This window comes from Acinonyx jubatus, chromosome A2 (assembly GCF_027475565.1).
Source record: "Acinonyx jubatus isolate Ajub_Pintada_27869175 chromosome A2, VMU_Ajub_asm_v1.0, whole genome shotgun sequence".
Taxonomy (NCBI): Eukaryota; Metazoa; Chordata; class Mammalia; order Carnivora; family Felidae; genus Acinonyx; species Acinonyx jubatus.
In genome coordinates this window covers 63829431-63901519 of record NC_069383.1, presented here as the reverse complement: position 1 = coordinate 63901519, position 72089 = coordinate 63829431, and the positions used below count along the sequence as shown (strand labels likewise).

At 38.7% G+C, this 72089-nt stretch overlaps 1 long non-coding RNA gene across 1 annotated transcript; it reads left to right on the top strand.

Moving 5' to 3' along the window:
- Positions 1-40091: 40091 nt before the first annotated feature.
- Positions 40092-70728, top strand: LOC128314632 (uncharacterized). Its single transcript, XR_008296493.1, has 3 exons — positions 40092-40330; positions 67549-67626; positions 69447-70728. It is a non-coding gene; the product is annotated as an uncharacterized LOC128314632 (long non-coding RNA).
- Positions 70729-72089: the final 1361 nt, after the last annotated feature.

Below are 72089 nucleotides of genomic sequence, written 5' to 3'. Positions count from 1 at the left end.
AAGGACACGTATTTTGAAAGAAGTGTAGACCCTGAATGGCAGGACACTTCTGGACTTGGGGTGAGTGAGAAGTAAACATGCACGGTATTAAGCTTTTGACTTTTGTGATTTATTTTCGGTTGAAACTAGTATTACCTTAACTAACAAATCCACATTCCACATTTTGTTTGAATTTAAATGTTTAAAAATAGGCCTTACCTTCCTATCGTTTAACAATGAAAAGGTGCGCATTAACCGTCTCCCTCCCATGTCATTTCTGTACACGACGCTCCGCACTCCCTCCCCTCTGCCTTGCAGTGAACTACTTTAATACAAAAAGTACATACAAATGACATATGTAAATATATTCTTTTCTTTCCTTCCTAGCCCAGAGATAGCATACTATTTACACTGTTTTAGAGGCGCCTGGGTGGCTCACTCTGTCAAGCATCCGACTTTGGCTCAGGTCATGATCTCATAGTTTGTGAGTTTGAGCCCTTTGTCAGGCTCTGTGATGTCAGTGTGGAGCCTGCTTTGGAACCTCTGTCCCTGTCTCTCTCTACCCCTCCCTTCTTGCACTCTCTCAAAAATAAACAAACATTAAGAGATATATATATATATATATATATGGTATACACTGTTTTAAATCTTGCTTCTTTTACATAACAAAATATCCTAATGGCTTTTTTTTTTTAAGTTTATTTATTTTTGACAGAGAGAGAGAGACAGAGCATGAGCAGGGGAGGGGCAGAGAGAGAGGGAGACACAGAATCCAAAGCAGGCTCTGGGCTCTGAGCTATCAGCACAGAGCCCGACGTGGGGCTTGAACTCACAGAACAGACTGCAAGATCATGACCTGAGCTGAAGTCGGACGTTTAACTGACTGAGCCACCCAGGTGCCCCTCCTAATGGCTTTTCTATTATACTGCACAAGAACCTATTCTTTTTTTATAGTTGCATAGTATTTCATTAGGTTGGCTACTATAATGATGGGGATCTATTAATGGGCACTTGTCAACCCATCTTCTTGAAGGTAGATAATATAGTTGGAGTAAATCAGTGTCTGTTTAGGATTTAAGCCATGTCCTAGTTGACTGCAGAACACAAGCCCTGCTCCACCCTCTTTAAGAAGACAGGTACCTGAAAGAAGTTTTTCTTTTATTCACCAAAACAACAATATAACCCACACACGGAGTGTGAGATAATGAGAATAAAATGAGGGTGAAGTTAAATGGAATTACTATCATAACACCAGGTGAAAGGAGAAAGGCACGGCAGCCTCATTCAACTGTCTGCTGTGTATAATCTGTGTCGATGGAGCATTACAGCTGTATTTGTCCCTCAAGGGACAACTTACTCCTTACTCCTAACTTACTCCTTATAAAACACCATTTTTAAGGACACCTGGGTGGCTCAGTTAGTTAAGTGTCCAACTTCAGCTCAGGTCATGATCCCATAGTTCATGAGTTCGAGCCCCATGTTGGGCTCTGTGTTGACAGCTCAGAGCCTGGGAGCCTGCTTCAGATTGTCTCCTCCTCTCTCTGCTCCTCCCCTAATCATGCTCGCTCTCTCACTTGCTCTCTCTCTCAAAAATAAATAAACATTAAAAATAAATAAATAAAAATAAAACACCATTTTTGAGGACACAGTTAATCTACATGTCAGAACCACTTTTTTTTTTTTAAGTTTGTCGCCCTCATTGTTGAAAGAACAAAAAGATACCAATCATTTTCCCAATTTGAAAATCTGTAGCTCTTGGCCTCCATCCTCACTTCTGTCTCTGCCTCCTGTCCATTTTCCCTTGAATATCTAAAACCACACTCTATGCCCACCTTTCTGCTGCTCCCAGACTCAAAATCAAGGAGCCACTCTTGAGTGTCCCATACCAGATATGCAAGAGCCAAGCTTTAGCGATTCTTTGTTCACAATGTCCATTACACGAAGCCATGTGGAAGAGACATGATTTGAACACAGATCTGTGTGATTCCAAATGCTGAGCTCTGAATGGTCTTCTATTCTGTGTAAATTAATTATTGAGGATGGTTTAGTATATAGACACTGTTGCCACACCAATGTTCCCATCATCCTCACTAATAACAAAGCACACTGAAAACACATCAATCTCAGAAAAGGTTAAGAATTGGGTATGTTAGTGAAATTTTACATCTTCTGATGTGGAAAATTCTTAGACATTAATTTGTCCAACTGTTGCCTTTCACAGATGAAGAAACAGCATCAAAGGGGATGTCTTGCTCAAGAGCACACACAGAATGAGCATCAGAGGTTTGGTCTCCTGATGTCCATTGCTTTTCTTTGTATTTCATGACCCCCTTTCAAAACTTTGTATTATTTGCCATGCTTTTAACTATTCTCAATTTAGCTAGTGTAATTAATGGGTTCTTTTTGACCTTCCAGAGCAGTCCTTGGTTTAAATAAGGCTGAAGAAAATCTCAAAAAAGTGTTGACCCTTTGATTCTTTAAGTACCGAAGTTTTTTCTATGCTATTTTGAAAGCAATGCTGAGTTTCTCCGGAAGGGGTGGGAGTAAGTGAAAAGCAGCTGCCTGGGCTGGGATCTGGGCATGCTGTTCCTCTTTCCACCTTTCCCTGAGTATCTGGAATGCTACTGATTCCAAACCTTCTGTGTCATATTCCAGGGTACTACAGGAGTGCCTCCCCAAGGGAGCAAAGAAGATAAAAACTCACCCATTCTCTTTTATTATTTGATGCTCAGCCAGATTTTTCCACTTCAGCATATTTTAATATCCTACCCACAGGGTTGACCTTTGCAGACTTAATTTATGACCTGTCTGAGAGCTTATTCAGTCGGCATTATTTCAAATCATAACTTAAGAAAAGCAGTGCCAGACTAAAAGTCGTTTATTTGGCCTCTCCATTCTTGGGAAAGGGAAACAGTCCATGTCTAGTCTTCTGCTTTCTAGGTTCGGACTCAGTTTCATCTATTAGCTTGGGGACTGTTGGACAGAGGAGCTAACTGGTTCATGATAAACAGAGATGGGGACAGCAATTTTCTGTCCAAGGAAATACCCTCCATCCACTCTGCAAACTTTGGAACAATATTCTCACCCATCTCTGACCACATGATCTAGACTGGACCAATCATTGTATCTCATTCCTTTCGCATCCCTCACAAATGAACATGTAATCCAAATGTGAACTGTAAGAGGCATCTTTTATGATTTTCTCTGCTAGAATGAGCAAAATAGTTTCTTTCTTCCTTCTTGCTTGTGACTTATAAAAATAAGCTCTCAGGGCTGCCAGTGTCTTTCCAGGTATAGTAAACCTCCAAACAATGATGAGAGAAGAACATGGACTTCTGGGTTCCATGTCCTGAAGGCCCTGAAGTAACCCGGGTACCTGAACCTCCTCCTTTGGGAGCCAAACTGATAATTTTCTAGGAAACTCTTTTTGTTTAGCTTATGTTGGGTTTCTGTAAAATAGGGTCCTGACTACACACTAAACTCCCAAGAGTTTGTTTTATAAACTAGGTTGTCAATTCAAAAATTTATACTAAGAAATATAACTGTCAGGTGGATGGGAATATTACTGTAGGCTGGTTAGCTCATGCTCCTCCCTAGAGGACAGCTTATGTGGGAAACCAAATTATGATGAAAAGGTTGCTTTGTAAGTACAATATCAGGATAAAAGCAGTAGGGCAATCTCAAGGGGCTCTTTCTACATTCCATAGCACTTTGGGGACATAATGCCTGGTAAGTAGGGCAGAACAATTTAGCCAGCTAAACAGGCCCCAATCCTTGCATAATTCTTAGGGGCACACTGAAAAACTCTTTTCTCCAACTTTACACTTTAATATTTCTTATCAATCAGCAAGCGATTCTGATCCCTTCATCAGATACGTAGTTTTATGCCTCCATGACTTTGCTCATTGCCCTTGCTTCCTTTCCCCCTCCCCCAAGCAAACCCCTCACTGCCACCTACCTCTTTTCTCTTTTCTGATTGTAGAAATCCTCCTAATCTCCCAGGACTTAACAGAAAACATCAGTTCCTCTGAGGCAGTCCCATTTTTGTCTAAATCAAAGTTTAATCCCACCTTCTTTGTTTTCCTTAAAGGAGCAAATTGCACTCATTTTGCAGTATCACAAGCTGTGTGTGTGCTGTGTCTTCTTCCAGATTATGAGTTCTTCTGAGAACAGGGATTCAACCTTTTTGATACTGAGTTTTAATCCATTGCAAATAGTAGAGGCAAAAAATATGTTGAATGTTAGATATCTTAGCATGAATTACTGCAGATTGATTCATTCACTTTTACTTATAGGGTGTTGTATTGCTCAAGACATTTTGAGTAACCTTTGGCAGAAAATGAACCTACATGAAAAGACTTTGGGGTGAGGACCTCAGAAACAGGCTTGAACAACCAAATGACAAGAAAGGCAAGAACACAGCTGAGGCTTGAAGACAACTGATCCCAGGATCATGAGCCTCCCTGAGACTTTCTGTCTTGTGTCTCTGAATCTCTCCCCACATACTGTTGCAGACCAGGTTCACCCTCACTCTGGGGAATGCAGGGGCTCATAATCTTAGAGCTTCGTTTCTTATCATGTCAGCTACCAACAAGGACCTGAAATTCCCCAGCTTGAGATGGAACATCCTAAAGAAGTATATTGGATTATTGGTACATTGTGGCATTGGCCCCTATTCTTCACTTCTTCCTCCATCTTTATTTTTTGTCTTTGACTGTGACGTTCTGCTCACAAAAGACAGACTACATTTCTCACTTCGTGACCATGTGTGGATGAGGGGAAGACAGTAGTATGCTGATTCTGAGCCCAGGCCTTTGGAGGCCTCTTTAATTTCCATCTGTGCTATTGCTCTTTAGCTGTTCCATAAGGACATGCTCAGGCCAGACCCTCAGGTCCCCAGAGACACATGGAACACAGCCATCTAGCCATTCCAGCTAGATTCCAGCTCAATGGCATGGGTGATCTCAGTCAAGATCAGAGCCACCCAGCTGACCCCAGGCTCAGCCAGCCAATAGTCACGTGACCCCCAGATCCAGGAGAATACATGATTGTTGTTTTAAGCCAATGAGTTGTCAACCTAGCATTTTTTGTGGCACAAGCTAATTGATACAAATTAAATCTCAATGTTGCTACTTTCTAGAAATATGACCCTTGGCAGGATATCTAACCACATGGATTTCACTCTCTACCTCTGCCAAATGGAGACAGTAACAATACCTGTATCACAGAATTGTTGTGAGAATAAGAGAAGTAAAAATGTCAATTGTCTGGCAAATTTAAAAACACTAATTATTATTATTACTGTTTCACGTGCCCACCCACCAACAATTATAGTCAGGAATGTGGGAGGGGTCTTAGGGATTGGCCTGTGGACAAAGGGGCTGAGGGTCTCTAAGAAGAAAGCAGTTCCTATTTAATGAGATGGTTAGATATGGTGGAAGAAGCATTCCCAAGTGGACGTGGCTGCTGACTCCACTTTACGATGGGAGGCAAGCTGGGCAGACAAAAAGAATGTGCCCAGTACCTTGGAGCTCTTTCCTGAGTTAGTGTTAATGCTAAACTCTGTATCACAAGAGATGATTTCAGCTGGCACAGAGCAAGAAGCCTGAGTGCATGCAGTCTCTTCTATTCACTGGGAATACAATCTTAGAGATTATTAAATTAGTTTTACTATAATTCTTTGCATATTGGAGAATGAAAACACCAATTCCCATCTCCCAGCATGGTTTCAGGAATTAGATGATTCTAATGTACCATAATAAGTGGTATGGTACATGACATATAGTAGGTACTCCGTAAGTAGTAAGTCTTGCTGTCGCTATTATTGCTGGCTCATTCTGTGATGTGCTGTTTCTCATTGGCTTCCAATACAGGAGGAGAGCCTTCCTGACTCGGCCTCCTCCATTTCTAGAGTTCACTGATTACAACCTAAAGCACATCCTATTAAGATCATGTGTATGAAGTCTGAACACGAGCAAGGTGCATCCATTCTAGGGCAGTTAATATTGAACACGTACATGTCTCTAGTCTTTCAAAGGCGACAGGCTTAGAAAAACACTTGCATTATCTGATCTGGAAACCCTTTTTAGTGCAGAATCTGAATTGCAAAGTTGTTATTAAAAACTGCAAATGATCAGCAGCCGTAATTGTGCGGTATTAACTGCCTCTAACCCTGCTCATCTCTCTTTGGCTGACACTCATGACTGACACTGTGAACTGGTGAGCAGCTTGCTGAGCTGGGCTGTCATTAGTGTGCCTGGAAATGCACGTTGTTTGCAAATGGACCTTTGTGGTGGAATTGCTCATTATCCCCATAATTTCAGGAAGTAAAGGAAGACCCGAATTAATTTCCAAGCCCAAGAAAGATAGAAGAGAAACAAGCAGCTTTCCTCTGGCAACAAGAAGAAGGGGACAAACTGACCCGACCTGCCTGTCTACACATGATCACATCTGACGGAGTCTATTTGTTCCTTCTTGTCCCCATGCGCAGCAACAGGAAGACACAACTTCCACCTTGCCCAGAGGAAGACGCAGGTGTGATTCAGCAAGCCGGCCTTTCCACACGAAAAACATCTGCCCTTCGTCACACCACAGGCTGGTGTCAGGAGATGTGCTGGGGAGGAGAAAGGGAGTATGGCACCCGAACGAAAGGACTCACCCTGAGGAGGACACGAACAAAGAAAACCTATCGGGTCTCTACGTGGAGTTAAATAAAATGGGAGTCATGATTATAGATAACAGTCTCTGGATAAATTAACAATTTTCACCCTGGCATGTGTTTGTACGTGTGGTATGCTGGAGTGAGAAAAGGGAGGAGGAGAGGTTGTAAGTGGAGTGCAGTGAGCTAGAATGTTCTAACATGTTGCTAAATGACAGGAGAGTGGGGTGGTGTGCCTGATGGGCTGTCCTGATGCTTGGCTATTTCATCAGAGGAGATGGAAGATGTCAGCAGGCTCAACGTCTCAGTGCGCCCATAGAAATGCCACTGTACTTTCCTAAAGGGAAATGGTGACTTCTCAGACGGGGAAGGGGCTGCAGTGAATGCAGGAGATGCTGTCATCAGGCAGGACCAGTGGGCCTGGCATCCGGCGTGTATTCCAGTGGCTTTGCATGGGAGACATGATCAATGGCTGTTTTCGAAAGATCTTGGCTTTAGGTAAATTTACTTCCCCATCATGAGTGCCATGCTATCAGAAAGACAAATTAATTTAACATGAGTGACTTACTGCTCCCTTATGAATTACTTTCCCATTGTTTTCAATAGCATCTCTTTATCTCTAGCACAAGGAAACACAGTTGACCTTTACCAGCCTCTTTTATAAATGAACCCAACTGCAGTTCAGCTTTTCCACTTTCAGATCTTTATCTCCTGGCACCTTGAATCCAAGCTCATCTGAATGCAGGTCCAGCTGCCTCTCTAATGGTATCTATCCATTAATTAAACACTCGGTGCTTAACAGCTTGCACACCAGCCGCTGTAAAGGATGAGAAGGCAGTTCTCCTTTAATCTACAAATATTTATTTTCTTTTAGGGGGATTGGTTAGGAAAAGATTAAGTGTATACGAGGATAACCAGCTTATGGAGAATGTGCGTGTTGTGCTGGAAGTTTCCTGCCGAGTCACATCAGGTGCAGTTAGTAAGCAGGAAGGCAGGCTCCTAAGCCCTGCAATCAAAAATTATAAAGTACTGTTTAAAACAAGCATCTTCCTCCATCTGGGCTGAGGAATGTGTCTGTGTTTTCTGAGTATTTTAATGAGTGCATGCGAATGAGTTTACGGAGAGGAGTGAATATAACTCACATAGAACCGGACTCTGATATTTATGGGATCCTGTCTGCACAGGAGCCGGGTCGTGGCTTATATATTCTTATCCGGCCACAGTGCATTATGGGACCCTCCTTTTACATTTACATTTGCTCCATTTACATTTTTCCTTGTTTCTCAGACTCATTCATCACTGAACTGTATAGAAACTGTCCTAGAATAACAAAATAATAGGTTGAAAGTCAGACATAGCATTAGCTTTTTAAAAATGTTCTTTTAACTAGAGAAGCAGTATATGTGTGTGGTGGAATATTAAAAAATACTTACAAGCAAAACTGAAGAAAGAAAGGGATTATATTGTAAATACCTACAGACTGTACAGTCAATTCCTTAGTATATATCCTTCTGGATCATTTTTTAATTTTCGTATGTCTTTGGGGATAAAGTTTTGTAATCTGCTTCTGTAGTTAACAATGTCTATTTTTCCACTTTAGTATATTTTTATCTTCTCAAGTACCGAACCATATTCACATTTTTATAATTAATTCAAAAATGTCCTTTATATTTAGCTTGTCCAAACTAGCATCTCATCCCGAACCACACATTCCCTTTAACTGTTATATGCCTTAGGTCTCTTTTAATCTAGGCTGATATATAGCCTCATGCATTAATGTTTTAGAGGGAGTGGATTGTCCAGGACAAGTTTCCATGGCTTAGTTTAGGTTCTTTGAAAGCAGAGCCTGAAATAAAGACTTTTGTTCAAGTGGTTTCTGGAATGTGATTTCATGAAGAAGAAGTGAGGGAGCAGTAAAACAAAAAGGGAGAAGTAAATGCTAACAGGAACATGTACTATTGACACAGCGATTGTAAGAAATGGGGTTCGATTCTGCCAGGACTGATGACAAGCACCCGAGATATCTCTGGGATTGCCCACCTGACAGACAGTAGTCTGAGGTATTAACCACTGACTCATCTTGGGAAGGAGAAGCTTTGCTTCCAGCTGTGCTTGTGCATGTAGAATATCATGTTGTCTCCAAGAAGTGAAAGTTTGACTTTGTCTTTGCCAATTTTGATGCCTTTGATTTCATTTCGTTGTCTGATTGCTGAAGCTAGGACTTGCAACACAATGCTAAGCAACAGCAGTGAGAATGGACATCCCTATCGTGTTCCTGATCTCAGGGGGGCAGACTCCACCAAAAGTCTGCTAGAACTGATACATGAATTCAGCAAAGTCTCAGGGTACAAAATTAATCTACAGACATAGGTTGCATTTTTATACACCAATTACGAAGCAACAAAGAGAAATAAAGAAACTGATTTCATTCACAACTGCACCAAGAAACATAAAATACCTAAGAATAAACCTAACCAAGATGTAAAAGTATGTGAAAACTATAGAAATCTTATGAAGGAAATTGAAGAAGATACAAAGAAAGAGAAAAACATTCCATGCTCATGGATTGGAAGAATAAATATTGTTAAAAATATCAATACTACCCAAAGCAATCTACAATTCAATGCAATCCCAATCAAAATTGCACCAGCATTCTTCTCAAAGCTAGAACCAACAATTCTAAAATTTGTTTGGAACCACAAAAGACCCTGAATAGCCAAAGTAATATTGAAGAAGAAAACCAAAGTGGGAGGCATCACAATCCCAGACTTTAGCCTCTACTACAAAGCTGTAATCATCAAGACAGTATGGTATTGGCACAAAAACCAGCTGTGCTTCTGCAGACCTATCAGAGGAAGTTCTGGGCAAGAATGCAGAGAGGCTCACAAAGCTTCATTCAGAAGTGGGCCAAGGGGATGTGATGTGGGCAAACCAGCAGCTATAGCCCATGTTACGGCTTTGTAGGTATTTTCTTCTTCATTTTTTCCTCCACATAGTATTATTCATTTTCTTATTCTATAGGACCATTTCCTATACGCAAAAAGTTATCTAAGGCCAGATATAGTTAAATTAAGCATTGAGGGGGAAAGAATGGCTTTATTACTATTATTTCTGTATGCCTGCAAAGATGGGCTAACACCTTTTCTTTTCAAAAGATTAGTCCATCAAAATTTTACTGAGCAACAGATGTTGAGGTAGGTGCTGAAAGAAAACTGCCCTTAATTTTACCAAGTGTTGTAAAATAAAATATTGTGGTGATACGGCATAATTTTATATGGAGTATGGTGTTGGATCAGAGGAGAACGTGATCAATTCTTCCATCATAGTGAGGGAGGAGGTAGAAGGATAAAGAAATATCTTCGTTAATGCGCTGATGTTTGACCTGGGTTTTGACACAAGTAGGTGGGGAGGGATGGATTCTAGGCTGAATTATATTGGGAACAAAGGTTATAGGTATGAAAAGAAACTTGTCTGGGAAACTGAAAGTCATTCAGTATGACTGGTGAGTGGATATAACGGGGTGAAGGCAGAGTTTAAAAAAAGAGGAAGGGACAGACCATGGAGACTTGTACATCAGACTAGGTAACTGTCTTCACTACTGAGCAGACATGGAACATTCCTGGCAGGAACATGGAATGCTCAGATGTGTTCAAAACTGTTGAGTTTGGGAATAAACAAAACTGTGATTTAAAAAAAAAACCGAGAACCTTTTCTAGAGGGCAATCCAGTGGGTAGTTACAATTTAGTGAAGACTCTAATTACAGAAGCATAACTTCACATGATTTATAAAATGCAGCTGTGCATGTCTTGGGGGCCAAAGAACTGTATTAGACAGTAAATGTGTGACATAGAAGCTGAACAGGAGGGCCGAAGAAGCAGTAGGACTGGAGCCCCAAGGACTGCGTGTGCAGGAGCCGAGTTCTTTTTCTCTGCTATGTTGTTCCTTGTTGTCAAGGGTCTCACTCAGGTCTTCCACTCATGTCAAGTGCAGTGAATATCCGTATGATCATTGTTCAACATTCTCTATCTGGCGTGTTACTTCTATCTGTTTCACTTATATCACTGGCTGTGGCTTTGTTCTTTCATTTGGGATAAATTTCTCTGTCTCCTCATTTTGTCTCCCTCTCTGTGTCTGTTTCTCTGTGTGAAGAAAGGCAGCTATGTCTTCTGCTCTTGAAAGCAGTGACTTTATGAAGAAGAGGTCCTGGAGTACCCTGCTGTCCTCTGTTCACCAGAACCTGGCACTTCAGTGGAGTATCCTACGTGTGGTGCTTATGCCCTGCTGTTGTGTCTGAGTCACTGATCCTTTCTGCAGATGACTGCCCTGACGCAGTCTGTTGTGGGCTGTGCTGGCTCTCTGGGGTGTTAGTGGGGCCCAGGCAGGCCAGCTCTGAGGGGGCGTGCTTGCTGGGAACTTGGGAGTTGGCAGCGGTATTAGCAAAATTTGTTCTGGACCACTGGTCCTATGACAGAATCCCCCAAGTGCTGTGGAAGCTGGGTGCTACCTGACGTGGAATGCAGCCAGTGGCTAGGTGGGTTGTGCATGTAGCTGTAACTAAATTTGCCCTGAGCCCTGGGCTGAGGCCACAAGAGTCTGTGCACCGGGCCTCCTGCAGGTGGCTTTGTGTTTATGCTGGGGGGGGGGTGGAGAGCAGGGGAGGAAAATGCTGTCTGCCAGCTCCCTAGTTTTTAAAGAAGTTCCTGAACACTCTCCGAAATCAGTATGAACAAATCTGCTTCCCAATTGCTCCTGGTGTTGTGTAAACAGCCATTTTTATGTTGCCTCTGTGCAGGCTGTGTACAGGAGTTGATAGGCATGAGTGGAAGCAGACTTTAGAAAGGTTGGAAACAGTATTAGAGGGGTCTAAGGCAGATCTGCTGCTCAATGATGGCCCAGTTCTAGAGACTTAGGTCAAGTCCTGCAAAGAGAGACTAGAGGCCAAGATTCGTGGAGCTGTTTCCATGAGGAAGTGTGAGGCAAGGGGCAGTGGCAGAGTGGTCTGGTACCCAGGAGATGAAGGGCAGCACAAGGTTGAGAAGAGTATTCTCCACTTCCACAGGAACACAGGGCCACACTAGCTCCCTGAAGTTTGGGGAAGATCAGGAGACTGCTTCCTTGGCAGAGATGTTCAAGTTCTCAAAGCAAGCATGTCTGGTAGGACATCTGCAGGTGCCTTTACACATAGTAGTTACAAAGGAGGAGGCTGGAGCAGACCAGAGAGAACATGACAGATGCTGCAACGTAACCTGACTGAACTAACTACTTGGTATGTAGGTACTTTAGGGTGATCCCATGGAGACTCCCCAAAATCATTAGGCCAGACTTCATAGTGGACTGCCTAAGTTAGTGTCATTTTTGTTAACACAGATAGTGTAAGTCTCATTTGTTTCCATACATGGGTAAGGTCTGTAAGATATGGGCTGAAAATAATGCTAGATTCAGGAGTATACCTGGTTGGGTCTTGTGGCTCTGTAAAAAAGCATCTAGAAAGCCTCTCCTACATGTGTTTGAGGCACCACTATGATGGTGCCCATCTTGTGGTCGTATCTTCCTAGATGTGCAGTACTTTTATGGATTACACCATAAAGATTAGAAATCCTTCAAACACGAGATATAATCATGGGAAGAGCCAGTCTTTGCTCTAGTTCACCCTTTGTTGGTTGGCTTATCTCCGCACAAGTATTGATTACTGCAAGAGGAAGAGGCTGTATATTCAACCCCTTCTGCCAAAGTAAGAAGATTTATCTGAGCAGAAATAATAGGAGACAGCAAGAAGAGGGGAACTATAGACAGGAATCAGCTACATTCAATGAGACAGTGATGTCTGGAGGAGTCAGTGACAAAAAGGAGAAAAATCAGAGCAGCGTCACTCTCTAGAGCATGGCCAGAAGCACCTCCAGGTGATGTATGATGATACAGCCTGCTGAGTGCTACCTTCCTAACTGGGCTACGTTAGGCTTTCATGAACAAGCAGATTTATTGTACTGTCACTGGTACATCATCGAGCAAAGAAGTTGCAAGGAATTGTGGGTAATGGGCTTTGTGTTTTTTTTCTGGTTGAAGCCAACAACCTGCCTCCTTTATCTCAGCAAGCAGGAGACTCAGAGACAGAGCAAATTGGAATTTATACGTTCATTGACTATGTTCCTATCCTTCTACATTGTGCTGTAGCATGTATTGGACTTTTCTTGTGACAAAAATAATGTAATAAAAGTAAAACAAACTACAGTCATATATAATGTATATATATATATACATGGAAGGTATGTTCACATACCCTTTCGGTGACAAAGTCACTTGGTATGCTGTTTGAAGAGGCAGTCTAGATACTTGGCAAAATTTAAAATATGAAATTTCCTTTGATCCTGCAATTTCACTACTAGGGAAATTTCTCTACAGATATACCCATATGAATGTGCAAAGATAGATGGAAGGATAATCACAGAAGCACCATTCCGAGGTGAAAAAATTGTAAGCAATCTACAAGTTGGACACTAAGGGATTTGATTAAACAAAGCATAGTGCAACTTTATGACAAAATATTACCCAGCATTACAATGAGTAGTGCGCATTGGAAAAGCCAGCTGTACAACGATTCCATTTCAAACACATGTACATGTATGTACGTGTATATGCCTAGAACATTTCTTACAGGAATGAAAACTGAAAATCATTTTTTGGAAAATATGTAGGGATGGAAGTTAGAGGCTGCTGTACAAGGTAAAAAAACAGAAAACAAAAAACACACAAACAAACAAAATTGCCAGCATCTTTTACTAATGAAAATTTTAAACACACTCAAAAGTGAAAAACAAAAGGGAATATAATTAGCTTTCAGGATTTTTGTGAGCACAGCCTTCCTCAAGATAAGTGGGGGACCCAAATGACTAATCAAGGTACATCCCTGTCGTGTAAACTTATGCTTATACATCTATCCTCAATGGAGTTTTTTTCTCCTTCTTTTCTCTTTCAGTATGATTTCTAGCAACTGCAAAATAAGTCGAAGAAGAAGAAAACATGAATTGAGTAAAAGTGGTTGTGCAGAATTATAAAAAAGCATCTAGAAATGGTAGGAAAAAGTCCTGTTGATAGCCATCAACTAAGAGGAACGTACTATTTACTTTCTTCTGCTCTTTGATACTGGTTATTTCTGTATGAGGCTACTGACAATGCTATTTTGAACAAACTCATAACTCTTTCAACAACATTGAACTCCCAAGAAGTTGAGGTTGGAGTCCTTAATGTTCTTCCTATGTCAAGCTTGCAGGTAAAGGGAAGCCAGTTTGCTTCAGAGCAACAGTGTCTTCAGTTCTCAGTTGGAATTTGAGCTTAGAGACCACCACATCCTGAGATGTCACTCACTATTTGTTATTACTCGTAAAGAAAATCTGTGCACAAAGCCTATGCAAAACTGGTTAAAGTGAGCTTTTTTGATCGAATGTCTAATTTATTAAACTGACCACTTTCTACTCCATAGGCATCGCTGAGCACTTTCTATGTATCAGACCCTGCTAGACACTGGGGATATAAAGATGAAACTGCGTATTCTTAGAGTTTATAATCAAATCGAAGAAGTAAACATAGGACACACAAATTACAATATAGCAAATTAACTGCAATGCAGTGAGTAGATCCAAAGTAGAGTCACCAAGAAACACGCACACACACTGATATTTATAACTGGAAAACACATGTAGACATCATCCTAAGCTTTTCTGAGGATGAATTGTACAGTGTTGTAAAATAGCAAGCTAATGGTGGGGACAATGGTCTTGGGGAAACATAAACCATGATAGAAATTTGTGAAATGCATCCTGTTTTCATTCTTGAAAGCTTCCCTATTTCCCCGATAAACATTGTAATAAAAATCAAGGTCCTCAAATCTGTTTTGATTTGCAAATCTGTTCCCTGAGAAAAAAATTTTTCCTTCTGAATATTGTACAAGAAACAATTAGATTTGGATTATTTACAAAAGCCTAGAAAATTTTGAAGCCAAATGTAGTAGCTATCAATAAGTAAACAAGAAAGCTCTTGACATTCTTAAAGACGAATAGATTTTTCTTTTCCATTTTAACATCTTCCAGATTTGTCAATTCCATTTACTTTTAATTATACCACATGAGTAAACCACATGGAAAAACAATAGATCTGTGTATGTTACTTACATAATGAAAGACAAATAGATCTAGCAAATTACACCAAAAAGAATAAATACGCATATATTCTTTCTTTGTTTTTTGTTTTCACAAGCACCACTCAGATTTACTTTAGCAGTAGTATAAAGGAAGAGCAAAAGGAATATGAAAGTAAATCTAGGATTATGTCCAACTAAAATAATAGAATTAAAAACAAAGAGCCCAAAAGCTGTATATAATAGTAGACTGGGCCTCCCTTATCTGTGGTTTTGCCTTCCCGGGTTTCAGTTCCCTGAAGTCAACCATGGTCCAGAAGAAGATGACCCTCCTTCTGACATATCATCAGAAGGTTAACAGTAGCCTAACACTACATCACCATGCCTGCATCATTCACCTCACTTCATCTCATCATGTAGGCATTTTATCATCTCACATCACCACAAAAAGGAGGGTACGTACAGTATATTAAGATATTTTGAGAGAGATCACCGTCACATAACTTTTATTACAGTTTAGTTATAATTATTTATTTACTTATTATTGTTGTTAATCTCTTACTGTGCCTAATTATCAATGAAACTTTATCATAGGTATGTATGTCCAGGAAAAGACATGGCCTATATAGGGTTTGGTACAATCTATGGCTTCAGGCATCACTGTGGGTCATGGAATGGATAAGGGGGTGGGGGGACTACTGTAACAATTTTTTGTTGTGTAGTTTGATATTTAGAGCCCTCTAGAATGTGAACTTTTTCTTACTTTCGAGAAGGCTTTGGAGTTTTCCCCATGTAGGGTTTGCATATACACTAGGATGGAATCAGGAAAGACATCTGAATTGACATTCAAAATCTCTTGAGCTACTTACTGGCCATGACAGAGTACCCTTTTCCCCCCATCATTTTCATTTATATGCATTTACAGCATTTTTCTGCAAATATGTTTTATCTTCCTTCTGTTCGCTGCCAGGAAGATGGACCAAATTTTAAAAATTCCATTTATTTTTCAAGACTGATATGTACAAAATATGGCCTTTGCAAACAAATGAGATTTAGGAGAAGAGTGAGTGAATGCCTAGACCTGAACCTCCCCTTCATAGGCTCATTTGGGTGGCTATATCCTTAAAATTTTTTTTAATGTTTATTTATTTTTGAGAGAGAGAGAGACACAAAGCTTGAGCAGGGGAGGGGCAGAGAGAGAGGGAGACACAGAATCCGAAGCAGGTTCCAGGCTCTGAACTGTCAGTACAGAGCCCGACAAGGGGCTCGAACCTACAAACAGTGAGATCATGACATGAGCTGAAGTTGGACGCTTAACCAACTGAGCGACCCAGGTGCCCCATGGGTGGCTATATCCTTAAACAGGGGACAAAAAAATGTAGTTAGATAACTTGATCTACTAATGTCTTATTTTTTCTACTCTATCAAATATCTTGTAAATAAAGGTGTTCCTCTTAGTTTTATTCGGACAAATAAGCTCTGTTTGATATAAGAAAGGGGAGGCGTGTTTTGGTAAAAAACAATAATAACAACAAAGGAATTGATAAAATAATGAATATTTAAAATTAGGTTTATGGAAAGATCAATACTTGAAATTGTGTAGATAATTTCTTTATTGTTTTAAGATAACTAGACTGACTTTGAAATCAAATCATTTCCTAAACACCTCATGAAACTGTCAGAGAGTGAATGAATTCAAAGATGATTTCATCATTACATATAAACAAAAGCAAATAAGGAAAGCTACAGGAAAATGCCCAAGGACATTTTCTCATTAGATGAACATGTGAGGTCCTACTGGTCATGGATTAACTACTTGGGGTATTTTTGATTTTGAAATTGCTGGACCATTCACATGGGAAACAAATGTCACCACTGTTTCTGTGATAAAGATTTTCCATCATTATTTTTTCTTTACCCTTTTGCCATCTCATGTGCATCATGGTGCTTGCGGCAGGGTGTTACCTGTATTTCTAACTGCACTTTTAAGACTGAAAAATTCTAGTACTTCCCAGTTAGCCAGCCAGACCTGCTTCAACAAGTTAGGAAAAGAAATGCATTTGAAACACCAAGTCCCTGTCTCACAGAATGTGGCATTTCATGGATAACATTGACCCAGACAGCCAGCTAGCAATATTCTTTCATGTATAGGATAGTAGGTCAGCAGGATTGCAGCATGGGAGAGAGTGCAAAGGTCTAGAGACTAGGGAAATGCAGAACTGACAGCTTTCTGCAGTCATGTTATGCAAGGTCAGTTGCTCAACAACAGATGTGTTAAATCTCGCATTTACTTTTTGTCTGTCACCAAGGTTGACCACTCTAACAGATGCAGATGACAAGAGGAAGGCGACTGTAACAAAACAGAGCCTTGCATCTCAGGGAAACATCTGTCATTACCCTTTTCATTTAACCTCAGTACTGGGTCCTATTACAGGAATCTTCCAGACGCCTCCCTATCTCTGGGCCAGCTGGGCCCAGAAAAGACTGAGTTCCATGAGACTTGGGGGAAAAAGGAAATAGGTGCATGAATATGTATGGCTGAAAACTCTTGAACAAAGCCATTTCTAAAAGACATTTACTATTACAAGAGCTCCTAACTTATTAAAGAGTAACAGCAGTGGAAGTAAAGGAAATAAATTCTATCATCACTAAGAAAACAGCTGCCATTGGCAACTTTTAATATATAGTCATGGTACCTTAGAGGCCCTTTTATTTGTATGAACAGGTGATGAGAATGAAAATATTGCCCTCCATCACCAGATATGTATAGTAGATCCTCATTATTTATACATTGAGTATTTGTGAATGTTGAGGAGCATGGAAATCTGTATTTTTAGCAAGCTTTCCAGGTGACCCCCGTATTGTAGCTTTTAGAACACTGACTTAGGCTCCAAACACATCAGCTTACCCACTGGCAAGCTGTGGTCAAATGGGAAGATTGGCACAGACTCTGTTTACTTCCCCCACCCCTCAGTCAGTCTGTGAAGAAAGCCAACTAAACACTGGGAGGTGCTCTTCTTGGGAGTCGTTATAGATAATAACTCCAGTGCTTGTCTTTGGCCTACAAGTTTAACTCTAAAGCATTGTTTAGTCCCCAATTACTCCAGTCTACTCTGGACTTTGGCTCATGACTTCAAGGCTTTTCTTCTTGAAGACAAATAGGGAACAATCCCAGTAAAATCGCTTCATCCATCACTCCTTACACAGCCCTTCGAGATGTTCCCTCTACCCTTTACCTCCTGCCTCTTCTACCTCTCCACCTCTTTTACCACTGTCCCCTCACTTCACTCCATATGCATGGGTTTGCTAATTTGTACTTGGGACACAGGAAGCCCATTCCTGCCACAGGGTCTTTGCACTTAAACTTGCCCAGATCTTCACATGCTTGGTGACAGCTCTCACTTGAATTAGCTCTCTTCCCCTACATTATTTTTTTTCATTGTCTCTGCCCCAATACCCTCCTCAGAATGTTAACTTCATGAAAATAGAGATTTTGTCTTGTTCATCTGTATAGTCTCTGCCTACTATAAAACGGTTGGCACATACCAGTTCTTAATAAAATGCAGACTAACTGAATAGATATTTGCCTATAAAAGGGTCTTTAGAAATCTTCTGGCCCCATCCTCATTGCTATTCACCTAGTAAAGGAAATCCAAAATTTCATTAAACCATAGTCACTATGTTGCACTAACACATGCTCGTGTTTAGAACACATTATACTTAAAATTAATTACAAGACACTAACACACAACAAATGGAATGCAAAATACATTGTGAATGCTTCCTAGGGAGACATTTATCCTGTAACTGGAGGGTCTAGAAGGGTGTTATTAACTCACTATATACATCGGGGATTGAGGGTGGTTTGAGTGGTCCTTGAGTATTTCAGAAACAGAAACAGCATGAACAAAAGCAAGTTATATTTTTGGAAACTGGGAATAAGTAGAGGTGACTATAAATAAGGGCACATGGAGGGAAGTAGAAAGAAATAATGTTGGACAGGTAGAGTCAACTTATGAATAGCTTTTCCTACTACGCAAAATACTCTATTCTCAATTTTATTTTGAAGAAATGGGAAAATCAAAGGCTTTAAAATGGTGAAATAATTATGTTTGCATTTTAACAACACCAGTGGTGGGTGGCATATGGATTGGAACACTTCTGTTGGAATTAATGAGGAAAGTAATGAGGAGGAGTCACAGAACATGGAAAAACACGGGATGGTGGCACTGAGGGAGGGGAAATACATATTTTTCTGAAATAAAATCAGTAGGACTTGGAGATAGTAATGGTGTAAAAAGAATGTATACAAGCAACCCATTTGGTAGTTCTGTTCTTTCCTTTGGGTATGGGGTGGATGGAGAAGCCTACGGAACAAGGAAATACTTTAGAATAATCAAAGAAAGGGAAAACCAACAGTCCCTAGTCCCAAAGAATAAACAGCAGAAATACAAGAAAATAATTTTTAACATATCAGGTATTTAGGATTTTCCACCAGGATTTAGAATTATTCAGGCACTGGATTGGTTTCTTTGGGACACATCTATGTTAAAATGAATACAGAGCAGAGATGTAAAGGAAGATGTTAGAAGATAATTAACTTGAAAGCAATGAAAGACACTTAAACAACAACAAACAGGAAACACTGATTTAAAATTTGCAGTTATGGGGTGCTGGGGTGGTTCAGTTGGTTGGGCATTCAACTTTTGATTTCAGCTCAGGTCATGATCCCAGGGTTGTGGAATAGAGCCGTATGTCAGGATCTGCACTGAGCATAGAACCTGCTTAAGACTCTCTCTCTCTCTCTCTCTCTCTCTGCCTCTCGCCCCCCCCCACCTGCCCCTGCTCACAGGCCCTCTCTAAAAAAAAAAAAAAAACCAAAATCACAGTTATACCACTGACAACATACACTTATTCCACCTGCATTAAGATACTTATTGTTAGGAGTACCTCCTTTGAGCTAGCCAGAAGGCTTCTTACATTTTTTTTCCCCTAATTCAGTCAGATCCAACAACAGAATTGGTATCCAATTCCAGGAACTTAAAAACTGAAGAAAGAATACAGACTTTCTTGATAAGCAGGAAGAGACTAAGTGGAAATATTGGCAACAACTCCCCACCCTCATCCTGTTCGTCTACTCCGTGTCACACCTGGGGAAGTTTTCACTAAAGTGCATGAGACTGGTGAAGGATGCAGGCTTGATGGCACCTCCATGACTGAACTCAGTAGCTCCCCTTCCCAAGGCTCCTATTCATGAAGCAAAGGGAGGGGCACACAGCAGCAGAGCTGGGCTTCTAGGCCCATGTGTATAGCACATCAATTGCAACAACTTCATTCTGTGGTCTACAAAGCTTCTCCTTTCCATACTCAGAATATTGCAGATGTGAGGTTTTCCCCCAATGACTTATGCACTCTTAAAAACTACTCGCAAAGGTAGGGGCTCAACTGATTTATCTTCTTGAGGAGGATCAAGTTCAGTAAGATTTAGGCACCTTGTAACCATAATTTTTTATGACTGGGTTGTGTTCATCATTTTGAACATATCTCACATTCATCATATATTTTAAACAAAAACAAACTTAATATCCAGAACTAAATATATCCAAAATGGCTTTCTCTTTCCTTCTATGGAGAGATCACTGCATCAATTCTTTAGAGAATTCTTCACCATGATAAGGCTGATACCAACTTTTCTTACCTCCCCAGTTGAGATTATCACAAATAAAGTCTTGAGAATTCTGTTTATTAATTGTTGCTTGTAGTTTTGAGTGGCCAAATATAAAATATGGAGTGATGAAGTGGAACCCTCAGCTTCGGTTTTCACATGCAGATTTTTTTTTAGAAAAATTTTTTGTTCATCTCACCTGACCTTCACAAAGAAAATGCATGCTCAGTTAACACCTAGGTTCAGTGATTTCCAAGCCAGTCTTATTCATCCATGGCTTCATAAAATATATGTCCAAGATTCCATTCAGCAATCAAATAAGTATTCAGTATTCAGGAATTGCTCTTCTTTAGCTAATTTGTTTCATAAATAAGTTTTTACGCTTTTCCACTCTGATGTATTAGTCATCCGTCTGTAGCTAGCCTCAGAAATTTTGAAAAATCTTCTACCTACATATACACATATGATCATACCCCTGTTTATGTATTTTCATAATAATCTAGTACATACTTTAGAGAATCCCTGTCACTACTATTGCTAGCAATATTCTAATTGGAATAGGAATTATATAGGAAGATTGTTCTGAAGGGTTTAGAGAGAATGGGATTGACTGTAGAACTATGGATTAGAAAAATAAAGGACCGAGTTAGGTCAATAGGATGATGGGTATATCTATCTAACTTGGGTCTGAATATACTGGTAAGTTTGAATCAGTTTACAAATGACTCAATTGTTGGTAGTTTTGCATAAAATAGAATTTAGAACAACGAACATCATGTGCAAGGGATAAAATGGGATAAAGCCCATATGCTACCTCAGGAAGCTTATTGTCCAATATGGGCAACAGACTTCCATATTTCAGACTATAGTAAAATGCATTACATGGTGATTATCCCCAAATGAGGGATAAACAGAACACCATGTAAAGGTAATAATTCTGAGCAATGTAATTAGGAAGAGCCTTAGGGAGGAGACGGCATTGAAACAAGGCTTTGAAAGACAAAGGAATAAGAACTAAGGCTGATGGAATAGCACAACTGTCATATCCAGGTCAGAGATAATGAAGGTTGCCACAGGGAATTGAAAAAGAATCAAAAGTGTATTTAGGGAACGGCCTATAGTTGTATGGGACTGGTGTGTGGAGCATCTATGATCAGACTTTTCATCATACTGGAGAGGAAATCAGAAACCACTTTTGTGTGTCAGGAATGGCAAAGACAGGATTGAAAGCATGATTCCAGGTAATTCTATTTAACTTTATAATTCACAATTCTATCTGTCAATCCAAAAAAAGGCATACTGATGATACTGAATAATTTTCTAGTCTCCAGTGATACTGTGAGAAGGTATAGTTTCACATAATTGCATGGATCCATTATGAACGTTCATTTCCTTCAGAATTTTTAATTGAGTGGCTGCTAATTGCTCTCCTCACACCGAGGTTCCAGGTATAATCACTAGTGGTTGTTCTCTTTCAACAATACTGCTCACTATATTACAGGGAACTAGTCCATGAGTATCTTCCCAAGCTCTTTATTAAGTTTCTCTTATTGCATTGGGAAGACCAGCACCAAGAACAGATCATTTGCCTGAAATGCAATCATTAATTTTGCTCCCATTGCCGAATCTCTCTGATTCTTTGTAAATTCCCTGTGTTATCTGAGATTTAACCATAGTCTGACAATTCATTTACAGGACCAAAGTCTGCATCTGAAGGGCTCTATGTACTTCCAATATACTTTTGAAGAAGGATGGTATGGGTGGTCCTCCCTTACTCATGTAGAAAAATCAGGTTGTGTTTAATAAATACATTAAAAAAAATACATGTCAGTGGGAGTGGAAGTAGAAAATAAAACTATTTCTCATCAAAACCATATAGCCATTATGACATAGTGTTAAGGAAAAGAACAAATTCAGGGTACTGCCAGTAAGATATTGCCTCAGGGTAAAGATGAATTGAAGACTGTGGTTGTAAGGTCCTTGCTAAGACTCCTGAAATGATTAAGGTGCCTACTAGATCCTCTTACATGGACAAAAGAGTTCCTACAAAGATTAAAGTTTTGGTCTATAAATGCCCGAAACTGCCAAACTATCTGTAATTGAGTCTCTAGAGAGAGGCAGGCATGTCTTAAAAAGAAATACGGGTGTCATATATTTTGGTGCCACAATATTTGGAACTAACAATGTTTTGAAAAGAGCTATATTGGGGAAAGTACTGCAAGCAGAACGAGAAGACTGAAATCATTTCAGATATAAAAAGGTTCCATTTTCCCCAGGCAGACATCAGTGTGGGAAAACTGTTCACTTTTCTAATGGGAGTTCTTATTACTTTTATCCCAACCCTGTTCTACTTTTGTATGTTGGATATGTACTGGGCAGAAAACCTAACACTATATTAAGAGGTCTCTGGATCAAGAAAAGCTACATTTAGACCTGATGTAGATCACAAAGCTCTGGACTTTGAATCTGATGCTGTGATTAGATGAGACCTCTAGAGGGTCTTGGGGATGAAGAGGAGTGTGTTTTACATGTGGGAAGGATATAAACTAATGTAAACAGAGAGTTGACTTAAAAAACAATAGCAACCTTTCCCTTCCCTCCCACTGCCTCACTGGTGCTGGGCTTGGCCATGTGATTTGCTTTGACCAATGGGACGTTAGTGGAGATTACATAAGCAAATGCTTGAATCACATTTGCACGATTGTGCTTCTGTCACTGTCATAAGAACATACTCTGTGAAGCCCACTGGTGCTAGGAGAAGGGAGACATGTGGATAGACATGTGCTCAGCTTTCCTGCACGCCTGCAACTTGAAGTTGTCACCCCAGTCAACTCTAGAACCATGTGGATGACCATGAAGCTTATTGCTGTCATACCACTGAATTTGGGATATCTTTGTCATATATCAATGGCTGATACAATGCTATATCCTAGGCACCAGGCTGAGCTCCACACTCTTAATCATTTATCAGCCTTGTGAGGTATATTATTAGCTGTATTTTGCAGGAAACTGGAGTTTAGAGAAGTTCTATAATTGAGTGTAGTTTATAGCCATGCCTGCCTAATTACAAGTCTTTCCTCTTTAACCCCATCAATACCTTTCAGTGTTACTGATAGATTGATAGATTCAGGTTTGATCCTTTTTTCCCACTTTCCTTTCCTCTGCTTTTGATGAGCATACTCAGTGGGTAGGATAAGAAGGCTTTCTCTGTTTTTCTCTCACTGTTTTTGACCTGAGTAGAAATGACACTAACCAAGTGCTGGCCTCGGGCCCAGTGGTGAAGCTAGACAAAGCTGATTTGCAGCCATGCAATTGCCCCACTTTATGTTGGGATTTCTTCTTCCAGGGAAGTATACTATTCTTATCTTTCAAGTACATGTTTTTGTTTTGTTTTTTGTTTTGTTTTTTGCTTGTGTCCTTCTCAAATCAAAATGAAAAAGATTTGAAACATTTGCTTAGTGAAAGAAACTCATCAGTACTGTGTGGTCTTGATTCTAGATACCTACCATTTGACCTTATCCCTAAATGAGGAATTTAGGGCTTTGTACGCTTTAAAATATATATATACATGTATGTATGTGTGTATATATATATACACACATACATACATGTATATATATGTATATAAATATATATACATATATGTATATATATATATATATCTTACTTTTTTCATTTTTTTTTTAAGGTTTATTCATTTCTCAGAGACAGAGAGACAGAGCGTGAGTGGGGAAGGGGGAGGCTCAGAGAGAGAGAGGGAGACACAGAATCTGAAACAGGCTCCAGGCTCTCAGCTGTCAGCATAGAGCCTGATGGGGGGCTGGAACTCACAGTACACGAGATCATGACCTGAGCTAAAGTTGGACGCTTAACCTACTGAGCCACCCAGGTGCCCCACCTTTTAAATATATTTAAGGTAGATGTGAGTAGGGCACAAAAGTTGTTGGGACTATGGAGAACCTCTTCAGTTCAGAAGTACTATGGTAAGTAAATCCAGCTCTGAGGGGAGAGAGGACAGGGATAAGAGTGTACAGTCGTTTATAGGAAGAAGTATAAAATGTAGATTTGAGCTCAGTTTAAGTGCTGGACATTTAAATATGTTCTAGTGTAGCATGTAGCCCAACTGCACAGACACTACGCTAATGAAGACAGTTTATGAGGTCACATACCCTTTTCATCTTCTTTTGGGTTCCCAGACCCAATTCCAGCATATGTTTGGGGCTTATCACACAAACCAAGCAGCCGGATATCTGAAAATTCAACTCAATTCTGACGCTATCTGGAGATAGCATCAGATTCCACAGGTTAAGGGTTCCGTCCAACAAGAATACACCCCACCCCCTTCAGATCCAGTCACAAACCCAGGTTGTTGTTACATGTGCTTCCGACCAACTGGCTAGAAATCAAAGGTTCCCATGACTCCTCCCCCACCCCTTGGGTTCAATTAATTTACTAGAGCAGCTCACAGAACTCGGAGAAACATTTCACTTCTAGATCATTGGTGTTTATTATAAAGAATAGAACTCAGGAACAGTCAGATAAAAGAGCTGCATAGGGCAAGGTATGGGAAAATGGCACAGAGCATCGACACCCTCTCCAGCACCCCCATGCGTTCACCAAACTGAAAGCTCACTAAACCCCATCCTTTTGGGTTTTAAGGAGGCTTTATCACATAGGCACGATTGAGTAAACCATTGACCATTGAGGATTGAACCCAATCTCCAGCTCCTCTCTACTCTCCAGGAGTCAGTGGGGGGCCTCAAGGTCCTAGCTCTCTAATCGCATGGTTGGTTCTCCAGACAGTGAGTGCCCTCTTCCTTAGGTGGGGGTCCAAAAGTCACCTCATTAACATAAAAAAAGGCATTCTTTTCACTATCACAGAAAATTCAAAGGTTTTAAGGAGCTATGAGCCAGGAACCTTGGACTAAGACCAAATATTATAAATCACATTATCACAATCCACTCAGAAAAGTCAAACCTTGACCAAAACAGAAGGGTACTCTCCTGTAACGCTTCCCACCAAAAGAAAATGACTTGAAGCAATTCTTGGGGAAAAATCCTTTTAACCGTTTTATAGCAAACTATACCTTATATTGTGTGGAGTGCACTTTCAGATTTCTTGGTTTTGCTTCATTAAGGGAACTGGTGAAAATCCTTAACCAAAGAAAATTTCCCCAACCCTCATTAGGACATTACTTTTTTTGTGCAATGTAATTCACTACTCCCTTCTGGGAAAGAGAAATTCACTACTCTCTTCTGGGAAAGATATTGACATGGCTAGTAAAATGCTAAGCAATTTTCTGATAAACTTCATGAAAATTAATAAGGATAAAATTTGTTTTTAGGAAAACTATCACCCATTCTTTCACTAGTCTAGTTTTGTTTTGTTGTTCTTTGTATTTGGTTTAACAAACACAAATTGGCCTCCTAACAGCAGAATTATAACAAAATATTTGCCTATAACAAACATTACAAGATTATAACCAAGGTTATAACCAAAAGAAAATCTATAACTAAATTATCAATACTGGAAAAAATTTTAAAAACCTATGTCTGAGCTAATTTGTCCTTTCATTTTGTTGCTTGAGGCTACTTATCCTCTGTTCTTTTCACAGCCAGTATCTCTCTAAGATGGGGGAGCTGAATTCAGCTGTGGTAGACCCCACATTACCACAGCAGACCCTAGGATAGTATCTGCAAAATGTCTGGCATGAAAGAGCTACTCAATGTTGATTTCCTTCCTTCTTTTTTCATTCCCTCTGCTCAGAACAACCAAAACGTCAAATGGTTTTATGGCAAGAAGATCTGCCCATAAACATCAGGCTCTTCACAGTCTGCTCATGACTTTTCACAATTTCCACTTGAAATATTGCCTTTATGTTTTTAACAGAAATCTGTTCTTTCAATATATTCCATTCATCACAGAATGATTTGCTGTACCTGTGTGGCTGACCCAGAAGGTTGTCTTTATTGAAATTGAGTGTGCTTGTTCCTAACCAATGGGTGGGGATGAAACAGGTGTGGGTGCTTTGTTCTAATCCCTTCAACTCAAAGAACCAACTTCATGGTTGAGGTCAAGCTGAGAATAGATCCCTCCCCACTGGGCAAAGACCTAGCTACCAGGACACTTTCTGTCTGGCATCATTAAAGCCCACCCCTGACAGCAGAAGCCCACGGGTGTACTTTTTCCACCTCATGCCCCCTGTGGTGTGTGCAGGCTAACTATCACATTTAATCACTGTAGGAAATCTGATACATGGGGACAAGGATCTTTATTTTGTAGAGGGAAAACCATTCTCAAAGAGATTAGCTGAGCCTTCCCAAGGTCATATGGCTAGTGAGTGAAGGAGGAAGCTCCCCACGCCGGCTGACTGTCCAGTCCCTATCTCAGTGCACATTTCTGTACCTGCAATGCCTGGCATGTGGCCACAGACGTTGCTCTACAAGGTACGGGCTGCAGACCAGCTGCACCAGCACCTCCAGGAACCCGTCAGCAATACAGATGCTCAGGCACCACCGCACAATATGAACCAGAATCTTCATTTACACTAAGATCCCCAGGTGACTTGTATGCACATGGAAGTTTGAGAGGCACAGAGAGAGGGCTTCATATGCGGTTACTAAATAAAGTCATAAAGAGAATGAAAGAACTTCTTAAAATATGTGGGACAGGTCAAGAAGTTATGGTATCAGTCACATAGGAGATCGAGAAGACACCAGAGGGAATGGATGGAAGGCAATATACAGAGGACTACAGAGAAGAATTTCTCTGCAGTAAATATCACACTGAATGGGCTCTGTATGAGTACTCAATAGGACACAGGGAAAAACAACATCAATTCATACCTATGAATGAAAGACACACTTCAGAACACTTAGGATAAGGAAAAAACTCACAAAACTTCCAGAGAGAAGAAACAGATTTACCAGGGAATGAGAAGCAGAGATACAAGTTGCAAGAAGAAAATGGAATAATAAAAATAAAAGTCTGAGGGAAAATATACTCGAACCCAGAATTTCACACCCAGTGAATTACTCAAAGATGAGCAAAGAACATTGATTCAGTCAGGATTCTTAGTGGCAGATCACAGAATTGTCTCCCTCAAGTTCAAGCAGAAAGGGACATGTTATAGGCTCTTAGGTAGCTCACAGAACCTCTGGAAGGCCAGAGAACCAGGCCAGTGGGACACACAGCCAGGAACAAGGCAGCCAGAGGCAGAACACTGACTTAGATCTTGGGGCGGAGCTGTGGACAGGATCCTGGAGACACCATTCCAAGCAATCCCTCACTCCTCCCACCACACTGTCCTTTGAAAGCTGGCTCCCACTCTGCTTTTAGGTTAATCTTTCAGCCCTGGGGACTAAGAGGCCTTCAGAAGTCCTCCATTCAGTGCCACCTGCTGGCAGGTGGGACTGGGTGGCTGCCAGAAGGGAATCACATGTCAGCTGGCTTTATGAGGGAGGAGCAATCTGTTCCAGCACTACTTGGACGCAAAAAGAGCTGTTCTACAGCATGCCAGATTTTCAAGGAGCTGGGGAAGCCCACAGAATGCCAGTTTACTGCAGGGTCAGGATTGTGCCATTTATCTAACAGCAGGCACAAGAGTAATCATTTTCTCAGCATTAAGGGTAAGATTTTCTGAAGAATACCTCCTGCATTAAAAAAAAATGCAGGAAACATGTATGTGTAGAAAACTCAGTGGTAGGAATTGAGTCAAAATTCATAGCCTCTGGGTTTTGGTACCAACCTAAGAGGTTACTGGAAAATAACCAGTAGATTCCTTAGACTCTTTATTTTGGATTACCTTTTAAGCCTTGAAGATTGTAATTTCTTTGTAAATCACAGTTTCAATGGTAGTATTTTTTTAAAAAATGAAAACTTTTTGGGGGGAATATGTGAATAAAATACGTTCGTATATAAATAGATAGGCAGTAACATAATTTAAGATAAAAATGATAAATCAATCATAGTCCACCATACAGTAAATTTATCCCTAGCTTTACTTTATGGTGTTTCAGGATGATCATATATAGGTACAGAGAAAGGGAAAGAAATTTAAAAATGTATTTGTGTACGCATTTTCTCTATTTATAAAATGAGGTCATACTATATATGTTGCATTGAAACATGTCTTTTTTCATCTCACTACATGATGGTATCTTTCCTTGCTAATATATATGCGTGTAGTTATATACATATACATTCCATTGTATGAACGTATAGGAATGTATTTAGTTAATTTCCTATTGGTGGTAATTGGATTATTTCTAATGTGCAGCTATTGTAAACAATGAGATTGTTATAAATTGAATTATGTGTCACCCCTCACCTCCAACAAATTCATATATTAAAGACTTACCTCCCAATGTGACTGTTTTGAAGTGTGTGGGGGGGACTTGAAGGATATAACTAAAGTTATAACTAAGGAGGTCATGAGGGTAGAGTCCTAATCCTGTAGGACTAATGTCCTTAAAAGGAGAGGAGAAAGTACAGAGATCTTTCTGTTTCCATGCACACACAGAGGAAAGGCCATGTGAAGACACACTAAAGAAGCAACCATCTGCAAGCAAAGGAGAAAGGCCTAAGAAGAAACCACATGGCCAACACCTTGTCTTGAATTTCTAGCCTTCAGAATGGTGAGAAATATATTTCTGTTGTTTAACCACCTAGCATGTAGTATTTTGTTATAGCAGCCCTAGCAGGCAGAGACCACAGCCAACCTAGTGGGTGTGAGGTAGTATCTCATTGTGGTCTTTATGTGCACTCACTTGCACTGTCCTAATCATTGGCGATGTTGAGCAGGAAACAGAAAACACAGAAAAACACAAATTTTTCAAGCTTTCAACATCTACTGTTAGTCTTGCTTCACAAATATTTTACCAACTAAAGCTCTTAACAATAGTGGCTTCTTTGCCCTCTCCAGCATCCACAGGTAATATTATCGTATAACTTTGAACAGCACTGATCACATACAAGGAGAATGTTGCTGTAAGCTCCTTTGATTGCAGTTATACGGTGCTACATTTCTTCAGTATTACACATGGATTTAGCAAGCTTTGCACTAAAAAATGTTCTTATTGAGTTGAAAGCTACATTTTTAACATTGAATCAACCTTTAGAAAGATTACATGAGGGGTGACTGGGTGGCTCTGTCGGTTAAGTATCTGACTTCGTCTCAGGTCATGATCTCACTGTTCATGAGTTCGAGCCCTGCGTCAGGCTCTGTGCTGACAGCTCAGAGCCTGGAGCCTGCTTCAGATTCGGTGTCTCCCTCTCTGTCTGCCCCTCCCTCACTCACGCTCTGTCTCTCTGTCTCTCTCTCTCTCTCTCAAAAATAAGTAACATTAAAAAAAAATAAATGTCCATCAACTGATGAATGGATAAAGAAATTGTGGTTTATAGACACAATGGAATACTACTTAGCAATGAGAAAGAATGAAATATGGCCTTTTGTAGCAACGTGGATGGAACTGGAGAGTGTTATACTAAGTGAAATAAGTCATACAGAGAAAGACAGCTACCACATGTTTTCACTGTTACGTGGACCTCAGAAACTTAACAGAAAACCATGGGGGAGGGGAAGGCAAAAAAAAAAAAAAAAAAACACCCGTCAGAGAGGGAGGGAGCCAAACCATAAGAGACTCTTAAAAACTGAGAACAAACTGAGGGTTGATGGGGGATGGGAGGGAGGGGAGAGTGGGTGATGGGCATTGAGGAGGGCACCTGTTGGGATGAGGACTGGGTGTTATATGGAAACCAATTTGACAAATTTCATATTAAAAAAAAATAAACATTTAAATTTTAAAAATAAAGTAAAAAAGAACCCTTTAAATAAACAAATAAATAAAGATTACATGAGATGAAATACCTAATTTGATTCTTTTGTATCTACATTTCTTCCAACTTTCCTAACCCTACACCTCTAATTCTGACGTATTCCTGTGGTCTCCCATCTCCCTACAGACTCCTTGATAGTTAAGTTTACTTGTTGAATCCCTAGTTAAATTCACTTTCCTTCTGTTAACATAGTCACTAAATAGCAGCTATCCTTTTATAAAGAAGAAAGGAAAGGAGTACAGGAAAGCATATTCTTAAGTGAGGAAGCTCACATTTCTTGAATGGCCCAAGCATTCATGGACATGTTGTGCTGCACCCTTTCATCACAAGTAACACTTCCCTTTCTCTATCCTATTAACTTTAAGGTGTCAAATCTACTAGCAGATCTTCTATTAATAAGCCCTTCAGGGGGCCTGGGTGGCTCAGTCGATTAAGCATAAGACTCTTGGTTTCAGCTCAGGTCATGATTTTGCAGTTTCATGACCTCAAGCCCACATTCAGCTCGGTGCTGACAATGCGGAGCCTGCTTGGGATTCTCTTTCTCCATCTCTTTCTGCGCCTCCACAACTCATGCTCTTTCTCAAAATAAATAAACTTAAAAAAAATTTTTAAAATATCATGCCCTTCAGTTAGCAGGCGGATGCAGCCAAGTAGCCTTCTGCTCATACCTTGCCCCTTGAATCTCAGACTTTAGTGACTCTGGCTATAGCTGTGACTTGTCAATAATGCCATTGATAAACAGAAGATGAAAACTTCCAGGTTTAAACCTGATCTGACAAAATGCCCTGGCTTGTGTGAAAACTGTTGGAGATTTCCTTCTCACTGAACTCTGTACCCCACTTTGACTTTTTGTGCTTTTCTAATCAAAACAAGGAAGAACCATTCAGTTTCCTTTTTTCTCAAGAATATAAAGAAAATATACATGTTCCATTGAAATGAAGAGGAAGTCATAAAATGGTGCAGCCTGCACAGGTATACATAAAAACATTAAAAAAAAAGCCAGAACACCAAGCAAATATAACCTTTGGGGGAGCATTTAAATAATAATCACCATCCACCTTCCCACAGGCAGGAAAAGAAATAGATAGTTCATATAAGTGAAGTCATGCAGTATATATTTCTGTGATTAGCTTATTTCCTTGGCGTAACGTCTTCAAAGTTCATGTAGGTTTTCAAACATTGCAGAATTCTCTTTTTAAAAGGCTGAATAATATTCCATTGTATGTATATACCACCTTTCCTTTATCCAGTCATCTGTCTATGGACATTTAGTTGTTTCCACACTTGGCTATTATGAATAATGCTACTAATGGTCAACAGGTATATGAAAAAATATTCCATGTTTCCAATCATCAGGGAATACAAATCAAAACTACAGTGAGATATCACTTCATACCTGTCAGGATGATTAATATGAAAAAAAAAAGGCTACAAGTATCAGTGTGGATGTGGAGAGTTTGAAACGCTTGTGCACTGTTGGTGGGAATTCAAAATGGGCAGCTGCTATGGAAAACGGTATGGTTCCTCAAAAAATTAAAAATAGAACTACCAAGATCCATCATTTCCGCTTCTGCATATTTACCTAAAAGAACTGCCATCAAGGTCTCAAAGAGATAATAGCATTCCCATGTTCAGAGGTGACACAATGTGCAGAGATGGAATGAGGTCAGGTAAAGACCCAGTTGGATCAAAAGTCCCATAGACAACAGTTGTGTGCAGAAGGGCAACCACAAACTGTACATAGGCTAAGTGAAGGCAGGCAAAGGATGAACTAAGAAATGGCTAGACTACCTGGAGCAGGCATGAGGGCTTCTGTATTACATTATGGAGCTTGCTTTTTTAACTTACAGGAGGGATGTTCACCAAAGCCATGTAAAGAGTGCAGTGGCATACCCAATCCTAGGATCACACACTTGACTGGGTGGACTTTTACTGGATGAATGTGGGGGTGGAGGCAATGAACCTAGAGGTAGGTATCTAGAAAGGAGTCCGTGGCATTGTTCTAGGAGGAAGAATGCAAGGATATCACATAAGGCCATGCAAGGAGGGTAGAAAGAAAACTGAAGTGAGAAATTTTTAGGTAGACTGAGTATGAGGGAGAAGATAAATGAGGGGGAGGAATCACTGTGGTTATCTGAGTTTCTCATTTGGGAGACTGTGTACTTCGGGGTGCCCCAAACTTAGTGATAATTCAAGAGGATGAACTCATTCAGGTCTATAGGGGACAAACTCCATTCTGATGCCCAGTATGAAGATTCCTTGAAGGTATAGTTAGAAAAACTCTTGGCCAGTGCTTCTTAGACTATTTGTGACAAAGACCCTATTTTTTTTTTTTTTTAATTTCCAATCCAACATGGACTCAGAAAAATAGCTAGGAAAAGTGGAAAAAATGAATATCTGGGAAGAGTAAACAAAGGCATACACAATAAAAGCCCAAATAAACATAAAAGGACTCTGTCAAACCACTATCAAAGTTTCTAACTCTTACCCTTGATTTCTTTGTTACATTGTGACAGACCTGTAAGTTTGTCTTTCAACAGGGACTGGCAAGTTTTTCCCAGCTTTAATGAGATATAACTGGTATACAAAATGCTTCACATAGTTAACATACACAATTTATGTAATTTGATGACTTTGAAAATGTCAACATTTGTGTTTCCATAATACAATTGATAATTTTTAAGGATAACATGCACAAGGACATAGGCAAAGTTGGTTCCCAGAAACCAGAAATTATGGTGAAAAATGTTGTAGTTTGTACAGTTTATGGCTATTATCATCCTAATTTATTTATAGTCCCCCCCCACTCTTGAAAATGTCCTCATTTGGGGTGAAAGATCTGTACTCTGAAACCATAAAACACAATGAGAGAAATTGAAGATGACACAAAGAAATGGAAACACATTCCATGTTCATGGATTGGAAGAACAAAATTATTAAAATATCTATGCTACCCAAAGCAATCTACACATTTAATGCAATCCCTATCAAAACACCAGCAGCATTTTTTACAGAGCTAGAGCAAACAATCCTCCAATTTGTATGGAACCACTAAAGACCTTGAATAGCCAAAGCAATACTGGAAAAGCAAAGCAAAGCTGGAGGCATCACAATTCTGGACTTCAAGTTATATTCCAAAGCTGTAGTGATCAAAATAGTACAGTACTGGCACAAAAAATAGATACATAGATCAATGGAACAGGATAGAAAACCCAGAAAAAAAAACCTCACAACTATATGGTCAATTAACCTTTGACAAAGTAGGAAAGAATATCCAATGGGAAAAAAACAGTCTCTTCAACAAATGGTGTTGAGAAAAATGAACAGCAACATGCAAAACAATGAAACTGGACCACTTTCTCACTCTATACAGAAAAACAAATTCAAAGTGGATTAAAGACCTAAATGCTGACACCTAAAACCATAAAAATCCTAGAAAAGAACATTGGCAGCAACCTCTGACATTGGCTATAGCAACTTCTTTCTACATATATCTTCCGAGGTAAGGGAAACAAAAGGAAAAATAAACCATTAGGCCTACAACAAAATAAAAAGCTTCCCCAAAGCAAAACTAAAGGCAACCTACACCATGAGAGAAGATAATCGCAAATGACCTACCTGATCAAGGGTTAGTATCCAGGGGTACCCGGGGGGCTCAACTGAGTGACTGACTTGATTTCAGCTCAGGTCATGATTACATGTCATGGGATTGATTGCCACATTGGGCTCCAAGCTGAGGGTAGATCCTGCTTAACCTTTCTCTCTCTCTTTCTCTCTCTCTCTCTCTCTGTTTCCCCACCTTTTGTCTCTCTCCCTGGCATGCTCTCTCCCTCTCTCCCTAAGAAAAATAAATAGGGGCACCTGGTGGATCAATTGGTTAAGCTTCCAACTCTTGATTTCAGCTCAGATGATGAGGCCATGGTTCAGGAGGTGCTTGGGATTCTTTTTCTCTGCCCCTCCCCTGCTCACATGCATTCTCTCTCTCTCTCTCTCTCTCTGTCTCTGTCTCTCTCTCAAAATAAATAAATAACAATTTTTAAAAATTAAAAAATAAAGGGATTTCCGTTAGACCTTTCCCATCATATATAAAAAAGGGTTAGCATACAAAATATATAACAAACTTATCACGCTCAGCACCCAAAAAACAAAAATCCAATTAAGAAATGGGCGGAAGATATTCTTTTCCAAAGAAGACCTGCACATGGCCATAGACACATGAAAAGATGTTCAACATCACTCATCATCAGGGAAATGCAAATGAAAACTACAATGAGATATCACCTCACACCTGTCAGAATGGCTAAAATCAACAAAACAAGAAACAACAGGTGTTAGCAAGGAAGTAGAGAAAAGGAAACCTACTTGCCCTGTTGGTGGGAATGCAAACTGATGCAGCCACTCTGGAAAAGAGTATGGAAGTTCCTCAAAAAGTTAAAAATAGAACTACCCTATAATCCAGCAATTGCACTACTAGTATTTACTCAAAAAATATAAACATAATAATTCAAAGGTATACATGCATCCCAGTGTTTATATCAGGCTACAATAGCCAAATTATGGAAACAGCCCAGTGTCCATTGATCAATGAATGGATAAACATAGTGTGATTATAAACACACACACACACACACACACACACACACACACACACACACACACACACACTCAGGAATATTACTCAGCCATAGAAAAGAATGAAATCACATTTGCTGTGATGTGGATGGAGCTAGAGAGTATTACACTAAGTGAAATAAGTCAGAGAAAGACAGATCCCATATGATTCCACTCATGTGGAATTTAAGAAACAAAACAAAAGAGCAAATGGAAAAAAAGAGAGAAAGGCAAACCAAGAAACATACTCTTGACTGTAGAGAGCAAACTGCTGGCTACCAGAACGGAGGGGTGGTCGGGTTAATTAGGTGATGGGGATTAAGGCATGCACTTGTGATAAGCACATGGTGATGTATGGAAGTGTTGAATCACTATATTGTACACCTGAAACTAGTATTACATTGTGTTAACTAACCGGAATTTAAACTAAAAAAAAGAAGAAAATGTCCTCATTTGGATAATAAGTAACATGGTCAATCTATTTATAGAAGAGCAAAATATGATCACATACAGATACTCTGATACTTCTTCCTATAGGATTTCTTCATGTATTGATAGAAGACCAATCTGGGAAGCATCATCGAGCTATGAAAATTTGATTTACTTCAGATTTGGTAAATCAGGTTTGTGGGAGAGTTGACAGGCAGGACCAGACAGTTGCTTTTGAGCTCATGGGACCAAAGATTTCCTTTTAATATACAAAACCTTTTCCTTCCCATATGATCTCAGTCAATGTTCTCATCAGAAACCATGCCTTCACTACAAGTCCCCTGCTGACAAAGACAACTTTTGCTTTCTGAATCACATTTCTCTAATTTTGTTGATATAATTCATTCTGCTTCTATCATAGAGCAGGACCTCTTACAACATAATTTCCATCCTCAATATCTCCCTCAGTTTAAGATGGTAAATTTTCCTCCTAATAAGAGTACCTAGCCCTTCCTCATTGTGTATTACATTGTCCTTCTACAATTTTTATTTCTCTATGGAGCAAACACCTACATCTGAGTTTTCTACCTTCTTCTCCCCTGTTTGGTATTACCCATTAAAACCAACACAACACATGCTGTTACCATTGTAAACTCTGCTGAAATACTGACAGCCCATTACATGGATTGTCAGCTACTATTGTTCACAGCTGATGTCACTTAAATTTTTTACTGAAAATTTTCTTTCAAGGTATTGGGGAAGTTAAGAAAAAAGTGGGAAAACTATTTTGGACAGTGAGTGTTGGGGGAGCATAGAAGGGGATTATTTGATATAATAGTTCTGACCAGCAAAACACCAAATTCAAAAACTGACATGTAAGTATTGGGGGTGTTTAGGAGAAGAATGAGGCCAAGAAAGCAAATCTCAAAGAAAACTTTGTGAGGGACAAGGTAGACCCAGGTGAGTCAGGACAAGTAAGTAAAGCTTAGTTTACCAACAGTGACAGTAGCTATAAGAGGACAGTCGATAGATTTTAAAAAAGAAAAATGACCATTGTAGGTATTTTGTGTGGTTATGCACAGTTGCTTACAGTACTGGTTTATTTTACCTAATAGTCAAGTTTTATGAAATATCATTAAAATGAAGATGTTTGAACTAAAAAAGATTTCACCATGCAACACATTTATGGAGTGTCAGGACACAATTATTTGTAGTGAGATATATTTAAGTATATTATTGGAAACAGTATCATTATTGGATTATTGGCTGTTATATAGGGATGTTCAGAATGAGTTGAAGCCGCTGGCAGCATTTAATGAGATTCCCTATTTTTCCTTCATTCATTCAGCTTTTAATAACACCAGTAGGCCTTGTCTCTTATCTCAGGGGCTGGCAACAGATAGCTGCTGGAGAAGAACCGCCCACAAGGCAGCTCAGGACCTCGAGTGCTGCTGCAAATGGTCTTAAGCATTTTAGGACCATCTCTTTATTCAGACCAAATCCTCTTTATTATGTGGTGTGCTCTGTCATAAATGATAACACTGAATTTCTTTTTGTTTGCTGACAACATGCCAGCTAAGCTCTGTGCAGTGTTGCAGGGAAAACATATTTTCTTTGAAGTATTTGCTTTATGGCTTTTCACAGGTTTGTCCTGTTGCTAGCTACCTCTTTTGTATCTCACATTTATATATATAGTCTAGAATTGGAGAATTACACAAACAAACAAACAATAAAACCACAGCAAAACCCCGATTACTATTTGGGCACCGATTGAGTTTCATGTGTCCTTCTATCCTGGTAGGTAATGAACTAAGTTCATTAAACGTTTTCATTACGTTTCACCATTCCTTGAAAATGTCTAAGCTGTTTATGTGCGAGCATGTATAGGCTCTCAGTTATTCATTGCATTAAGCAGGGGGTAAAGAAAATGGTATGGGGTCCTTTTGGACACACAGGATTTTAACATCACAAGAATTTATATGCAAGCCTGATATATATAAAGCAATACTCTGAGTAAAATGTGTAATTATTGCAAAATAATTTTGAGAACTCTGCTATCGTTTGCTGGGGTTAGCACCATAAAGTCTATTACCCTATCTTTTTTTTTTTTCTTACATAGTTCATATCACAAATTGTAAGGTAACTGCAAGCTATATTCTTCTACTAAATAATTAATGTAACCATTAGTAGAGGCAGTTTACATGGCTGGAAGCGTCTCCATCTTTTACAGAGTTCTTCCTCATTAAGTGTTTTGATGATGACGTGACAGACTGCCTCCATTTGTTGGGGATGTCTGGAAATTTGACAGTTTCTTTTTCAGCAGTCCTTAGAGCCCTAGGGATTTGGTGTTTCCTACTATGTTGAAGATGTGTTTTTCATTTTAAATTCTGTGATTTGCTTGTAAAATTCTTCCCATCTCTGCCCCTTGTGAATTTTGCAGTTGGCATGAAATGAGAAAATTGAGGTAAATGCTACCAGTAGAATATTTATAAGTACTTTTTTTTGCCTCGCTGTAAACCTGTCTTGAAGTCCTCTCTGTCCTCACAACAATGCATCTGCCAACACACCAGCAGTGTCCTTGGTTTTTCTACCAGGGCCATGGCAACTGCCTCCTCTTTGGTTTTTCTCCTGTTTCCTTCTCCTTTGTTCAAGTTTCTTTTCACATGCCACTTCCTCAAAGAATGCCCTGGTCTCCCAGTGGAAAACAACACCCTATCACTCTCTTTTCTATTGCCTTGCCTTATGTCTCTTGGAAACATGTACCTGCCACTACTTGAAAATATGTTTATTGGCTCTTTCCCCTTTAGAATGTAAATTTCATTGGCTCATGGATTTGTTCCCTGCTGTGCCTGTAATACCTAGGAAAGTCCTTGGCCTATAGATGATACTTAATAAACATAAAGGAATAAATATTGGTAGTGAAAGAAGACTTCAACTACCCCTATTTTGGCTTCAGTCTGTACTTTCTGATTAAGTTCTTTTCAGCTTATCTTGTAACTCAGAAAAGAGACCCAGTGGGTACAGCATCCTATTTTGAGAATAGAAACTACCCCCTCATGCTATAGGGACTGTCCTAATGTAGCAGTGAGTCACATACAGAGATTTGGGACACAGAGGCTTTTCTTTCCAGGAAGCAGCTTTATTCATACCAGCACAGGCATATATAACTCTAGGTTACAGAGTCATGAGGAATGTCATGCACTGGCACATCACCAGGTCACCTTCCCTCATTTTGAGGTTTTCACCACATTCCTTAGGGAGGGGCTCTACTGCACTAATGTCAGCCTTACCCCCACGTGATTGACCCCAAGACAATGATGGGTCTGATCTTCATTGCCAACCTGCAGGCACCCACTGACCTCTGGCCCACATTTTCCTTCTATAAGCCTAGAAGTATTTTCAGCACTTTGGAGACAGTTTTTGAGATGTTGTTAGTCTGCTCTCTTCCTGATATCGGCTTTATTGAAATAAAGTCCTTTCTGGTTTCACCACCTGTCATCTGTCTTTGGATTTTGTTGAGGCGAGTGGCCAGTTTGGGACCCTCCAAGCCCGGTACTCTTGCATTCTTAGGCCCCAGTTTCAGTAGGGCTAAATGGCTTAACACATTTGTATTTTAGTGAGCATTTCTAAGATATTCTGTGCACACACCTTAGGTCACACACACAACACCATAGGTTCCTGCTCAAGACGGCAATGTAAGAGCTGAACTGACCTCCTCTCACAAATATACCAAATCTAGCTACATTTGGATCAACTTCCTCTGGAAAAAAAATCCAGTAAAAACAGGATGAATGACTCCTATGCATTGGGCGAATGGAGGTCCACACTGCGCTGGGTAGGAGACACTGGGACACAACCAGTCTGGCAATAAACCCCACCCCTGGCACAGTGACAGCAGGGAGGTAACTCCAAACCAGAGTTCTCCCTGAGGAGTGAAGGCCTCAAACCCCACATCAGGCACCCCCAGATTTAGGACCTGGGCTTTAGGGCTCTGAAAACTGACAGGGTTAATGTTCACAAAATCCACCAGACAATAAACATTTGAGAAATAACTCTTAAAGGGCCTGTGCCCTCAGACTCACCCTTTTGCAGGTCCCAGAGCAGAAGAAGTCAATCTAGGGATTCAGGATTTTGCAGGTGAACGGCCCAGTTTCTTGTCTTGGAGTGTTGGCCTGAGGGCCAAGCATCTCTTTCGACACACATAAGGCATGTCTGTTGGAAAGGAGACTGGTGAGGGCCACCTTTCTGTTCTCCTTAGGCCTTGCTGAAGCTGCAGGAGGCCATCTTTTTTTTTTTTTTTTGTAAACATAAGTTTTTTTTCTTTCTTTTTTCTTTCCTGACCTATACCATCTCTATGCCCTCCCTCTGCCTTGCTCTAGCCACAGATGCCATTTTTTTTTTCTTTTTTGAATGCTAGGCTTTTCTCTCTCTCTCTCTCTCTCTCTCTCTCTCTTTTTTTTTTTTTTTTCGTTTTTAAAAAGGTTTGTTTCGGGGCGCCTGGGTGGCTCAGTCGGTTAGGCGGTCGACTTCGGCTCAGGTCATGATCTCACGGTCTGTGAGTTCGAGCCCCGCGTCGGGCTCCGTGCTGACCACTCAGAGCCTGGAGCCTGTTTCAGATTCTGTGTCTCCCACTCTCTCTGACCCTCCCCTGTTCATGCTCTGTCTCTCCCTGTCTCAAAAATAAATAAAATGTTAAAAAAAAAAAAAAAAAAAAGGTTTGTTTCCCCAGGAGGAGCTACGCCTGCGCTCTCCCCCTATTACGCCAGCCCGCAGGCGTCGTCGTGGCGTGCTCCCGCCGCTCTTCTGCAGGGCGCCAGGATCACCGCCAGGATAGCTATTCTGGTGTCTGGTGATGCCACAGCTCTTGCGGCTTCTGTCAGGCGAGACCTCTACATCGCCTGGCTCTGGTGGTCAGTGGGGCTTATGCTCGTGGATCCTACAGGACTCTCAACAACAGAGAAAGAGTTATTTAACGGCCAGGATCTCCAGAGCGCAGCAAGAGGCAACAGACGAAGCAGGTCAGTCTTTCTGTGAACAGGCCTATTAGCTCATCAGCATAGCTGCCCCTGCAGCTTGAGGGGCAGGCTTCTAACTAAACATACAAATAAGGGCCATCTCTGTAATCCTTTTCAGAGACCTTGGAGTTTGGGTGCTATCCTCATGCTCTCTCGCTGCAGCATTCGAGTGCCAGTATTTCCCAGAGGGGAGCTTTTACGCATGTTTGGGGCCCAGGTTTTTGCTGTTGCAACCGCGGGAATGCCCGTAATAGCCTGGCTCTGGTGGCTGGGGAGCTTGCATTCCTGGATCCCACAGGACTGTAGCAATCACGGAGATAGTTCTTAGGAGGCTGCCACTCCTAGGACACCACACAGACGGCGGACTGAGACCCTCGGCCTTTCTGTGAAGGAGGCATTCTTGGTTGTCCGGGAGCTTCGGCCAGACAATAGACTTGGAATATCTAGGGGACTGTGGACGAACTCTCAAGGAATGTTAGGCTGTGTATGCTATCTTTGTGTTTTCCCTTCTCTTCACCACAGCTAACAGTTGTCTCCCAGGCAGGAGCTTATACATTTATATGGAGCCCCAATTTTTGAAACTGCGACCCAGGGACACCTCTAGATCATTTGGCACTGGTGTCCAGCAGGGCTTATGGTTGCGGTATATTTGAATCCAATATAGTGTTATATGCTAAATATACTTAAATAAAAACAAAATAAGACAAACAACAAAAACTATGGTTAGTTGATTTTGTGGTATTAACAAACAACAAAGGACTTGTGAAAGACATTTAAAATTTAGATTATACAGTTGACCCTTGAACAATACGAGTTTGAGTTCCAACAGGTCCACTTATACAGATTTTGTACAGTACTGTAAGTGCATCTTCTGTTATTATTTTCTTAATTTTTTTTTTTTTACATTTTTATTTATTTTTGAGAGACAGAGAGACAGAGCACAAGGGGGGAAGGGGCAGAGAGAGAATGAAACACAGAATCCGAAGCAGTCTCCAGGCTCGGAGCTGTCAGCACAGAGCCCAATACGGGGCTTGAACTCACAAACTGTGAGATCATGACCTGAGCCGAAGTCCAACACTTAACCGGCTGAGCCACCCAGGCTCCCTACCTGTTATTATTTTCTTAATGATGAAGGAGCATAAGGCAAATTGAGGGCCAAGCACAAGGTGGCATACCTCCCCACCCCCACCCCACGTGGGATATGTGTAACCTTCCTCAGGCACTCCTGGCTGCCCAAGAACAAAGGAGAGAACAGAAAACAAACTGTTAAACTGATAGGGTCTCCATCAGTTTACAAATATCTTTGTAAATTAAAAAAAAAAAAAAAAGGCAATCTTATCAATAACCTCAAGTCCAGGAACTCCCTACTGTGTTAATGCCTTGCTAGAGAGAAAAATAACCTAAGCTTAACAATAGCTAGGCCTCCGGTTATCTGTGTCTTTAGCATATGAAAATCCCTTTAAGAAACTTCTCTTGACTTTCTCTCCCCCATCTCCAGAGTATATAGCCAGTCACCCTTCACAACCCCAGTGAAGCTCTTTTTGCCCCCAGAGTCCTGTCCCTGTGCTGTAATAAAATCACCTTTCTGCACCAAAGACATCTTCAAGAATTCTTTCTTGGCTGTTGGCTCCAAATCCCCATCACCCCAAAACCCTATCAGTAAGATTTTCTTTTCTCTAGCTTACTTTATTGTAAGCATACAGCATATAATCTACATAACATACAAAAATCAACTGTTTATGTAACAGTAAGAATACTGGTCAACCAGAGTCTATTGATGGTCAGATTTGGGGGATCAAAAGTTATGCACAGATTTTCAACTGTTAAAGGGATTGGCACCCCTGACCCTCACATTGTTCAGGGCCCACTGTGATTTCCATGCAAGTAAACATTTTTATTAATTCAGTAAGAGAACATATAGGTTTGTGCCTGTAGCTCTTTATTAATTTTCTTGGCACTAAAATATTGAACTTCATAATTCACATGGTGTTCTGCTAAATATATGGCACCTTTTTCTTATGTTGTCATCAATCTCATTGTCTGTAATGAGTGGAGTGATCATATCTGCTTTTATTACTACAATTTAAATCTTGTCATGACTTAAGATATTTATTGAAATAATTTTTGTACAACTATTGCCAATTTGCTGAATCCCTATGTAGGGGAGGAAAAAAATTTTTTTTTCCTCCATCCATTTTTGGTTCTCCAGCTGGGGCCTGCAAAGTAGACTCACAAAAGACAGATTAACAAAAGAAAAACAAATAGAAGTTTATTAACATGTGTGTTGCACATATCCTTGGGAGTACTCAATGATGAATAACTCAAAAGGGGATTAGCATTTAGGCGTATGCAGTGTCTTAATAATAGAACAATAGATTTTTTAGAGAAGTGACAGGACAAAGGAAAGAGACTTTGAGTTTCTGGGGTGGCAAATTGTGGGAAGGTAAATGTATGGGAGAATGAATGGACAATAAAGTCTAGTAAGTAAAGTTTGAAATGTAGATTCCTCTATTGCATCTTTGGACTGATAAGAATCTAGAGTTGTCACTGGTGACTAAATTGTGTCCTTCCTAGAGGAAAGGGGAGGGAGAACAACTTTTTAAATTTATGTCCCACTTTTAGGCAAATGGGGAAGGACCAAGAGCTTTTTGTGTATATATTCCTTCTCAATTGCATTCAGGCTAAAATATTCTTTGTGCTAATGTGGCATATTTTGCTACCCTTCACCTATTATCTCAATTTGCTAATTTTCTATTTTTTTTTACGTTTATTTATTTATTTTGAGTGAGAGAGAGAGAGAGAGAGAGAGAGAGTGAGAGAGAGAGAGAGAGAGAGAGAGAGAGAGAGAGAGTGTGAGTGGGGGAGCAGCAGGAGAAGAGAATCCCAAACAGGCTCTGCACTGTCAGCACAAAGCCTTATGTGGGGTTCAAACTCACAATCTGTAGGATCATGACCTGAGACAACAAAATCAAGAGTTGGATGCTTAATTGACTCAATTTGCTAATTTTCATGAAACTACATAGTTCTTTGTCATAAAATGACCACTTCCTCATTTTTAACATAAATTTTTCCATTTATGTGTCTCCTTATCTTTTGTGATTAGATCTATGAAATTTCCCACAAAAATCATTATAAATTATGATCTAGTTTACTTAGTATCTTTTACTGATAATCCCCAAAATTAATACTCTGGTGGAGGGCTATGTCAAGTTTCAGGAAAAATTATCCTCTTTGTTACGCATATAAATTTACAGTTACAATTTATTACAGTTTTAACTTCCAGCTGACCTTAGAATTTCTGACCACCTTTTTCTTCTAAAGGAAATCTACTCTAATAGGATGTTTCTGTAACTTGAATCTATCTAAACGGGTGTAAGAAAATTACTCAGAACAATATAAATATAAGCACTTTCCATTAGGAATTTCACTCAAAAGTATTTTTCATCTAATAAAAGCTAGTGAAGAGATACCACAAGGAAGAAAGCAAATAACTCTTAATCCTTTCTTATTCTCACAAATGATTTCATTACTTATTTAATTACATAATGTCCTTCTCAGTCTTTGAAGTATTATGCTTGAGGATAAAAGCTTTATTTATTTATTTATTTGTTCATTTGAACATTTTTTCTTTAATTAAGTAAGCTTTATGCTCACTGTGGGGCTTGAATTCATGACCCCTGAGGTCAAGAGTCCCATACTTCACCAAATGAGTCAGGCCCCAAGGATAAAAGTTTTATAACAACAACACTATTCTTTGTGGTGTTATCTTGCCAAAAAGAAGGTTTAATGAGATTTTTATCTGTATTCAGCACTGATATTTACTCTTTCTCTCCTGTTCTGTATTAGAGTAAGAGTCAAATCATAATTAACACTTAGATCCTAAGTAATGCTAATGTGTTCTAGTGTTACAACTGAGGCTGACAGAATGTTTCCTTGGTCATTTACCTGTACATAATTCTAAGTGCAAAGTTAATATCCATGGAAGTTAGGCATACCTCATCTTACCTTCAGTGCTCCAAATTAAAGACTTTTATGTTAATCAACCTTTAGGTAATATTTAATAGTAAAATCAATTCCCAGGTTTTTTTCTTTGTTCATCAAATGAAACAAAGGCAACATTAATGTGAGTTCATGGGTGCTCATTTACATTTTAGTTTCCTTCCTATTTTCAACTCATGTCCCAGGTTATCCTCCTCTGTCCTACAAAAATCAATGGGGATGTTTTCCACGATTCAATTTGCCTTTGGGATGGCAGCCAATGCTTTTTTGAGAAAAGTGACCTGATGACAGTTTTGCCGGCCTTGTTTTATTTTTGAAACAGAAAAATAGCAAGTTTCCATCTTTCTTTAATTTTTCCTTTCACAGGCGAGAATGCTAAATGACAGCTGTGTGGACCAAGTTCAGCTTTTCATATCAAGAGGGCTGACTAATGGGGCATGTGATAAAAATGTTGCTACCATTTGAGCATTACAATAGTTTCCTTCCTCCAAAAAACATCAAAACAAGCATGAAACAGAAACTTAAAAACTGGGAACCAAAGGAACGGTTGCCATTTTTTTCAACAGGTGTGTTATTCCCAAATTCTTAAATATTTTTTAACAACTGGGCTAGGAAAGAAAAGCATCTTTCAGAGTCTAAAAGGCATGAGTGAGAGTTTATAAACAACTGTGGCCACAATCTAAGGTACTTACAGATTTGAGATTTGTGAAAGATCTCCTGGTCCTTTGTTTCATATCCTCATGATATCACCATTATGATTGTTCTCAGTATTTTTTTTTATTAACAGTGATGACTAGCAATAATCAAAAGCCATAATTCTTGATATCAAGACCTTATACCAGGTCCATTTTAATGCACTCTTAAATACATGCTTTCATTTAATTCTGACATCAATTCTGTGCAATAGGTATCCTAATTTTGCTGATAAATGGGCTGAGTCTTGGAGGAGTCCAGGAACTTAATCTCTGATCACACATCTAGTAAATGGCAGAGCTGATATTTGAACTATGGTCAATCTGATTTCCAAGTCTTAGCTTAATAATGGTATATTCCTATATATCTATATTAATTCTAATATAACATCTATATTATTTTTTTTAAATTTTGTTTTCAACGTTTATTTATTTTTGGGACAGAGAGAGACAGAGCATGAACGGGGGAGGGGCAGAGAGAGAGGGAGACACAGAATCGGAAACAGGCTCCAGGCTCTGAGCCATCAGCCCAGAGCCTGACGCGGGGCTCGAACTCACGCACAGCGAGATCGTGACCTGGCTGAAGTCGGACGCTTAACCTACTGCGCCACCCAGGCGCCCCAAACATCTATATTATTTTAAAGAAGAAGAGTTGCCTGAAGCTTGAAATCTGTAAAATCAGATTTGTTTTTTTTATTTGATAATTTATTTATTTTTAGCTCAATTTGTTGAGTTTCATTTTACTGTCCAAATGTCAATACTTGAGGAACCAAGAGAATTATATAAAAGGGATACATGGGTTGAATGTGTAAGGGGAAAATTCTATTTGTTTTTCATAGAGACCTTGGCACATATTTTACGGAAAAATAATCTGATAATCTCCAAGACAAAGGCAAGGTATATCATTTAACTCATAGAGTGAAAGTGCCCATTCTTATATATAAAGTCCTATGTTATGTTAGCATTTGAAATGTGCTCCAGTGAGGCATATAAGTCTCCTTTGTCCCTTGCCTAGAGATACCATATGGAATGTTTAGAAGGGCATGGATTATTTTGTGTCCATCTCCAAAATCTTCAGTTGTCTTTCTCACAGATGCCAAATTGCCCTCTAGAAAGTATATGCCAGTTTTCTCTTTCCAGAAGTGTATAGGACAATTCCAGAAACAATCACAATAAATAAATTAATCCAAAACAATCACCCTAAATATATATATGTCAATCAGACCTTTACTATTTGTTTTAAAGTTGTGATCAAATATCTATGGTTCTAGGGAAATAACCTAAAAAGACCAAGGTTAACAGAGATCACTGTTTCAATTATACAGACATTCTCACATGCATTTAGGAGTTCATACAAATGCCATTAGGCTGCATGGTAATTAGGCATGAATGTAAAACAGTTCCCATAAATAATTTTAGTGGTTCTTTTATTTAAAAAGAATCAAGATTTCTCAGCCTAGGAAGCCAACTTTCTAGTATGCATTTTTTAAGTTGTCAGTGTTGATGGTTTCTTTGCCTATCACAGTACTAGTTAACAATGTCTTACCACAGAACACTTAGACATTTCAGAATACTGGAGGTCAGATTCCAAGACTAAGAATTTCTCTTCCCTAAGACTTTCCTTTGAAGTTCTCTGTGATCTACCACTAAACATTCCAACCCACCACCTGATTACTTCCCTAACTCTAGAGTCCTAGGTTTAAAAATTTCTGAAGCGACATATGAATAGTCTTTGCATTAGCATCAGCATCACCTGAGGAATTTTATAAAAACATATATACTTGGGTCTCTCTCCTGAACTACAGAATAGAATCTCTGTGCATGACAGAGGTACTTAAACTAGCTTTCAGATGTTTCTGATGCAGACTAGAGTTCCCAAGTTAGCTGTGTTGCACTGGAGGGTATCATGCACCTGAGATTTTTGTGTGATAAAGCTATTGTGGGAAGAGAATACTCAGACCAATGAGGAAAATAGAAAAAATTTAGCATTGAGCCCTTTCTAAATCTCACTTTCTCATATTTATAATGAAGAAATATAAAGGATGTTTGGGTGTTACATGTGTGGTGTACATAAAGCATGGAGTATTACCCATAGTAAGTACTCATTAGTTGTTCCTTTGTGATATTCATTCATTCAGCTGTTTTTTGTTAAGTCAGCTCTATGCCCAACACAGGGTTTTGAACTCACAACCCCAAGATCAAGAATCACATGGTCTACTGATTCAGCCAGCCAGGTGCCCCATTCAACTATTTTTTTTTAATTTTTAAAAAATGTTTATTTTTGAGAGTGAGAGAGGGAGACAGAACATGAGCAGGGGAGGGGCAGAGGAAGAGGGAGACACAGAATCCAAAACAGGCTCCAGGCTCTACGCTCTGAGCTGTCAGCACAGAGCTGGAAGTGGGGCTGGAACTCACGAACCATGAGATCATGACCTGAGCCAAAGTCGGAGGCTTAACTGACTGAGCCACCCCGGGGCCCCTCAACTAATTTTTAAGTGTCTGGAATGGTCAGGCCCTATGCTAAGCACGAAGAATACAAAGATGAGCTAAAGCAGTCATGGCTTCCTCTCACAGGGCATAGAGGGCATTGATAAAGATAGATAACACTCAAGTAAATACAAAAATGAATATAAAATAACAACTGAGGCAAACACTAGAAAGTGGAGAGAGATGGTGTTAAGGGAATATACATAAGAGGGAATTTAGCCTAAAGCAGAGAAGGGGAACAGAGTGTCTCCCAGAAAACTCTGAAGGAAAAGTAGAAGCCTTGGAGAATTGGATCAGCGTGTGCTTTACAACCCTGCCTGTGGTTACTATAAATGCCTATGTTCAGTGACTTTGCCTCATAAATCTTTACACTTATCACCCTATTATAGATGAGAAAACTGAAGCTTAGAAACATTATTGTGGACTAGGTCACATGTGCTTTAGGAAATGATTAGTTTACAATTAGAAATCTGTTTGGTTCTGTTTGATGCTTATGATCTTTCTTTTTCATGTAAACATGAATCTGTTTCAAAGGGCAAACAACAGTAACATCTTCTCAAGCTTTGTTTATAGGAGATGTTATAAATGCAGCATTAAATCTATAAAGTTGGGTGTAAGGAGCACAAAGAAAACATAAATATAAATATACTTTTCTGAATCACAGTTTTGCTGTGGGTTGAGAACAACTGGTATGAATTCCATTGTGGTTGAAATGACAAAGTAGAAGCACCTGAAATTTCTATTCCTTTTCCAAAAGAATAAACCAAAATCAACTCTGTGTCTCTGGGGAAACTGTAGATGTTAGTTCCACTACTGACTACTAAAGGCTTGAAAGATGAAGATTGATGATTCTTATCACATCCCCAGTTAGATTAATGCAGAAGACAGATGTATCTTGGAGAATGATGGTAGATTATTATAAGCTTAATCAGGTGGTGAATTCAATTATAGTTGCTTTTTCTTGATGAGGTCTCCTAAGTCGGGAGAATCATGACAGCCCATTGAATTTGTTGTGTAGCTATTAAACTGGTGACTATTTTCTCTCTTTGTCCAGTAAGTAAAAATAAAAATAAAAAAACAAACAGAATCAGTTTGTTCTTACCTGGCAGGGAAAATAGTACACTCATTGTTTTGCCTCAGGGTCTGATCAGTTGTCCAGCATTATGCTACAATTTTGTCTAAAGGAAATGTAGCTGTATCACTGTCCCACTGAATGTCATGTTGGTTTACAACATTTATCACATCCTGATGCTATGAGGAGAAAGGAAAATAGAAGAAACCCTGGAAGTGTTGGTAAGACATCTCACCAGAAGAGGAGAAAAATCTTGACACTATAGCATCCTGGAGCCCCTTTGAAGTAGCTGAAGAATATCAGGATTTTTTCTTCTAAGTGAAAAACAAATAGCTATTCATTGAACCCATTACCACTAAGAAAGAGGTATAAATCTTTGGATTCTGTGTGTGTGGGGGGAGCGGGGGTGGTGGTGCTTTAGAGGTAATTCTTTTTTCATATGCATGTGTTATGTGAAGCTGAAGGTTTTCAGAACAAGAGAAGAGCTCTCAAACTGATGCAGGCAAGCAGTAATGCCACTCTACTTTAATGAAGTAGCAGATATTGTGATGCAAAATTGTCTGTGGCAGAGTGGGAAGTTGAGTGAAAACAAGTCGATCTCCAAAACAAGATGTCATAACAGAGAAGAAGCAAAATAATTCCGTTTGTGCAAATAACTGTAGTCACAATAAGAAGCGGCTTTTATTTGCAACTAGTTCAGTAGAGACCAGAGGACCAAAGGATGAAGTGACCAGAGTTGCCCCTCATAAATTGGTGCTATCATATCATAACTTAGGGCTTTCTGAAATGTCACTGACTCCGTATTTTACAATTGAAAGAAAAGTCCACATTTATTTATTTATTTATTTATTTATTTATTTTAATGTTTATTTTGAGAGAGAGAGAGAAAGAGAGCGAGTGAGCATGAATGGGGGAGGGGCAGAGAGAGAGGGAGACAGAGAATCCAAAGCAGGCTCCAGGCTCTGAGCTGTCAGCACAGAGCCCGATGTGGGGCTCAACACACACCGTGAGATCATGATCTGAGCCGAAGTCAGATACTTAATCACCTGAGCCACCCAGGCGCCCCAAGGAAATTCCACTTTTGTGACAAGTTTGTGACAACTTAAAATTAGTCATTTATGTTTCTTCTTTCTCTCTCTCTCCCTTTTTTTTTTAGTATTAGTAACCTTTTACTGCATTCTCACCAGCACCAAAGTAAACAATAATCATAATATCTTTGTCAATGAGGTATGCAGAATAGATAGATTACTTAAAAAATTTTTTTATTCAAGTATAATTAACATAGTGTGTCACATTAGTTTCAAGGGTACAATATAGTATTTCAACAATTCTCTAGGTTAGATCACCTACATTTTTGCTTTAAATAAGATAAGGTATGAGCCCATAAGTCAACAAACCTTAGACATCTTCGCATAAGGCTTGTCTGTAATCCTTTCAGTGAAGGAAATGTTGCATCTTTTCCTTATGGTTATGGTTGAAAGGATTAGAATAGAGATGACTGAATAAATGTATCCCACTATGGCATGGTAGTACCTTTGGTTTTCCCTTCTAATTTTACTGCCTGTGAAGAGAACTTCACTGTACCAGTTGGATACACAATTTAGAAATTGATTCACTGATTTAGAAAGAATACACAGTATGCTGTGGAATATTTTATTTTCTTACTAAAAGATTTAGGGATGGGTGCCTCAGTGGCTCAGTCAGTTAAGCGTCTAACTTCGGCTCAGGTCATGATCTCATGGTTTGTGAGTTTGAGTTCCACGTTGGGCTCTGTGCTGACAGCTCAGAGCCTGGAGTCTGCTTTGGATTCTGTGTCTCCCTCTCTCTCTGCCCCACCCATTTGCACTCTGTCTCTCAAAAATGAATGAATGTTAAAAAAAGGTTTTTTTTAAAGATTTAGGGAGATTAATGATGAGGTGAAAGGGAGGTGGGGATGAGGTGGATGGTGTGACAGAATAATGGGAAGTAGCATCTGTGGAATACTTCCTGTTAATGAGTTGTGCTAGCCCTCTATTAAAAATGTGCTCATTTAATCTCATAAGTACTCTCAAAAGAAGTATTACTATTCATAATGTAAGGGAGGAAACAGACTAACAAAGATGAAATAATTTGCCCAAGTTACATGAGTAAGTGACAGTGACAATAATTGAACTTAGCTCTTCTGGCTCTAATAATCAGAGGGAAAGAGAATAATGGAAGAGATCATGAATTTTGAGCACATTACCGGACCTTGTAGAACTGATAAATTATATTAGTCATTCTTGTGCATTAATTAGGTAGAAAGTCAGCATCCAACTCACGGAAAGATCCTGCCAAGTAAAGAAATACAAAATATTATGATCAATTCCCCAAACAAGATACATGAAGTTTACTGATTGTGTGTGTGTGTGTATGTGTGTGTATGTGCATGTATGTGAGAGAGAGGGAGAGTGCAGTATATGCTTAGAAGGACTATTAAAATGGCATGTTTATTTGACACATAGATTCTCAACAATAGGGCTTTTGGAAAATTTAAGTCCTCAGTTTTGAATTTGAAAGAAAATTACTTGTCACATATGGTTCAACAAATACACATTTTCTATAGATGGATGAACATGCAAAAGCTGGTGTAAAAGGATAAGAAAATACAGTCAATTTAAGGTACCCTATAAATTTCTATTCATATAGTTGTGTGTATTGAAAAATATCTGAGCAGTCTTACAAAGAAAACCATTTAATTATTTTAAACTCAACTTTTTTCTTGTCTATTTGATCAAAAACCTCATTTAAGATGAAGTGTGCATAAGTATTTTGAGAAAAACTTAGGCAAGGGAGCACAATTTGAGAAATTCTCTCTAAGCTAATTTTTTCAATTCTTTAAAAACTTCATATTAGTTATCAAAGCTGAGTTCATTAGGAAACAGGTACTTACTATAATAACCAGAAAAGGAGTTGTTACATGATCTCTCTTCTGATATGGACAGTTTAGGATATAATAGTCTTTCTTAGTTTCTTTTTTTTCTCTATTTTTCCCTCCTCTGCCTGAATTCTGCCTATTTTGTTACAATTGGTGATCAATACATCTAAGGAAACAGAAATTTCCAGTGTACCTGCCTACATGAAATGGTGACTTTTGTGCATCTTCTGTTTAGTACCAGACTTCGCTGACCTGTTTCTCCAGTCCCTCAGCTTGGATTCTGGAAAACACTAGGGGGCGTTGGGGAATTCATGTATAATTGTGTAGTAGTCAACTGAATTTCTTTTCATAAACTCAGAATTTTTTCCTTGGGATGCTTAAAAGTGCACATGGAGGTTACAGGACATGATACCAAAGGAAACCAGCATGGGAGAGGTAAAAAGCAAATATAGGGCAATAGGGCAATAGGGCAAAAGCTATTTTGGGGGCAACATATACAACCAAAATCTCGAACATACATTGGCAAAAATGAACAGTTGTTAAAGACTGTATCAGTGTTTCAGACCAAGAACCTAAAGGCTTTATTATTTATTTACATCCAAGTTAGTTAGCATACAGTGCTATAATGATTTCAGGTGTAGACTCCAGTGATTCATCCCCTATGTATAATACCCAGTGCTCATCCCAACAAGTGTCCTCCCTAATGCCCTTTACACATTTACCCCATCGCTCCACCCATGACCTCTCCAGCAACCCTCAGTTTGTTCTCTGTATTTAAGAGTCTCTTATGTTTTGTCCCCCTCCTTTTGTTTATATATTATTTTTGCTTCCCTTCCCTTATGTTCATCTATTTTGTATCTTAAATTCCTCATATGAGTGAAGTCATATGATATTTGTCTTTCTCTGACTGGCTAATTTTGCTTAGCATAATACCCTCTTGTTCCATCCACATAGTTGCAAATGGCAAGATTTCATTATTTTTGATTGCTGAGTAATACTCCATTGTATGTATATACCACTTCTTTTTTTATCCATTCATCCACTGATGGACATTTGGGCTCTTTCTATACTTTGGCTATTGTCGGTAGCACTGCTTTAAACATTGGGGTGCATGTACCCCTTTGAAACAGTATACCTGTATCCCTTGGATAAATACCTAGTAGTGCAATTGCTGGGTCATAGGGTAGTTAAATATTTTTAATTTTTTGAGGAACCTCCATGCTGTCTTCCAGAGTGGCTTCACCAGTTTGCATTCCCACCAGCAGTGCAAAAGGGATCCCTTTTCTCCACATCCTTGCCAACATCTGTTGTTGCCTGAGTTGTTTATTTTAGCCATTCTGACTAGTATGAGGTGGTATCTCTTTGTGGTTTTAATTTGTATCTCCCTGAGGATGAGTGATGTTGAGCATTTTTTCATGTGTCTGTTTGCCATCTGGATGTCTTCTTTGGAAAAATGTGTATTCATGTCTTTTGCCCATTTTTCACTGGATTATTTGTTTTTTGGGTGTTGAGTTTGATAAGTTTTTATAGATTTTGGATACTACCCCTTTATCTGATATGTCATTTGCAAATATCTTCTCCCATTCCATTGGTTGCCTTTTAGTTTTGTTGATTGTTTCTTTTGCTATGCGGAAGATTTTATTTTGACGAGGTCCCAGTAGTTCATTTTTGCTTTTGTTTCCTTTGCCTCCGGAGACTTGTTGAATAAGAAGTTTCTGCAGCCGAGGCCAAAGAGGTTTTTGCCTGCTTCCTCCTCGAGGAGTTTGATGGCTTCCTGTCCTATGTTTAGGTCTTTTATTCATTTTGAGTTTATTTTTGCGTATGGAGTAAGAAAGTGGTCCAGCTTCATTTTTCTGTTTGTCGCTGTCCCATTTTCCCAGCACCAGAAAGAGTGCTCTCTTGCAGAAGAGACTGTCTTTATTCCACTGAATATTCTTTCCTGCTTTGTCAAAGATTAGTTGGGCATATGTTCATGGGTCCATGTCTGGGTTCTCTATTTGTTTCCATTGATCTGAGTGTCTGCTTTTGTGCCAGTACCACACTGTCTTGATGATTACAGCTTTGTAATATGTCTTGAAGTCTGGGACTGTGATGCCTCCAGCTTTGGTTTTCTTTTTTAGGATTGCTTTGGCTATTCAGAGTCTTTTCTGATTCCATACACATTTTAGGATTGTTTGTTCTAGCTCTGTGAAGAATGCTGATGTTATTTTGATAGGGATTGCATTGAATATGTAGATTGCTTTGGGTAGTATTGACATTGTAACAATACTTGTTCTTCCTATCCAGGAGCATGGAATATTTTTCCATTTTTTTGTTTTCAATTTCTTTCATTACCTTTTTATACTTTTCAGTGTATAGATTTTTCACCTCTTTGGTTAGGTTTATTCCTAGATATTTTATGGTTTTTGGTGTAATTGTAAATGGGATCATTCCTTGATTTCTCTTTCTGTTGCTTCATTATTAATGTATAGGAATGCAACCGATTTCTTTGCATTGATTTTATATCCTGTGACTTTGATGAATTCATGGATCAGTTCTAGGAGTTTTTTGGTGGAATCCTTTTGGTTTTCCATTTAGAGTATCATGTTGTCTGCAAAGAGTGAAAGATTGCCTTCCTCCTTGCCGATTTGGATGCCTTTTATTCTTTTGTGTTGTCTGATTGCTGAGGCTGAGACTTCCAATATATGTTGAATAACAGTGGTGAGAGTGGACATCCCTGTCTTGTTCCTGACCTTAGGGGAAAAGCTCTCAGTTTTTCCCCATTGAGGATGATATTAGCATTGGGTCTTTCATGTATGGCTTTTATGATTTTGAGGTATGATCCTTCTGTCCCTACTTTCTTGAGGGTTTTTATCAAGAAAGGATGCTATATTTTGTCAAATGTTTTCTCTGCATCTATTGAGAGGATCATGTGGTTCTTGTCCTTTGTTTTATTGATGTGATGAATCACATTGATTGTTTTGTGGATATTGAACCAGCCCTGCATCCTGAGTATATATCCCACTTAGTGGTGGTAAATAATTCTTTTAATGTATTTTAGTATTTTGTTGAGGATTTTTGCATCCATGTTCATCAGGGAAATTGGTCTATAGTTCTCCTTTTAGAGGGATCTTTGTCTGGTTTTGGAAACAAGGTAATGCTGGCTTCATAGAAAGAGTTTGGAAGTTTTCTTTCCATTTCTATTTTTTGGAACACATTCAAGAGAATAGGTGTTAACTTTTTTTTTTTTTTTTTTTTTTGCTTTTTACTTCCCATAGAATTAATATAAGTATCTATGTAGGCATTAATTTAGTATTCACAACCATTTATATATATTTTCTTAAAAGCTGTTAAATACATATACAAAGCATATATTTTACTCTCATTTAATTATGTTTTGAATATTTATTTTATTTTATTTTTTATTTTTTTAAAATTTACATCCATATTAGTTAGTATATAGTGAAACAATGATTTCAGGAGTAGATTCCTTAGTGCCCTTTACCCATTTATCCCATCCCCTCTCCCATAACCCCTCTAGTAACCTCCAGTTTGTTCTCTGTATTTAAGAGTCTCTTATGTTTTGTCCTCCTCCTGTTTTTATATTATTATTTTCCTTTCCCTTCCCTTATGTTCATGTCTTAAATTCCTCATATGAGTGAGGTCATATGATTTTTGTCTTTCTCTAACTAATTTCACTTAGCATAACACCCTCCAGTTCCATCCATGTAGTTGCAAATGGCAAGATTTCGTTCTGATTGCTGAGTAATACTCCATTATATATATATATATATATATATATATATATATATATATATATACACACATATGTATATGTATATGTATATGTATATGTATGTATATACCACATCTTCTTGGTATATTGTTGGGCTCATCCATCGATGGACATTTGGGCTCTTTCCATCCTTTCGCTATTGTTGATAGTGTTGCTATAAACATTGGGGTACATGTGTCCGCAGTGAAACATGCACACCTATATCCCTTGGATAAATACCTAGTAGTGCAATTGCTGGGTTGTAGGGTAGTTCTATTTTTAGTTTTTTGAGGAACCTCCATCCTGTTTTCCAGAGTGGCTGCACCAGCTTGCATTCCCAAACTCTTTTTAAATGGTGGTAGAATTCCCCTGGAAAGCCATCTGGCTCTGGACTCTTGTTTTTTGGGAGATTTTGGATTACTAATTCAATTTCTTTACTGGCTAAATGTCTGTTCAAATTTTCTATTTCTTCTTATTTCAGTTTTGGTAGTTTATGTGTTTCTAAGAATTTGTCCATTTCTTCCAGATTTCCCATTTTACTTGTGTATAATTGCTCATAATATTCTCTTATTATTGTTTGTATTTTTGTTGTGTTGGTTGTGATCTCTCCTGTTTTATTTTTGATTTTATTTATTTGTGTCCTTTCCTTTTTCTTTTTGATCACACTGGCCAGGTGTTTATCAATTTTGTTAATTCTTTCAAAGAACCAGCTCCTGGTTTCATTGATATGTTCTACCATTATTTTGGTCTCAATAGCATTGATTTCTGTTCTTATCTTTATTATTTCCTGTATTCTACTGGTTTGGGGTTTTATTTGCTGTTCTTTTCCTAGTTCTTTAAGATATAAGGTTAATTTGTGTATCTGAAACCTTTCTTCCTTCTTTAGGAAAGCCTGGATGCTATATATTTCCCTCTTATGACCGCCTTTGCTGCATCCCAGAGGTTTTGGGCTGTGATGTTATCCTTTTCATTGGCTTCCATGTACTTTCTAATTTCCTCTTTAACTTCTTGGTTAGCCCATTCATTCTTTAGTAGGATGTTCTTTAGTCTCCAAGTATTTGCTGTCTTTCGACATTTTTTCTTGTGGTTGATTTCGAGTTTCATAGCATTGTGTTCTGAAAATACACACGGTATGATCTTGATCTTTTTGTACTTGTTGAAGGCTGATTTGTGTCCCATTATGTGATCTATTCTGGAGAATGTTCCATGTGCACTGGAGAAGAGTGTGTATACTGCTGCTTTAGGATGAAATATTATGAATATATCTGATAAGTCCATCTGGTCCAGTGTATCATCCAAAGCCATTGTTTCCTTGTTGATTTTCTGTTTAGATGATCTGTCCATTGCTTAAGTAAGAGTATTGAAGTCCCCTACTATTGTGGTATTTGTATTAATGAGTGTTGTTATGTTTGTGATTAATTCATTTACATATTTGGGTGCTCTCACTTTTGAAGCATAAATGTTTACACTTGTTGATCTTGGTGGATCAACCCCTGAATAATGATATAATGCCCTTCTTCATCTCTTGTTACAGTCTATATTTTAAAATCTAGATTTTCTGATATAAGTATGGCTACTCTGGCTTTCTTTTGGCAACTGTTAGCATGATAGATGGTTCTCCATCCCCTTACTTTCAATCTGAAGGTGTCTGTAGGTCTAAAGTAGGTCACTTGTAAACAGCATATAGATAGATCTTGTTTTCTTATCCATCTGTTACCTTGTGTCTTTTGATTGGATCATTCAGTCCATTGATATTTACAGTGAGTACTGAAAGATAGGAATTTATTGCCATTATGTTCCCTGTAGAGTTGGAGTTTCTGATGGTGTTCTCTGGTCCTTTTTAGTCTTTATCGCTTTTGGTCTTTCCTATTTTTTTTTTTTTTTTTTTTTTATCTTTTATCCCCTCGGAGAGTCCCCCCTTGAAATTTCTTGTGAGGCTGGTTTAGTGGTCACCAACTCCTTTAGTTTTTGTTCAGGAAAATTGTCTCTCTATTTTGAATGACAGACTTGCTCAATAAAGAATTCTTGGCCACATGTTTTTCTGATTCAGCACATTGACTATATCCTGCCACTCTTTCCATGATGCCAAGTTTCTATGGATAGGTCTGCTGGGAACCTGATCTGTCGTCCCTTGTAGGTTAAGGACTTTTTTCCCTTGCTGCTTTCATGATTCTTTCCTTGCCTGAGTATTTTGAGAATTTGACTATGATATGCCTTGTTGGTGGTCAGTTTTTGTTGAATCTAATGGGAGTTCTCTATGCTTCCTGGATTTTGATATCTGTGTCTTTCTCCAGTTTAGGAGTGTTTTCTGCTATAATTTGCACACATAAACCTTCTACTTCTTTTTTTCCTCTCTTCATCTTCTGGTACCCCTATGATTTGGATGTTATTCCTTTTTAATGAGTCACTGAGTTCTCTAATTTTACATAGTTCCCTTTTGCCTTAGTTTCCCTCTTTTTTTTTTTTTTTCTGCTTCATTATTCTCCATAAGTTTGTCTTCTGTATTGCTGATGTTGCTCTGCTTCATCCATCCTTGCTGCTTTGGCATCCGTTTGAGATTGCAGCTCAGTTATAGCATTTTTTATTTCATCCTGACTAGCTTTTACTTCTTTTATCTCTGCAGAAAGGGATTCTAACCTATTTTCAACCCCAGCTAGTATTCTTATTATTGTGATTCTAAATTCTGGGTCAGACATCTTGCTTGTGTGTGTGTTGATTAATTCCCTGGCTGTCATTTCTTCCTGCTCTTTATTTTGGGGTGCATTCCTTCATTTTGTGATCTTGAAAGAAGAAAAAGTGTTAATAAAACAAGGAATAAAATAAAAATAAAAAAATTAAAAACAGCACAAAAAAATCAAATAAAGGATGCTAGTTCCTATGTGTGTTTTGGTCTGGTTGTTGAAAGAAGCTTGAGAGAATAGAGAAAAAAGGGAAAGAAAAGAAAAGGAAAAAAAAGGAAAATGTTTGAAAATTTTAAAAAAACGAATACAATAAAGTAGAATAAAATGAACTGATGAAATAAAATCGAATTTTAAAAATTTACAAAAAAAGAAAAAAATTAAACAAGAATCTTATTTATAAAAATGGAAAATAAAAATAATTTTTTTCTCTTTCTGTATTTAAGAATAAGAAAACAAAAGGAAAAGAAAAAAAAATTAATAGATGGACCAGTGAACAGATTGAAATATGATTGAAATTACATGAATTTTCCCTAGAAATCAAACTATGAAGCAGTTTATAGTCTGTACACTAAGCAGGCAGAGAGATTTGTGTTGTTCCTCTAGAGCATGGTTGGCTCAGTTGGGTGGGGCTTGGTGTAGAGGCTCTATTCTCCACTAGATGTTGCTGCTCACTATACAGGGTGGATCGCTGTGGTGCATGTAGGCATGCATGCACATGCATGGGAATGGTGAAAATGGCATCACCCAGCTACCCAGTCTCTAGTAACAGAACCCTGCTTGCCCACGGGCAATTGCACACCCCTCCTTTGTCTTCGGCTTCCATCCATTCCCACTTCTACACTGCCCGCGACCAAACCATCAGCCTGCCAAGTGGCATCTCCCTCTTCAGTTTTATCTCAGATGGGGCTGTGCTTCCAAACCCCTCACTTCTGTGGACCCTGAAGCTTTGACCCACTCAGCCCCTCGAGGGGAGGGTCTCACTGAGCAATGGCCTGATTCCAGTCAGCAACTTGGGATATTCTTGCAACTGTGCTGCTGCAGATGCCCAGAGACTGTGGCCAGGTGCCAGCCCACCCCAAAAAATGTTTTCAAGATTGTGTAGTAGAAGCATTTTATGGATTATGGTAAATCACAACACTCATCTTGTGCCAGGCTTCGGTGAACCCTTAATGTCCTTGTTCCAACATCAGTGAATATGGCTGTTCTCCAGGGTCTGCTGGGACCTTTGCCTGTAGGGAGGCTGCACAGCCTCTACCAAATGCCCTGCCATCAGGGAAAATGCCTCTCCCCTGTGTGTTCTGAGGACCCCTCAGACCTCGCTGTCTGCTCCTAGGGATTCATCCTTCCCACCAGAACTCTGCCAGGTATCAAGATGCGGAGTTTCTGATTCTGTACTCCCGTTTATAGCATCTTAATGGAATTTAAACCCTCTCCTTTCTCCTTTCTCCCATTTTTTGTTCAGTCCCTTCCAGTCCCTTTCTCCTTTCTGCCTTTTTTGTTCAGTTCACTCTTTCTCTTTCTCTCCTGCTGCTTTTTTTTTGGGGGGGGGAGTGCTTTTCCTGTACTCCCTACTGTCTCCATCCTCTTTCCACAAGCAAAAACAGCTCCCTACTCTCTGTGGTTTCTCTCTCCCCCAGTTCTTTTCACGCCAGGTACATGCTGAGTTCTGTGGTTCAAGTTGTGCAGATTGTTGTGTTAGTCCTCAAATCATTTTTCTAGGTGTGCAAGATGGTTTGCTGTTGATATAGCTGTATTTCAGGGATAAGAGAGGCAAAAAAAAGTTCCATGCTGTTCTGCCATCTTGGCCCCTCCCTGAGCCAAGAACCTAAAGGCTTTTGAAATGTGTATTAAAATTTTTTAACTCTTTAATAAAAGACCTTCTAATTTAGATGTTATAAATGACAATGATAAATCAGAAACAATGGAGAACTTGAATTAATTCATTCTCTCCACAAATATTTAGTAAGCATTAATTACATTACCGGCATAGTGCAAGATATTGGCCTGATCTCTGCCCTCTAGAAACTTAAAAGGTACAATGGAAAGATTGAAATAACCTAGATAGGCCAGGGACATTTCCTTTAACCATATGTTGCTGAAGAAACTGGAAATTAAAATTAGACACTGTAAATTGTTGTGTGCATTTATTTCATACTTAGATTAACAGGTAAATGATGTCCTCAAATGTAGTGTAGTGGTTTCAGATAGCAGAGACTAAGAGTGTAGATTCTAGCCAGAATGTACAACTTCAAATCCTAGGTAGTACTACTTAATAGATGTATGGCCTTGGGCAAATTATTTAAGTTCTTTGTTCCTCGGTTATCTCAGCAGTATATTTTACTATCATTGTAGTTTGAACTTACTATATTAGCTCCAGTTACTTTAAATTAATTCTTTGTTGTCATTTTAAGTTCTTTATTTAATGAACTTTTTAGGTTCTATCGTAGGTAGATATCTGGACAAAACAGAACCAAACTAAAACATATGGTAAAACTCTTCGAACTAAATAAACCAACAAAATAGCCCTCCTTAGCAAATGCTGTCTTACCTATGATTATTCTAGACATATTTCCTACAATAGCATGATTGCTTGAGGGTAAACTTCCCATAGCAGGATGCAGGCTGTTTCTTCTTGCCCTACCATTGATGGCTGTGTGACTCTCATCTCTCTAGGTCTCCATTCCACATCTATAAAATGACAGGATATTACAAGGTAATCTCCAAGATCTCTTGAGGCTCTAATATTTTATAAGGTGGTGTAATTAGGGCTGTTAATAATGTTCTGGTTTTTCTTCTGGACACACTTGAAGTCAGTAAGTAACTTGCTTGGCCAATAAAATGTGAGTGGAGGTGATGTGTGAGTTTTTTAGACAGGAGCTTTTATAAACCAATGCAAAAATTGCCGTAACCTTTCCTTTCTTAGAGATGGTGGAAGCAAGTATTGACGTAGTATCCTGTGAGTTCCAGCTGGTCCCTGCTGGCTGTACAATATGCGCCAGAAATAAATCTCTTTGCTGTTTTAAGCCACTGATATTTCAGGGCTATTTGTTTCATAGTATTAACTAGCATGTCTTGGCCAATACATGTGGTATAACCCAGTGCAGAGGCCATGTATGTAGCATGATGACCACAATATGTTGTGTGCAATAAGTACTTAAAATTGTCTATGGTTATTATGATAATTTATCTGACCCAAAGAATTGATAATGAATATCAAGTGGCTCAAATTTGCTTCTACAGTGAATTATTGAGTAACATCTTCAGCCTAATTTTTGGTTATATTCAACCACATATGGTCTCCCTTTCTCTATGCAAGATTTGTCAGTCTGTTGTTATCGGGCTCTGTATCTATGGTACAAAATGTGAGAGAAATGGAATATCTTCTCTCTTAGTCTGCTTAAAATTATTATGATTAGTTCAGTTAAAAGCTAGTGAGTACATGTTATGTGCCATGGACTATATTAGGTGGCTATTAGAATAACCTTCTGGTGTTAAGAAAATAATTCTCAAGAGCCTGGGATGAGGTACATTTTTTTTTTTTGGACTCAGAAGAGTAATATGTGAAATGGTTGGTACTTCCCTTTACCATGGTACTCTTATTCATTGAGTATGGCCATACCCTGGAAGCCTGGGGGTGTTGGACGGAGAGAGAGCATGGCAGCTGGAGTAAGTTTTGGAGGCTTGGGAGCTAATGAGGAGCTTAAGGCTGAGAGTCTGACTGAAGTCAGAGATGAACTGAGCAAAGAAAACTATGTTGATGTCCAAGTTTTAGGCCTTAGGAGATAAGCAAAGTACTTACAGATTATGTGTTTTATAAACCTGTTCCTTTAATCACCTTTTATATGTCAGTTATAGATTTTAGGATAAGGAACTTGAGGATTTCAGAAAAACATAATGCAAAGCTTTTTTTTTCTGCAATTTTCCATTACATTTGGAAGTCATCATAGTCCATTTCTAGAAGTTGGTTAGTCCTACAAAAGAAAAAAAAGTTTAAATTGCAGTTGATTACACTGACCTAGGAATCTCCTCAAATCTAATTCTTGCATAAAAATGTAAGTAGCAGGATGACTCCTGCTGGCTTATAATATGCTTTATTTTTTTTCCAAAAAATCCTACTTATCAAACACAGAGCCTTGATGTGGATATTTGAACATTATGAAAATGAATTCATAAGCCAAGTCTGTCTGTCAGACGTTTTTAATTTAAATGTTCTGAGGAGTGATGAGACTCAGCATGAGGGCATCCAAAATTGTCTTGTGAAACTAAAACAATTCAGGGAAAGAGACTAGAAAAATTTTGACATTTAGTTCATAATCATGTGCCTATTTGGAATATAAAGTTTCAGGTCAAGAAAGGTTTTGATTTTCCAAGTGTGGACTTTACTACTTAAAAACCAAGTGTCATTCTGATGGCATTTCTTTGTAATGGCAGAGGTTATACGTTTTACCACAGATCCCTTGTGGAATACTAGAGAGGTCAATTTAGTAATCATATGAACACTTCTACCTGAGCTTCAGTGGTGAACAACACTACAAATTTCTCTCTCTAAATAAATACAGGGAGCTTGAGGCCATTCTCATGTCAAGCTATTTTAAAATGTATGCTTAAATTTTTTTTTTTCAAATGAATGTTGTAGTTTTCATGTAGCAGAGTTCTCTGGTGCATGAACTTCTACTTGACAGCAGTGTTCTACTGTAGCTCCAGCACAGGGTCATTACACAGGCTTATTGTTAATATCAGATGGCCTATAGCTATTTGGAGGTCTATAGCCTGATCATTGCTAACTCTGGCCCATCCTGCTTTAGTTCAAGGCTTCGAGAAGCTCTGTATTTGTGCCTTCCTAATTCCTGCTACCACCCCAACTCTGCTGCCCTCATGGCAGTGGAATCCTTAATACTTTATCAAATGGACATATAAGAGAATTTAAATAATTTGTTGGGGATGGCAAGGATGATAAATGATGGTAGACTCTTTGCAAATCAGGTAGTTCCAATATGAGCACAGATTCAGAAATCAGACTTGGAGATAGGTTCTTATTGATTCTTTTGCTTTGTCTGGATCTAGCCAATGCCCAATTTCTCAAGAAGGCTTCTTTGTTAATAGTCTTTCCAAACATTCTCTATAACCTCTTCCCCTTTGCATTTTTGTTTTTCCTCTCAAAATATGTTAAAGTATTCAATGAGATTTTTTTGTGTAATTGTCACTATGTGCATTAAATGAAAGGTAATTGAATAATTAAGTATAATCTAGTTGGAGGTGTTATATTTACATGTATGAAACATTTATTTATTTGTTTAGGTGTTTATTTTTTTATTTATTTATTTTTTACATTTATTTATTTTTTGAGAGACATAGAGAGACAGAGCACAAGTTGGGGAGGGGCAGAGAGAGAAGGAGACACAGAATCTGAAGCAGCCTCTAGGCTCTGAGTGTCGCACAGAGCCTGACGCCGGGCTCAAACTCACAAACCGAGAGATCATGACCTGAGCTGAAGTCGGACACTTAACCAACTGAGCCACCCAGGCACACCAGGGTGTTTTTTTTTTTTGTTTTTTTTTTTGAGACAGAGAGAGCAACAGAGCACTAGTGGGGGAGGAACAGAGAGAGAAGGAGACACAGAGTCCGAAGCAGGCTCCAGCCTCTGAGCTGTGAGCACAGAGCCCAATGCAGGGCTTGAACTCATGAACAGTGACATCATGACCTGAGCTGAAGTCAGACGCTTAACCGACTGAGCCACCCAGGCACCCAACATGTATGAAGCATTTAAACAACAAGGGAGTATCGACAACTGTGAAGGATCTGAGATTTTACTGTACTTGTAAGCTTGCAAGTTGGCTTGTCATAGTTTCACGGATGCTGGCAGAAGACATGAGACTCTTAGGTGGGAGAACAAGGACTTCAATACTCATAGAAGAGCAGGCTATATAAGCATTAGTACATTTGAGTCAGTTACCCTTCTTTCTAAGTCCCAAACAACTAAAACCCATGGGCCTGATGAATACTTGAACACTCACTGGGTTTTGTTACAAAAAGGTAAACCTATGCCTAGGGAACCTGAATTTTTAAAAATAAGCAGTAAACATGCCTTCACTTCACTCCAGAGGGAAACACTATCTCTGTCTTCTAAGGCTGTTTACTGTACAATAATCCTTCAAAAGATAGTCCAGAACAAAAAGCAGTCAGTATCTCTGTGTGTAAGATATGCCCAAATGCAAAAGATCTGTGGAGAGTTGGCTTTGCACAGACCGCATTATCTCAAGTGAGTCACATAAGCAGTCCTTGTTAGAGAGATTCAAGTAAGGGGGCATGATCTTTGATCTTGATCTTTGCTACTAAACTCAAACTACTTTGGTTAGTTCAGAAAAGTTTAGAGAACATTAAAGAAATCTTTAAAATAAGGATAATATTTGGAGGGATAAAGAAAAGGGCACTGGTATTTCTTTTGAGGACCACAGCATGAGTTGGAAAGTGCTGACGGCTGATGTGTTATGGGGAAACACTGACTGAGCCATATTGCTTGTTAACCATCTGCATCCATTCCAGTTGGTCAGTGTTCATGCTATACTGACTATTTAGAATTTTAAATAGTAGCAAGCATAGTTTTTGTTTGGTTTGGCAGTAGTATGGTCTCACTGTTGCAGTTGCTTATTCTTCAGTAAGGATTGCCATATAAACCTCTATTTTGGTGTGGTTTTTTTTTTTTTTTTTTTTTTTTTTGCTAAATCTGGCAACCCTATCTTCAATACAGTAATACTAGGTCTATATAGTGCAAGAGCTCAAATCCAAACTGGCATTTACTCTTGTATGTAAGGGTAGCCACTAAAGGTACTTAGACAAAGGGTTGTATAAAAAGAGTTGTGTTTTAGGAGCACAAAAATGATAGTGGTGTACTTGGATAGATAATCAGATCATCTGGATTACCTAGATAATTTCTGTATCTGTAGTTCGGAGAAGAGGTGCAGGAAATGTACCCTAAGTTCAGGAGATAAGTGATTTAAGGTTGGGTTTTATGAAGACAGTAGATTCTGTGGATGCAGTGTACATAACATGTAGGGGAACTGTGTCCCGAAGCGTGGTTATGTCATGCTTGACCTGTAATTGTTCTGAGTGCCATGTGGAATGGATCAGTGAGTGGTAGAGAAGGACAGAGACAGCTGATGCCCTTTTATCTCTAGTCTGCTCTGAGTTGAAGGAGCCAGAGGCAGGAAAACCTTTAACAGAGAAGCCAGTAAGAGATACGATGTCAGTACACTGCTTAATTTCTGTTAGGATATGAGCCAAAATAATGAAGGAAAAAGAGTTTTCACACATTAAGATATAGGTTTGGATAAGCTTTCATTTATGTAAGGGTAGTAGGTTTTGGTGCCAAAGGTACTGATGAAGAGAAGTAAGATGAATAAGACTATGGTAGGGAGTATAGTAATAGTGTGTGGGGGACAGACTTGGGAAGTGATGAAAAATCAGAATGTCTACTAGAATGGGGTAATTTACAGAATAGTAGAACAGGACTATACCAAGGGGGAAAGCAGGCAGGGGTAGGTCTAATATTCTAAAAAAAAAAAAGAAAAAAAAAAAAGTTCGTGAGGTTTCACTAGAATTAAATTGTCTTCTGTGGGATTCTATGAGGGTCCTGCAGATGAAATGTAGGCCTTTTGTTGTTACCACTTGGAGAAAGCATATGATCCTTGTGGTAAATAAAAGATAAAACAAAAAATAAGGCACTTTTTTTCTGAAAGATGAACAGAATAAATCAGTTGACATATCAGATTTGTTTTATTTTCCATCTGACATGGAGAGTAGGTGCACTAAAATACTAACAGCTAATATTTGTGGAATTCTATAACCTCTAAAAGTTGTGAACATAAGGAGAAAGGGATCATAAGAAAAGGATGTTGTCATAGAAGTTTCAGTTGAAGCACTGAGAAAACGGATACTGTATTTCAAAGTGAGGTACAAAAACTTGATGTAAAAGTTTCAAAGGAGGTATTTGTTCTAACTTTAAAGCAGGATTGAATTTTGACCATTATGGGAATAAATCATCTAATACTCTACTGCAACTGTATTGGGAGACTTGACCATAGAACTTTTTATTACCTAAAAAGTACCAGAAAATGTCAAGGGATGTACTTTAATTTCCATCCAGGTACCAGGAAGGATTTAGAGTGTACTTTATGCACTCTAGAGTTATATTATGCAAGTCATGATTGTTAAATGTAATGATTACACAAAGTTAATACAATAGTCTGTGGGCACCTGGCTGGCTCAGTTGGTGGAGCATGTGACTCCTGGTCTTGGGGTGGTGAGTTCAAGCCCCACATTGAGTGTAGAACCTATTTAAAGAAAATATGACAATTAGAGGAGTGGAATCTATGAAAGAGAATTAAGTTTCTAGAATTTTGGTGGGCAAAACATATGGGATAAGAGTAACATTTATAGTCAAACATATCTAAAAAATATGACTTAGACAAGAAAAGGAAAGTACAGTTTCCCCAGCACCATAATTTTCCCCAAACTTAGCAATAGGTGAAGCTTAATTTTTATAAAGAAAAATAATTAATAACATGGGTTTTCTTATATGACATATTACAATTCAGGTTTCAAAATATGCTGAATTGAATTCAAGAATGTCTTAATCAAAATAAAAAGTATAAAAATATCATTGGCCAACACTTACCCCAGGCATGTAAGGTACAAAATTAAGGCAAAGGCATCCTAATAACAAGGACTTCTACCAAATATAGGATATGGAGAACTCTGAAATAATTCATCTACTAGACTAGAAAGTGTATTCCATTTATATATTTTCTCCTTAAAAATGTTATGCATTTCTAACTTTTCTAAGATTCAAATGTATTTTAAAATAAACATGAAAACATTCTAGGTTTCTTCTCTAGCATGAAGAATTCGATGGTCTATGGGGACGTGGGACTGTTGACAGACAGTAGCTGTGAATTACTGAAGCAGTGACAGTCCCAAATAGGAAGTAACTCTTTGCAGGGTCAGTGCTTTCTGTCTGAAGTACCTGGTCTGGCTTACAGAGAAAGGGAAGGCAGGTAAATGTATCTGGTATGGATCCCTTTTTCTCCTTGTGTCTTGATGGACTATGACAAGTAAGACTGTGCTTTAGCTATAGGGAAAGAAGAAAAGGGCTAGCAAGAGGGACAGCAAACTGGGAAGATCAGAAAACTAGGCTAAGTCACAGTGGTATGCCCAAACAGGTTGCAAGCAAACCACCCGCCAAGTAGCACTGCATGGCTGTAGCAAAATCTTTAGAGTAGAACACCAGCATTGTGCCCGGAACATAGAGACTTCAGTTGGAGTCCAAACACAGAGCATCTGTCACTAAGTCACTTATAATTAATTCTGCCTTTAAATTAGCAGCTGTCTTAGGACATTTTGCTGGTGGGTGGGTTGGGGACAGTGATACATTTAGAGCATAATGGATTTGAGTTTGTCACTTTTAGGGTTTCCACAGTATCCAAGATTATTCTTATCTGAGGGCTGTTCATGTTTATAACAGTGGTAGTGACCCATTTTTGACATCTTTAATATTTTCTTGGAAAAGACTTGAGAGACAGTTGTTATAGTTCAGGATTTGGCCCATCAAATTTTTGAATTCCTCTTTCATTTTCTCCTACAGCTTGTATTCACTTATTGTGAAGGAAATCTGATTTGATTTACAGAAATCATTGCCTAGCCATTCTGCCAAGTTCCTCAGGTAAAGGATACTCATTTTTCTTTGCCCCTCATCACCATTTGAGAGATAGCAGGGTATTTCTTAATTCAGGTGTCTTCAGTTTCAGAGTGGAAGAATCTAGTGGCCATGGTGAGAAAAGGCCACTTTTTCAAGTCTTCAGAGTGGATAGATGATGCTAACCCTACTCACAGCCTTTTGCTTCTGTCTCCCTTCTTTGCTGATACAAATGATTTCTAATATTCTGTGTTCAGATATAAGTTGATGGAATAATATTTTGGTTTGAGTTTCATACTTGGGTATATCCCATTTTATTTGCTCCTTAGGACATTATTTGAATTCGGAGCACAAGTCTTACCTCGTTTATCTGCAAACAGTAAATAAAGAGCTGTTTTGTAAATTTTCCAGAAGATAATAGTTATAGGAGGTAGCATGTATTGAGCTCTTATTATATGCTAGCACTTTGCTAAACACAGTTTTGGCAGGCAGCCTCCAAGATGACCTCAAATGATCCCACTTCCTGGATTTCATGCCTTGTGTCATCCTTTCCTTTGAATGTGGACTGAATAAAGTGACTGTGACATGATAAATTTTCAGCCTCTAAGTTTTGGGGCAATTTGCTGTATAGCAGTCAATAACTAATACAACTTTAGATATATTATTTCATCTTTATAACAGTCCAGTAAAGTATTATGAAGAAAGACTGAGAGGTTAAATATCTTGTCCAAAGTATTACAACCCAAGTGAAATAAGGATTTAAACTCAGATCTGCCTGACTCCAAAATTACTTCTTAGAACTGTTAAGCTATTTTGTCTCAGGTGACAGAAATTTTAAACAGTACTGTGTAAGTAAACCTTAGGCTTTTCTCATTAATCAGGAAGTTGATGTCCTCAAAATCCTCTTTCAGAAATTTAGGTGGACATCGTCTGAACTTTGATTCTGGTTGTAGCTGTGCATGGATTACAGTGTTGACATGGGATTGCATGGCATTGCTTCAGTTCTCATGCCCTCTGATTCTCCTGCCTCCTACCAATTGTGCACTTCTTATTGCTGGCAGCCCCTTAGGAAGATTGGCCATTTTCTCTCCCCACTGCTCTCCTGCTGTCCTCTTGAGAATCAGCCTCACTTTGCTATTGACTATCTGTAGCCCTCAAGAATTCTGGAAAAAACACTTCTGTCTCTTGTTGAGTTAGTTATAATTATAACCAAACTCCTCTTGATGATGATGATGTTAGATTAAAATGTTCCCTAGAGGTATTACTGTAATAGTTTTTGTCCTTTTATATATATTTATATTTTCCTTCATTTAAAAAAATGTTTATTTATTTATTTTTGAGAGAGAGAGAGAGAGCACAAGCAGGGGGAGTGGCAGAGAGAGAGAATCTGAAGCAGGTTCCTGGCTCTGAGCTGTCAGCATGGAGCCTGATGCGGGGCTTGAACTCATGAACCCTGATATCTTGACCTGAGCTGAAGTCGGATGTTTAACCGACTGAGCCACCCAGGTGCCCCAAATTCTCCTTCATTTTAAAAATACTTTCTTTGCAACCTGGGATGGATTGCATGATTTATATGCAAAGTAAAAATAGACTTTGAATAGGGCTGAGTGTTATTTCCTTGTGCATGTGCTTGTGGTCATTGTTTTGTTCCAGTAATAAAGGCTTAGCTTTGTTTTGAATGAGTAGGATCTGCCAAAACTTAATTTCTGCCTAAGTAGGGTATTACTGTATTTTTTCATTTCATTTCATACTATTTCAAAAATGGACATATTCTTTCTCATTTTATCCCTGAATAGCTCCAGCAGCCTTCTAACTATGTTTTCTGTCAACATTCCATTCCTCTACAGTCCAGCCCCTCTGTGACTTCTTGAAGCACATTTCCAAAACCCTACTTACATCATGGTGTTACCTGATGATGGGCTCCAGCATTTCTTCATGAAACCAATAATCAGAGATTTCTTTCTTTAAATCAGAGATTTAAATATTGATTGTTTAAATAAACTAAAATGGAATGTTTAGAATGAGGACTTGGCTGCTTAAAGCTTATCTGTTAAAAATTATCAAATAGGTTTATGATGACTACTAATTGTGATTTATATTAAATTACATTCAGGTGTGAAAATGAGTAGGGAAAAAAGTATGATTTCTAATTGATAATAACCTCTGATATAATGAAAATCATTTAAATGTAACATATAAATACTTTTAATTAATATATTGTGTTGGTTAAGGTATATTAGTAGTGATAGAAGCAACACTAGTGAGGCACTTGGCTGTCTCAGTTGGTGAGCATGCGACTCTTGCTCTCAGGGTTGTGAGTTTGAGCCCCACGTTGAGTTTGGAAATTACTTAAAAATAAAATCTTAAAAAAAGCAAAGTAACACTGGTGGCAATGATAGTAGGTATTTGATGGAATACATACTGATTGTGACAAGGACCTTACATACGTTGTCCCTATGACATAGGTACTAATACCATCCTACAATTTATAGCCTTATCTTAATTATCTTAATTTCACAAATTAGCCTATAGCCTTTTTTTTCCCAGATCCTAAGTAACTATCAGCCCTCTATTTTTATCAATCAATAAAAATCTCATGTTTCTTGCTCTTCCCATATAGGCATGTGCAATACAGCAGCTTAGGGAAATAAAATATCTTCTATTGTGAAATATTACACTTCTCTAAATCAAGATTTATTATAGCTGTTTGAAGCTTCCACCTGGGGGAATTTTCTGTCATACAAGTCAAAGAACTTCTATTTGTTCTGCCTAGTTTAGCTTTTCTCTCGACTTTGCTGAATAAAATAAAAAGATGTGACAAAAGGAGACATTAATATCCACAAATCCATCTCTGCAGAAGTGAAAATCGGTAGCTTTTATGATTCCTTTGGCAAGAGACTCCTTTTAAAAGGGAGTAGCAATTATAAATAATACTAATAGCTGGGGCTCTAGTAATAGTAGTCCATTTATCTTAGAACTTTTTTATGTACTTTTATTTTTCCATGTGAATCAAGATAGAATAAAGTTCGTACTATCTTTATTATAGGTGTGATGTAGAAGTGGGTTAGGAAAAAAAATGTAAGTAATTTTTTTTGTCTGTTACAGTGTGCCATAAAGAATCATCAAGCATTACTTGTTATAATGCTCCTAAAGTTCTCAAATCTCTATTATTTCCAAACTTGCTTGATTTAGAAGAGCGACCTTGGGAGGTATTTTTAGATAACAAACAACAGAAAGATAAAAAGACCCCAGTCTGTTAAAAATGATTACTTTTCAGTATGTGGTCAAATAAAAGCTAGTCTTCCCAGCTATATCCTCCCCCAAACAAGTCCCCATGCACTTCTTGAAAATCATGTGGTTGAAGTAATTTAGAGAAAACTCAACAATAATCTTGGTTAGAAATGTAAAGTATATTAAAGAAATAAACAAATTCAACACCACTGTTCATTATCTCACTTTCTATGTTTGGGTACACGATATAAAAGTAATATGGAATAAGAATGGAGTTTTGAAGAACTACTGATTGAATTTTTGAAAAGTCAAGATCAAAATGAACTATACCTGTTGTGAGAAATTTTATCATGTCAAATCAAAGGATACATGCCAATGAATGAAAACAAAAGAGTGAAACAATTACTAGTTTAGGTGTTTTATATCTTCAAAGGATAAATGCTTTTAGTAGTCTCTTTGCTTTTGCATATGTGTGCTCATTTGCCCAATTACTTGTGGTTGTTCTCAAAAATCACTTCATGCTATGCTCTTTCAACTGGTAGGTAATTCTAATAAATAATAAGCAATTTCTCAGTGATTTTGACTCTTCATATCACTCTAGTGCACTCAATACATTTGGTACAGTTAGCAAATAAAAAGAACTCACACCCCACAAGCCTGTCCACAGTCGTGAGTGGCTTGAATGTCACGTTAATAGTGTTGTCAACTCAGAATCAACAGAATTTTGTATCTTATTCTTCCAAATTAGCAATATCCATATTATCTGTATTTTTGTCCATACTTAAGGGCTTCTCCCAAACTTCCAGGCTTTGTACCTTAGTTTCAATTTGGATTTAACTCTTACCCATATTGCTCGCCTAGAGCCACAGTTTTATCAGTGTTTGCTTTATTATATGCACCCCATCCCCTTTCCCCATTATAATCTCATTCATTCAAAATCTTATCAATATGTTCTCATCATTTTGCATAAAATTGTTTAATATTACCCAATAATATGTAGGACAATATCCCCATATTTAACCTGACATTCAAGATATTTCACAGCATAAACTAAAGCAAAGATGTTTTGATTTCCCTTTCATTTCCTTCACATTCTGGTACAACCAACTTTATCCTTTAGCTGTCTTGCAAAATGTGCTTCTCTTTCCTGCCTCTATATTTTTACTTTGAGGTTCTCTTTGCTTGCATTCCCCAATGTCTGTCCCCTTCTAAGGCCAGATAGCCTCCTCAGATCATTTTCATGTGTGGCAATCATTCCT